General features: G+C 41.0%; 1 pseudogene; it reads right to left on the bottom strand.

Moving 5' to 3' along the window:
• Positions 1–43,622: 43,622 nt before the first annotated feature.
• Positions 43,623–45,008, bottom strand: LOC127030988 (uncharacterized; annotated as a pseudogene).
• Positions 45,009–72,089: the final 27,081 nt, after the last annotated feature.

Raw genomic sequence — 72,089 nt, 5'->3', positions numbered from 1 at the left:
GATTCTATGAATGGTCTGTCCCTTTCCCAGTCCTGAGAACATTATTGACAGCAGCAAAACTTTCATTGATCATAGTGATACAGGATTGACCCTCAGTATAATCAATATGCAGAAAGATTTATAGCTTACCTCAGTAATAGATACCATCTGGTAAGGGAGAGAATGGAGAGATGTCAGGTTTATGCTTCTTAGTGAATTGAAGAGAAAACTTACAATAGAACAGTAGACAGTGGACACTAGAGCTGGGCAAACAATGTATTGGGTTAATGTAGTCTCTTTTCTCTGCAGAAATTATCCACAAGCAGACTTTGGTTTATACTAATTTGTTCACTGTTCAGAATTATTTGATAAATAGTTTCTACAAACATATTTCAGCCTGTGAATTTGCCATGATTGGTTTAAGCATTCACTAGTTGTACTGTGTGATTGGTCACCCTACATCACATGGTATTGTTTTTGCTATTTAATTAAATAACTTCCAAACTCACAAAGATTTCTCAACATTGCTCCTTGAACATTTTCAGTGTGAATACTCATGCAAATCCTCTCTTTCCACACAACACTTTGTAATCAAATACATGTTTTTGCAAATGTTCACCGAAAACAAGTAAAAGGCGTTACGAATACAATCAAAGGGAATTATCTATTTTATACAAATTATAGTCACAAATACTTTTGGCCCAGCTCTATTTTTCAAGAATACTTTAATAAAAAATACCATACAGTGTGTTACTATAGAGTAGGCTCTGTAAAGGCACATACAAAATTAGCAGAGCATATGAAACAAGAGAATTAGATAACCCTAGATTGGTTTCATATTTGCTTCAAACTGTCTTAACATGTGAATCATGAATCACAATCATAGAAGTAAACTACATGAATACTTCATGTAACTCTCTACAAGCACAGATTTGTTCCATAGAATATATTTTCTTCTAATTTGTTCAGACCAATTTAAAATATACACAAGGATGATAGAGCTTCTGTCATTTATTTTGGGAGACTATTCCATAGCCATATAGACCTTTTTATAGTCAACCAGTTATTCTGCTACTGTTTTCCTGACCTATGATAGTTAAGGCCAAATTAGTAGCTTTGGCTTCTGACTTTGTACACATATTTATTGGTAAAAAAAATGGTGTGTAGCTGATGAATATGGCAGGTGAATAGCCAGCTACCTGATTTGCACATGTATCATAACCTTAGTCCCAGATTTGGACCTTAGCGTCCAAAATATGGGGGTTAGCATGAAAACCTCCAAGCTTAGCTACCAGCTTGGACCTGGTACTTGCTGCCACCACCCAAAAAATTAGAGTGTTTTGGGGCACTCTGGTCCCCCTGAAAAACCTTCCCTGGGGACCCCAAGACCCAAATCCCTTGAGTCTCACAACAAAGGGAAATAATCCTTTTTCCCTTCCCCCCTCCAGGTGCTCCTGGAGAGATACACAGACACAAGCTCTGTGAAACTACACAGAGTGACTCCCCCTCTCTGTTCCCAGTCCTGGAAACAAAAGTACTTTCCTCTTCACCCAGAGGGAATGCAAAATCAGGCTAGCAAATCCAACACACACAGATCTCCCCCCTGATTCCTTCCTCCCACCAATTCCCTGGTGAGTACAGACTCAATTTCCCTGAAATTTCCCAGTAAAGAAAACTTCAACAGGTCTTAAAAGAAAGCTTTATATAAAAAGAAAGAAAAATACATACAAATGGTCTCTCTGTATTAAGGTGACGAAATACAGGGTCAATTGCTTAAAAGAATATTGAATAAACAGCCTTATTCAAAAAGAATACAAATCAAAGCACTCCAGCACTTATATTCATGCAAATACCAAAGAAAAGAAACCATATAACTTACTATCTGATCTCTTTGTCCTTACACTTAGAAACAGAAGATTAGAAAACAGAACTACTTCTCCAAAGCTCAGAGAAAGCAGGCAGACAGAAAACAAAGACTTAGACACAAACTTCCCTCCACCCAGAGTTGAAAAAATCCGGTTTCCTGATTGGTCCTCTGGTCAGGTGCTTCAGGTGAAAGAGACATTAACCCTTAGCTATCTGTTTATGACAACATGGTAATACTGGGGGCCACTTTGGAACATGCAATGAATTACACCTGCACAAGTCAGCATGCAAAAAACAGGGCAAGCCGAGGTTGAGCAAATATATGATCTTTAAAATACATTCCCCCCAAACTTATATTCACACCCTACCAATAGGTTTCATTTTATTTCTTTCAATTCTTCCTGCTCTTCTCTATTCATGCATAGCATTATCCTCTCCGTTTTGCATTGTTCCTTACCTCCCTATTAGGGCAGGTCTACACTGCAAGCAGGGGGATATGATGGTGATACACCCAAGCTAGCTTTAAGCTAGTTCAGATACTGGAGCAGTGAAATCACAGCAGCCTGGTCTTCAGCACTGGCTTTACAAGCTCACTGGGAGCCCTGGGTAATTATTGGGACAGCTAGCCCGTGCTAGTCTGTGGTGCCATGGCTTTACTGCTCTGATACCCATGCTAGCCAGATTACAGCCAGCTTGCGTATATCTACACATGCTGCAATCACCTCAGGATTGCAATGCAGACGTACCCTTAGTTATCTGCTTCTCTTAAACATTTTGGTCCACATTTGATCCTTGCTGTGCCCTCGTGAAGAGACATAAAAGCCTACTCTATTCCCCATTGTGCAGATGGCAGCACTGGCTGTAGCCACAACCAGACTTCTCTTACCCCACCTCTGCAAGTGGGCAGGCAGCAGTGGAAAATAGGTGGAGCCAAGGCTTCGACCCCAACCAAAATAAATAAACTGGCTAGCAGAGCTGAGCTGGTGTGGAGGGGGAAACATTCTGCAGCAGGGAAAGGGGCTATACATCTTAATTTCCCCAGGGAGCAAAGGGAAAGCAGAGAATAAATTGCAGCTACTCCCTGCTCCTGCAGCAACGTAGCCGCATGCTGTCCATTATGCAGTGCAGATTGTACAACCACAGCCTAGTCCTTTGAACATAAAAATGGAACACTACACGTAAGTTAGGTTTCAGAGTAGCAGCCGTGTTAGGCTGTATCCGCAAAAAGAACAGGAGTACTTGTGGCACCTTAGAGACTAACACATTTATTTCAGCATGAGCTTTCATGAGCTACAGCTCACTTCTTCGGATGCATAGAATGGAACACACAGATAGGAGATACTTATACATACAGAGAACATGAAAAGGTGGAAGTATGCATACCAACAGGAAGAGTCTAATCAACTGAGATGAGCTATCATCTATCTAATCTAATATCATCTAATCAATTGAGATGATAGCTCATCTCAATTGATTAGACTCTTCCTGTTGGTATGCATACTTCCACCTTTTCATGTTCTCTGTATGTATAAATATCTCCTGTCTGTGTGTTCCATTCTATGCATTCGAAGAAGTGAGCTGTAGCTCACAAAAGCTCATGCTGAAATAAATTGGTTAGTCTCTAAGGTGCCACAAGTACTCCTGCTCTTTACACGCAAATAAGTTTGTCAGCTCCTAGTCACACACAAGGATCTATCAACAAGAAACAAATAAACCTGTTGGCTGGCCCCTGTAACATTGCAGTGTGCTGGCTCTGGAGGCCTGTTGAATCCAAACTTTTACATTACTTTTTTCAGTGTTAATTTTTAGTCACAAGTTCAGCTAAGTGAACCATTAAAAGTGAAACAAACTGAGCTGAACGACAAATTAAAATGTGCCTTAGGCAGCCAACACGTTTCTTTTTAAACTTCCATCTGTTGAGTGCTGGCTTCTGAGGTATGTGTGATAAAAAGCATCTTTGCTCACATAGGGCACTTCACTCCTGCTGATAGGTGGCCTTATTGATGAAGAGGCTGTGAAAGGTTGTGGATCTTGAGTCTACGACTCATAGAAGCTCTACATCTACTGGATGCTGTGCTGCTGGGGTAGAGAACTAAATGGGGGAACATTTTTCATATGTAATTCTTATGAATTCAGAGACTGTATGACAGGGTGAGGTCCCACCCTGTCCTCTGTTCTGCTTACACAGACTATTAGGAGACCGTCAGTTGTTAAACACCACTGTATAATTTATTTACATTGATCTTCCCACCACTTATACCACACCATTTATAGCATCCATTCCTCTGCTGAGAAGAGGAACAAGATACTTCCAGCCAGATATCTTTGTTGGTTCTGGCTCTCCTAGTCTACCCCTCTTTCCTCAGCACTTTCTTCCTGTGCCTTCTATCCTCTTTGTTAAAGGTCTAATTAGCTCCTTAATCCTCCCTAGCCCATTCTAATAATCTAAGCAGGCATGATCAGGTCCACCCCAGGGGGAGTTAATTGGTGTGTAAGTGTTCAGCATGCTTGCTCAGTTGTTGGTTTCTAGCACTCTAACACAAACTGGATCTCAAAAATTCACCCTGAACCTCTGAACAAAGCCATCTGTGGTACAATAATTTGTATTTTGATAGCACTTAGGAACCTCAGTCGTGCATTAGAACTCCATTGTGCTAGGTTCTGTACAAATACAGAACAAAAAGACAGTCCCCAGACCAAAGATTTTACAATCTCAGAGTCGCATAATCAATGCATCCCTCTATTTGTTGGCAACAAACTACATACATTAAAAAAAAAGTTTTAAAACATTCAAAACATTTAATTGACTCTGCAATAGAAACACCTTCCAGATTTTTGGAAAGTTATATAGGACCCAAACTTGCAGTCTTTATGCAATGTACAAAACTAAAAACCTGGGCTGGCTACAAACAAAGGTCCCTGTAAAGACTTTCGTGGGAGTTGACTAGAACCAGATAATTAATTCATTGTGAAAAATTTTCATTGTGATTTTTGGCAATTATTTCAGCCAAGATTAATTTGCAAATGCATTTTTCATCATTTGGCCACCTGTAACACTAGATTGTCAAATGATTTATTGTGAATTTTGGCATTTCCCCTCCATCAAATTATTATGCACAAAAACATTTTTCTATTCTGTGACCTCATGGGATTGAGCCTTAAAACAGAGAGGGGAACTATAAAAACGCCCCTGGGAAGTCCGAGTGGCAGAGCTTTCCACATTGTCATTTTAACCTCGTGATTTCAGCAATTTTACACAAGGCATATATTAGTTAGGAATGATTTTCATTTACACTATGCTCCCTTGGTAGCGCTTTGGCAATGTAACTGAGCCCCATTGTAAGTGGGAATGGAATCTCTCGTACATAGCACCAACACTTGCAAAATACCGTCACAGGAATTTTCTTAGACACAGATGGATAGGCCACTTATGCAGGCACTGGCAGAATTATACTGCAAAAGATTTACCTTCTTTTCCAATGAAATAGAGAACAGTTCAGGTACAAGTGGTTTATTATGAACATCTGCATCCACAAGTGAGAACATGTGTCAACAAATCACAGTTGGAAATCATGCCTTCTAAACTTTCTCTGCCATGGTTTGGATTTTGAAACTTCCCATCCATCTTTCTTCTGGGCTTTTGTGAAGCGAGGGGATTTTTGATGGAAGGGATTGGGCTTATTTTTCACAAACTGGTGAATGGATATTTACTAGTGTTAAGGTGAGAGGAGTGTCCTTTCGCTATGCTTTCAAATAGGGGTGGGCGCCCGTAACATGTATGGCCACCTATCAGGGTATTAAGAACTAGATAGCTGAGATGGTTAGAAAATAAGTTTTTTCTTTCCCTCTGAGAATTCTGACTTTTCATTAACAAAACAAAACTCAGTTTTCTTTGAGTTTTCAGCAACTAAAAACTGAACTTTATTTTTTTGCCAAAAATTGAGCAGGGGGGGAGGGGAATTAACTGCTAACCATTGAAAATTGAAAAAATTGTAGTTTTCAATCAAAAATATTCAGGCTTTGGTTTTCTGATGAAAAATATAAAAATATTTGAAAATAGCAGACACTTTCCACAAAAATTTGGGTTTTGTTGAAAACCCAATTTTCCATTGAAAATAGGTTCTGATGGAATTTGTTGGCCTAGTAGCTACATAAACAAATTATTGTTGAATGAATCATAGAATTGGAAGGGACCTCAAGAGGTCATCTAGTCCAGTCCCCTGTATTCAAGGCAGGACTAAGTATTATCTAGATCATCCCTGACAGGTGTTTGTCCAACCTGCTCTTAAAAGTCCTCAATGGTGGAGATTCCACAGCCTCCCTAGTCAATTTATTCCAGTGCTTAACCACCCTGACAGTTATGAAATTTTTCCTAAATGTCCAACCTAAACCACCCTTGTTGCAATTTACGTGCATTGCTTCTTGTCCTATCCTCAGTGGTTAGGAACAACAATTGCTCTCCCTCCTCCTTGCAGCAATCTTTTATGTCCCCTCTCAGTCATCTCTTCTCCAGACTAAACAAACCCAATTTTTTCTATCTTCCCTCATAGGTCATGTTTTCTGGACCTTTAAACATTTTTGTTGCTCTTCTCTGGACTTTCTGCCATTTGCCCACATCTTTCCTGAAATGTGGTGCCCGGAACTGGGCACAATACTCCAGTTGAGGCCTAATCAGCACGGAGTAGAGCGGAAGAATTACTTCTTGTGTCCTGTTTACAAAACTCCTGCTAATACATCCCAGAATTATGTTTGCAGTACTCTTTCCTAGGAAGTCATTTCCCATTTTGTATGTGCGCAACTGATTGGAGAAGCTGAAGATTGAATGGAGCCAGTGAAATGCTTTGGATGACACTGAGCAGGAACAGTGACATTTTCAAGTTAAGATCAGACAAACACAAACCTTGTTTTGCACCAAGAAGCTCTCTCTTTCCTCCCTAGCTGATGCAAAGGTACTTCAGACAAGGGATCTTTTAGGTAGAGCAGAATCTCAGCAGCTTCCCTTGTGTCCTGTCAAGCAACTTCTCTTTGTAACTTTAAAAATAGATAAACTTTCCCAAACCAAAAGACCAGGAGGAGTGTCTCTCTTTTTGTTCTCTTTTTGGTTCGTTTTTCTCTTTTGTAAACCTTCATCTTGTAGAATTTGAGTCATCCCTTTCAAGTCCCTCAGATGCACTGAACTGTTGCCAGCCAACTATTCTGCATTTGACCTCTGTAGCACCTGGATCTGCTGCATGTAGATGGTACTGCAAATTGATTTTTTTTGCATTTATTTCTTTGTGTGTGTCCTGAGAATGATGTTTTAAGACCATTTTCTATCTATGGGTTTAAGATCATACACTTGGCCCCAGTTCCAGTTGCTTTGCATGATCTCAACAACACCCAACAGCCAGAAAACCTAAAGAGAGCTGAGGATTTCCTCTGATGGAAAAGAACCTTCATGTGATGTACAGCCAATGCAGGTACAATCCCAACAATCCCAACCTTCCTTCCTCCACCAGTACAGCAGTCCCTTCCCCACGGAACTGACATCTGCAGCCAATATAACTGGCTGCTCCATTTCAACCCCCAGCCAGTCCATGACTGGGGGAGCAGAAATGAAGCCTATGCCCCCTGCCCCTGGCTAGTTTTCCACATATAGCTGAGAATCTGGCTCTTAGGGCATGGGCTTCCAGATCATACTATGGGGATGCTGGAACTTTAGGGGGTAAGGCTCCACACTTAGCCTTATAAACCCACAGCCTATGGGATCACTCTGGCAGACTTGACTTAGGGAAGCTTTGCAGCATCAGGATCAAGGGAGTAGAAAGGTGATCAGAACCAAATACCATCCCTCTGCATCTACACACGTGTGATAGAGACTCAATTTAAATGTATACCCCAAATTTAAAAAAATCAATAAAAGAACCAAAAAAGTGCCACCATGGCTAAACAACAAAGTAAAAGAAGCAGTTAGAGGCAAAAAGTCATCCTTTAAAAAGTGGAAATTAAATCCTATTCAGGAAAATAGAAAGGAGCATACAATCTGACAAGTGAAGTGTAAAATTATAATTAGGAAGGCCCAGATAGAATTTGAAGAATAGTTAGCCAAAGATTCAAAAAGTAACAGCAAATTTTTTTTTAAGTACATCAGAAGCAGGAATTCTGCTAAACAACAGTGGGGCTGCTGGATGATCGAGATGCTAAAGGAGAACTCAAGAAAGATGGGCCACTGTGGAGAAACTAAATGAATTCTTTCCATCGGTCTTCAAGGCTGAGGATGTGAGGGACATTTCCAAACCTGAGCCATTCTTTTTAGGTGACAAATCTGAGGAACTGACCCACATTGAGGTGTCAGAGAGGTTTTGGAACAAATTGATAAATTTAACAGTAATAAGTCAAATGTGAAATTCAGAACTACTAACTGTGGTATATAAGCTATCATTTAAATCAGCTTCTGAACTGGATGACTACAGGATAGCTAATGTGATGCCAATTTTTTAAAAAGGCTCCAGAGGTGATCCTGGCAATTACAGACCTGTAAGCCTAACTTCAATAGCAGGCAATGGTTGAAATTACAGTAAAGACCAGACTTATCAGACACATAGATGGACATGATTTGCTGGGGAAGAGTCAACATGGTTTTTGTAAAAGGAAATCATGCCTCACCAATCTACTAGAAATCTTTGAAGGGATCAACAAGCATGTGGATAAGGGTGATCCAGTGGATACAGTGTACTTAGATTTTCAGAAAGCCTTTGACAAGGTCCCTCACTAAAGGCTCTTAAGCAAAGTAAGCTGTCATTTGGATAAGAAGGAAAGTCCTCTCATGGATTAGCAACTGGTTAAAAGATAGGAAACAAAGGATAGGAATAAATGGTCAGTTTTCAAAATGGAGAGGGGTAAACAGTGGTGTCCCCCAAGGGTCTATACTGAGACTACTATTAAACATATTCATAAATGATTTGGAAAAAGGGGTAAACAGTGAGGTGGCAAAATTTACAGATGATATAAAACTACACAAGACAGTTAGGTCCAAAGCAAACTGTGAAGAGTTACAAACGGATCTCACAAAACTGGGTGACTGGGCAACAAAATGGCAGATGAAATTCAATGTTGATAAATGCAAAGTAATGCACACTGGAAAGCATAATCCCAGCTATACATAGAAAATGATGGGGTCTAAATTAGCTTTTACCACTCAAGAAAGAGATCTTGGAATCATTGTGGATAATTCTCTGAAAACATCCACTCAATGTGCAGCAGCAGTTTAAAAAACTAACAGAATGTTGGGAATCATTAGGAAAGGGATAGATAATAAGACAGAACATATATTGCCCACATCTTGAATACTGTGTGCAGATCTGGTCACCCCATCTCAAAAAAGATACATTAGAATTGGAAAAAGTTCAGAAAAGGACAACAACATTGTTTACGAGTATGGAACAGCTTCCATATGAAGAGAGATTAATAAGACTGGGACTTTTCAGCTTGGAAAAGGGATGACTAAGGGGGGATATGGTAGAGGTCTATAAAATCATGACTGGTGTGAAGAAAGTAAATAAGGAAGTGTTACTTATTCATTCTCATAACACAAGAACTAAGGGTCACCAAATGAAATTAACAGGCAGCAGGTTTAAAATAAACAAAAGGAAGTACTTCTTCACACAACGCACAGTCAATCTGTGGAACTCTTTGCCAGAGGATGTTGTGAAGGCCAAGACTATAATAGTGTTAAAAAAAGAACTAGATAAGTTCATGGTGGATAGGTCTATCAATGTTTATTAGCCAGGAGAGGCAGTGATGCAAAACCAAAACTATGTGTGCATGCATATACACACAAGCTCATTTTCAGGCTCATTCTCAGAACAGCTAAGGAGCTAGTCCATGACACATAAAAATGACAAAATACACACACACTATATATATATGATGAAACACAAACAAAATATAATATATAGATATTTTGTGTGTGTGTGTAGTGAGGTAGAGTGGCGTCCCTCAGAACTGGAGACTGAGGGACCATTACACTTCCCCTAGTGGACAGAGCCAAATCTGCCCTGTCCCTGGTGCCAGAAGTCCCAGGGTGAGATAGGAAGTATAAAAGGAGAATCCTGGAGCTCAGTTGGGGCGGAACCACTGTGATGTTACTGATATAAACTAGGACCATATAGAACATGGGTTGCAACCAAGGTCCTGTAGTGGCACCAAATCTTATGTAAAGGGGGTCATATAAGGTGTCTAAGACCAGGTTATGGGTTACTGGTTATGATTATGCTGTCTGTATATCTGTATCATTTTGTCGTTGAAGTTATGAGTATTGGCTGTATACTGTCTATATTTCAAATTGGTGCTGTAGTTCTGGGTGACACCTCAGACAAGTTGGTGTTAGCTCTGCTTAGCATGCTTGATGGCCCATTAAGGACCATCAGCTACACAATTGACCCACTGAGAGAAAGCAGATATGCCTTGTAACTCAGCAGGGTGTGCAGGGACTGGCCCATGTGACTGCAAATTCCATTTTGCTGTAATTTTCCACAGTAAGAACAAAGAAGTGTTCTTACACCTGGAAGTGCCTATATAAGGCTGATGCCTCATCTCCATCTTGTCTTCAATCCTGCTTCCTACCTCTGGAGGGACTTTGCTACAAACTGAAGCTCTACACAAGGGACTGATGACCCATCCCAGCGGGGGATGTTCTCCAGAGACTTGATTTGAACTTGCAGTTTATTCCATCACTGCTATAAGCCTGAACTAAGAACTTTGCCATTACTGTATATAATTGATTCCATTTAACCAATTCTAGCTCTCATCTCTACCTTTTCCCCTTTATGAATAAACCTTTAGATTTTAGATTCTAAAGGATTGGCAACAGCGTGATTTGTGGGTAAGATCTGATGTGTAGATTGACCTGGGTCTGGGACTTGGTCCTTTGGGATCGAGAGAACCTTTTTCTTTTACTGGGGTGTTGGTTTTCATAACCATTCATCCCCAGGACCGGTGGCACTGGTGGTGATACTGGGAGACTGGAGTGTCTAAGGAAATTGCTTGTGTGACTTGTGGTTAGCCAGTGGGGGTGAAACCGAAATCATTTTTGTCTGGCTGGTTTGGTTTGCCTTAGAGGTGGAAAAACCCCAGCCTTGGGCTGTGACTTCCCTGTTTGAGCAATTGGTCCTGAATTGGCACTCTCAGTTGGGTCCCGCCAGAACTGCATCGTCACAACCACTGGAGGGAGCAGACTCCCTTCCAGAGAGCAGAGATCTTTGCAGAATCCTGGACTAGCCCCCGAATGGAGCTGTGCCTTGTGATCGGAGGAAACGGACGAGTCTCCCAAGAAGCTGCCAGGAGCACCATCAGATGAATACCCCAAGGAACTGTGGGGACTGCCAGTGGCTGAATACCCCGAGGAGACAAAAGATCTTTGGACCATGGAGCCCTACACCCAGACTGTGGTAGGAAGTAGCCAAAAGGAACCAGACCTTAGCTGGTTCTGCAGCTGGAGAGTGAGTCAGCATGTTTTGGGAGGATCCCTGCCGACCCAGTGATGGCCCCATCCACCACTGTTATGACCCTGGGCTCTGACCCGGTAAAGTAGGTCCCCCCCGCGTGGTGGACAAACCCCCTCTTGTTGGCCAGAAGTCCTTGGCTGTGCTGTGGGCTCACAGAAGACTATGGAGCCATACATGTTTCTGCTCTGTCTCACCCAGAAGGACAGAACTACCTTGTAGACTGTTAATTACTGTTTGCCCCAGCCAGGAGGCTATGGGCTAAAGACTGTGGCCCTGCCCCACCAGAGGGACAGAGCTCCTCCTCCCTTAACTGTTTATTGCTGTCTGCTGCAGGCTGAAAACTGTAAGTGGTTCAGCTCCAGTCAGAGAGCTGGAGTTTCCCCTACAGACAGTTACTCTGCAGTGAGGCAAAGTAGCTTCCTTCCCCACGCAAGAGTGAGGGACCACTACAGTGTGTATATGCATTTCATCGTCAGTAACAGGATTCATTAGTAGGAGAATCATGTACAATATTTTCTCTCTTTTCAGCAGTGTGTAGCAAAAAATCTAATAGAACCAGAGAAGTGGGTGCTGCACTGCAGAGAAACAGTGCGCAGCAGATGTAAACTAAATGCAGATTATCAAAATATACAAATATATAATAAATATAATGCCATGCAGCATTAATTTATGGAAAATATGCACAGATTTACTGAGGAATAGCTATTTTAGCTATACTGTGTCCTAATGTATTACCAGACTCTGTTCTTCTAGCTTGTAATACTTAAGCATTTACTGCGTAAGGTATAATCTTGCAGAGTTGGCCAGAAAGTCTCATCTGGGGATACTACTGCCTGAGAATGTTTTTATTTTATCCAACACATTCTCGTATTATGTACAACCAGAAGAACCCTCCAATATGTTGAATTTAATAAAGTAAATATGTTTCAGGCTGATTTTGTTGCTGGGCATAGAAAAAATGTTCAAAACAACATCAGCCCTACTGGCTGTACTGAAATATTAAAATATATAAATTATTGATATAAAGACTGAGACACAGAGAAGATAACATTTCTTCAGAACATTACATATATAAATTATATACAATGCTTGATTCAAGAAGTTAAATTTGCTAGAAAACCTCTATCTCAGCATACTTTACCCAACAAATGCTTAATTTCACTTTTTACCCCTCTTCCCCTCTAAATCAATGTTAGCTCCATGCTTAGGAGAACAATATGGGAATTTTAACTCAACATTTCAAAAATAAGAGAAAAAAATGTACCTTGTCTCACCAGTTATAAATATATCCCCCCTTTAAAGAGAACAATTGCATTTACTGAAGATGAAGATTCACCTGGAATGAAAGGGCACAATGGGAATTTTATTGATGCAATAAAGAACTTCATGAAATCATTTCTCAGATATTGCTCCAATATTTGGATCTTGAACATATTATGCAGGACAGATGTATAGCAAATTACAACCACAGTTGTAAAGTCCCATCTCTTTACGGTTCTTAGCTAAGTCTTTTCTTAATTAAATACTTTATAGTAGACCAAATATTGCTTTAACAGCAGAAGAGCATAATATAAAAGATCAACAAAGCCTTCGCTAACAGAGTGTGGTTTGTTTTACTTAAAAAGCAGTTTCACTGCATGTTGCAGTAACCTTGCTCTCTTTATTCAGACTTTCTGCAGAGATTTCTGTATACTCTGGATCAAAGCTACCATTTTATTTCATTTTGCATTGGCCAGTACAACTTATCACAAATAAACTCACAGCAGGGAAATAAATACCCCCTCGCCTAAAGTGCCCATTTATTGTTCTCGATCTGTCACACTTCATTAAAATATAGAGCTTGCCTTGCAGGCTGAAATTAGCTTTTCATTTTAAATGACTAGCGTTCAGGTCTGAAAAATAACAGCCCATTTATTTCAATATTTGCCATGTCCATTTGGAAGGGGCTTACAATATGGCCAATTAGTAGTTAATTGTGATTCATAATTCAAACACTTGCTTACTATTTGGAAATGGAGAAATCATTTAATTTGATTGTACGCCCTTCTAACAGGCATTCCCACCCTTTTATTATAAGATGTGTTATAAGGTAGATTCTGTTTGGTGCTGCATGTATTAATCTTGCATGTATACCTGGGATGCTACACTCCTTGCTTCCGACGGTTAAAGGAAAAAGAACTACAGATCCCATAAGGCATAGCAACTTTCTAGATGTGCTAGTAGGTTTCCAGCTTAGGGATGCATCTGCTATATAGCTGGAAGAGAGTATTTCTCACCAAAATGTTGTTTGTTTGTTTGCATCAGTCACTTTTAATACCTTAAAGTGTTTTCATTCTTTGTGGTTCAAAACAAGATAAATTGCTGAAATTTAGGGCCTAGAGTAATATTTACAAAAAACAACTAAGTGACTTAGGTGCCTAAGCCTTAGTTTCTAATGTGACTTAGGAACTTAAGGAGCCTAAATCCCATTAGCATCCAATAGGTTTCTAATTCACTTAGGTGCATTGGAAAAGGTTATCATATGTCTTGATAAAGCTTTCATAGGAGGGTTTTCAGAATAGTAGGATGGATGATGTTCACTGGTGGGATTTCATTAACAGGAATTTATTAACAGCCGGTGTTCTCTTGTGCTGTGGTTTAGCAGCAGAGGCCAGGGAGAGACGCACCACTTTCACTCAGGCAGGGGCGCTCCGGAGGCCGGGGCACTCTGGGGGCGCTCCAGGCAGGGCCGGGGGAGAGCAGCTCCAAACATTGGTGGAGCTGGGCCCCCAGCCCTGAATATCGCTGGAGCCCAGGCACCACAAAAGAATATAACTCACCGCCCCTGCACTCTAGCCCTTATACATCTAAGGGCCTGAGCTGCAGAGCTGATTAGCCTCCACAGCTCCCAGTTAAGATAGCGATGTTGCAGTCACTCAGCATCTGCAGGGTCAGGGCTTGCATTTTGATTACAAGCGTTGAGTAAAGTTAGGCAAAGCTTGGCATTTCAAATATGGGAGTGGTGCTACGCAGGAGCAGCAGACACATATAGATTCACTTTCTTTAAATTGTCATGCAGCAGTACTTCCTGAAGGCCAAGTATACTAGTGCCCCACCTCATGCAATTTCCCTTGACTCCAGAGTGATTTGAGGATTGGGCCCCTATTACTGTGGGGGCAAGTTGGGGCTCAGATATTGGTCAACAAGAGGTCATTGAACAGAATGGCCAGCGCTGATCTTAATGCTGCTCCAAAAGAGGTCCCTTTGGTGCATTTCAAGGACAGACTCAATACAACTCCTCAGAATGCTCTAAATGCAAGGAATAAAAGTCACCTGGGGCAGGGATGGTTTAGCTATGTCCAGAGAGGGACATTGACTTTCAGCAGTCTGGGAAACACACCTCTTTCTTTGCACAGCATCTAGCACAACAGGGTACTGGTTCATGACTGGGGCTCAGAGATGCTATAATACAAATAATAAATACATGGAAAAACTGCTCAGAAATCAGACTTGTGTGGGATGGATTAACTAACAGGCTCGATAAAATGGTGGCTAAGGCCCTAGTATGACAGGAGGCCCCACCCATAGCTAACTAATGCAAAAAAACAAAACAATCCAACTTCAGAGCAGCATCTACACACTTCCCTTCCTTCTGCAAAATTTCAAGAGCATTCCGTGCCATACTTCAGCAGTTACACAGAATGGGACAAAAGCCTACAGGACTTGCTCTCTGGGACTTAAATCTTTGCCGGATAGTTTATTGCAGCTCCATTTAAAATCATGAGTCTTCTGGATTATTGTCCTCAGTATGGGCAGCTCTCTCAGGCTTCAGGGCTACGGGAATAACAACTTTCAAATGACTTTGCTTTAACTGCTTTTTCAACAGGACTGTACTTCAAAAGGACAATTTGGGAGGCAAACAAACCCCAAACAAACCAGCAGCAAGAATGAATTCTTGGAGCAATCGTCTCCAAAGTGGGAGAAAATATGAATGAGAGAGACTGAAGAACAGTCAAGTAGTTACATTTTAAACACTGGCTTAGCTACTAGTCAATGATTTCCCTGCCCCTTCCCATTAATTACTGTCTATGTTGTTTTGAATGGGAAGAGGATTTACACAAATATGGCGCAACACAAGTACCAAGCTCTCAATGCTTTTACAAAGCATTTCAAGGTTCTCGTAATAAAAGAGCATTTGGGATGACTAATGGCACAAAGTTATGGAGAAACATAAATATTTAACATCAATGGCAGTTAGGAAAGCAGCTAGGAATCCAGGATCACCGTTTTAAACACCCATTTTAAAAAGCAAGGCAAAATAAGACGTTGAGTATTTGTCATCAAGCTCTTAGCCTAAGGGTGAGAATTTTTAGAGATCAGTGTTTTACCCTTATTGTCAAGCAATTTATTGAAATGCATTATGACAATTGCAGACATTTTAGTACCAAACATTCCCACCAGAGGATATATTATTAAGTATTATTATTATTAAGTATTATTATTAGGGAGGGTATACTTTTACTAGCATGCTGCGTCTGAAGTATCTGTTCTAACAGAACTATTTCATATCTATTCTTAATATAAATGTAATATACTATAGGTAGAATTTTTCATCTATAGACCTTAGAGTGCTTTATAAAGGAGATAAGTATTGCAGTGGGTTTACCCTCCTGCAGTGACTGCGTGGTAGGTAGGAATGGATCAAGAGAGAGGCTGGGTGAATGGGAAATTGAAACAGTGTTCTTGTGGTAAGGGGTGCCATCTGTTACAAGCTCTAAGGGAAGAAGATGCTGCTATGTTAGGGCTGTGATGTCATTAAAGTTAGTTGGATTGCTAGATAATATGTTCTCACCTCATGACTTCGGATGCCTCTGATGTTATCTTCATTTTGAAAATGGGGAAACTGAGGCACAGAGGCGTGAAATGATTTGTCCATAGTCACCCACCAGATAAGTGGAAGAGAGGGGAAGAGACTAGGGATTTCAAAAGTGAGGAGTTGGCTTCAGGCAGACACTGCAGGGAAGAGGGAGCAGAGGAAATGCATGTGTGTAACCAGACTAGGAAATGGAGATCAAACAGTAGGTTACCTGGGAAGCTGGGCTGGGAATACAGCTTGTCTGGAGACACTGTGCTAGTAGGAGTCTGCCCTTGGCAGCAGGCTACAACGAGTGGGGCATGCTAATCTTGAGCCTTTAACTACGGGGAGGAGTGGTTCAGAGTCACAATGCTACAAGGGAGTAGGGAAGGAAGTTCAAGGATCTTTGGTGACCATATCCTCCCTGTGCCTGTCCAGAGGGTAAATTCAGCATTTGAGAAGTGGAAGTAAGTGTGTTCAGCTATAATTTGTGCACCGTCTAGTTCTGTCCGGTGTCTCTCATTGTGCTGGTGGAATGCTGCTCGCTACAGGATCTGCAAGGGGAATTCGAAATCTCTGGAACACGAAATCATGCAGAGCCAGTGAAATATACTCATTTTGGGCCTAATTCAAAGTCAATTGAAGTCAATGGGAAGGCTCCCATTGAGTCAGTAGATCAGGCCCTGAGTCTCCCATATCTCCCCTTGAAAAAGTGACCCCAAATGTTTCTGATTGTAAGGCTGCCTTTCTTGCTGGCAGGAGAGGGGTGCACTAGACTCAAGGGCCATTCTTCCCAGATGCAGTGCTGGATTAGCTGGATAGGGTACCTAGCATGTAGAAATGCTATTAATATTCCCAGTGCAATGATAGAGTGAAGGGCAAAGTGGAGAGAACAGATTGTACATTCAGGTCACTTCGCCAAAGTCTCAGCTTTAGGAAGCTTCCACAAAAGTCACAATACGTGCTTTTGGTCTCAAAATGGTTAAACATAGAAACGTGGTTAGTACAATGACAAATGCCTGGGAATAGGCTCCCTCTTTCTTTCAAGACTGCAAAACCAAAGAATAGCACTTCCTGATTTTCTCCTCTAAGACATGTTATTGTCTCTGAAGGTTAATTATAAAATTTAACACAATTTTAACTGATAATTTAATAAAATGCAATTTATAAAATGTAATGAATTTCCTCCCTTATAAAACAAATGAGCTATTGCCCTGGTAGGTCATATATCAAATTAAAGAATGAACTAATTTCTCTCCACACAGGATGATGTTACCCTATTTTCTTTTTGTTTTAAGCCACTTAATTAAATGGGTGTTGTTTGGGTAGACAGGCATGTGACTGATTTAGTGAGATGCACAGTACCTACATTCCATCACTGTCTGTTGAGAAGATACATCCAACACAAACATTACTATTTCAACTCTTCAAAAGCATTCTTGCTTTTCAGAACTTTCTTGCCTCTCTCCTCACTCCTTGCAGAGATCAAGAGTTCCACAGGAGACTGTTCCTAAGTTCCATGTGAGCTGCTGAGTAGGAGGAGCTCTGCTCCTGCCAAGTTTAGAGAATTCTGCTCATCTAATTTCTTTGTATGGGAGAACTATGCAGAGAGAGGAGGAAAGCAGACCCTCTTACTCTTTTGTGGGGCTCACAAGGTCTACAGGGAGAAGATGAATGGTAGAGGAGCTCCGCAGGGGGATAGGAGAGGAAGCATCCCTTCTGAAAAGCTTCAGAGCTCCACAGGAGAAGGAGAGGCAGCTGAGATGCTACCAGATGATTTGATAGATTTAAAAACAAACAGGAAGTTCCAGGCAAAAATCAACCCCTTCAGAAAACAAACTAGGAAAACAGCTGTCCCATCCCCACATCACTTAAAGGTAGGTCTGGCTGGAAAACAAAAAATCAGTTTCATGTGGTTTTGTTCCACACTGGAGTAAAAACTAGACCTTTCAAAAATTTTCCAGCAAAAAACTCCTATAGGTGTGGGGGGACAATAAGAGAGCCTCCCTTTTTCCCCATATGCCCTATAGCCCAGCAGTTAGTGAACTTAGATTGGATGTGGAAGACTGGAGCAAGGACTTGATCCTAGCTGTTCTACATCCCTGGTGAATACAGCACCAGGCTACTAGGCATTCAAGGACCTGGTCTGTCTTGTTGACTAGAAATTCTATTCTGGAACCAATAAACCTTCCTAACAAAATTGTGTCTAGTTTTTTTTTTTTTGACAAACTGGCATTTTCCAAAGAAAAATTGTGTAGTCAAAAAATTCCTGAGCAGCTCTACTCAAAAGCAACATTGGACCTTGGCAGTCTCCATAGAAAGACCAATATTAGAAATGAGCTGAACTGCCCCCACTTATTCTTATATGTCATCGTTCCTTCAGAATTAATTTATTGCACACTAGTAGGTTAGCAGAGAGAAAAGCTTGCACCACACCACCATTCTGTAAATACTCTGTGGATAGATAGTGGAATTTTATCTTCAGTGTTGTCAAATCTGACATCTTAATTAACTTCTAAAAAATAACAAAGAAAAGACAGAACACATTCAGGAAAGAAAAAGAAAAAATCCTTCTTAACAAGAAATCCTTTCATGTGAAATCACAGCATTAGCATTTAACACCTAGAAGCTGGCAAAGGGTATAACCTGCAAACAAAAGGAAATCAAGCACTACCCTGAGTTGCCATACCTTGTTAGGAGGAATTTGTCAGACTTGTGATACTAGGCCCCTTCATTTAGGTGACTTAATTGAACATTGCGTGTGTAGGATGAAAGATTTTAGAATTTTAATACAAGATGTTAAACACAGTCTTCCAAAGTGAAAACTGTCACTCACAGTGATAATTAATAAAGCTTTTGTACAAATGAAAGGTTAGTAAAGCAAGTTAAACACCACCACAAGATATAATTTGTGCATTCAGAACTCTGATAATTACATAATTGGAACACATAACACTCCTTGTCACTGCTTGTCCATTTTCTCTGATTCTTGTTATGTACCTAAAACTTTATTATTTTACTGTGAATTCATTTTCAGCTGGTAGGAAATTAGGAGGGAAAGAAGACTATGAAACTATTGCTAAATGGCCAGCTGTTAGATTTAATACCATTTCCTTTGCAGAACAGAAGTCGTTTGTTTGGTCAAGGATGGAAATCATTTAACTTAACAGTACAATAAACATTTAGAAATGCATTAATATTTGATTACCAAATGGTATTATTATACCAGTGCCATTTCTTTTTAAAGTTACTGGCCTTAAAAATAGTTTAACCATCTAGAGGACAAACACACACACATGCAGTAGTTTAAACTCCCTAGAATATGATTATACTTATTCATTACTTGTAAATAAAGATGGGTTAACAGCACTACATTAGGTCAGATCTGGACTGTGACAGCTCAGGGTGGGGAGCACAAAGGTGGCTTTAAATTTGTAACTCTTCTGCCCATCTGAGTTGGCAGCAACAAGGACTGGGCTCAGTATCCAGGGGTTCCGTTTCAATAACAAAATGCAAAGCCGGCTCAAGCCCCCATCCAATGACCTGGGACAATTATATATCACCCCTCCAGGCGCCTCTAAGAGTCAATACTTCTGCTCTCGCAAGCACAGAGTCTGAGTGTAGCAAAATCCTTGTAATAAAGGAGGGAAACAATGCATCATTATGTTGGGGAAACACCACAAACAGGCTTCATAACACAAACCATGAGCAAAGACTCACCGCCAAGTAAGTTTGGCAGTGTCCTTTCCCCCTCAGGGTCTTTAGTCCAGAAACTCAAAAATCACCCAAAAGTCCAACAACCCCAAAGTCTCTGTCCTTGGTCTGTGCAGCCTCCGAGTTCAGAAGTTTATCTGCAGAGTTTTACCTCCCAGCCTGGGTGGAAATGGGGGGGAGGGTGCATGCAGGGCTGTTAAGGGCACCTTACATGGTCCGAGGCCGACTGCCCCGCTCTCCGTGGGCTTCTGCTGCAGCCTTCACCATAAGCCACTCCACTCCACCAGCCACCCCGTGAGCTGCTCCAGCTGTTCCACGAATATGCTCCACTCTGCTCCACTCACCATCCCATGAGCTGCTCTAGCCATCGCACAAACTGTTCTGCTCCACCAGCCACTCAGCAATATATCTTCAGGCCCCCGCACAGCACTCAGAAATTTCAGCTCTTAGTATTTTTAGCTCTTTAGTGGTTTCAGCTTATAGTAGGGGAGCCTCAGTGCTGGTGCACCATTGGCCCAAACTGAATTCAGCTCAGCAGCCTGTAACTAGACTCCTAATGGAATTAAAATTAGCTCTGCTATTCCACACTGGAGAGAGGAGGAGGTGCAATTGATGTTTCAGGCCCTCAAAAGGGGCCTCCCACCATCAGGTACACATAACTGTTCCTAGCCTCTCTCAATTCACTGGGTTTTGGAACCCATGTCCCTTGTCTAGAAAGTGCTACTTAGTTGATGGCGAGTCCCTCTGTCATAAAATAGTTCCACTGTCCTTGATTCACACAATCAGGGCAACAACACTTTATTGTTCCTGTCCCAATAACAGAGAAACTGAGAATCCTACAGCAGCCAAAGCAACCATTTGGGCTGTTGTGGGCTCATGCTAGGCGGGGTGAGTGTGCCTATGCAAACAAGATCAGCCCCTGAAGTTCTTTTCCACAACTCACCACAATTCACTACCAGATGTCAGGGTAGAGCTCATCCTGACTCTGCTTACATCCTCCCGCAAGCCAAGAATTTTTTGTCCTGATAAATCAAACTCCCTATTATACCAACTCACTGGTTCCCTCCAAAGGGGCCTCAGATAGCCTACTTTAGCTTCCACAAGCCTGTATGTTAAATGTATTGGCTCCTCACTAGTCACCCCAGGTGCATCATAAGTTAACCAATTAACTGGTCTTATTACCCTGTCTCGTCTATTGAGAATCTCTGTTGCCATGGTAGGGGGGACATCCTCTTGAGTGATGGATGGAGAGGTTTTCTTTGAGGATCCCTTGGCTACTGGCATAGGCCTCTGCATTTCTAGTTCTAACAGTGGAGTGTCCAAGGTGCCCAGGACATCCTCCACCTGTATGTCTCCACTGTCCAATAACCTGTGCGTGTCATCATATGGGGGTCCCACCAGTGGCACTGGGGTGTCAGAAATGGGCCTAAATACTTCTGCCATGGGGTTTCAGGAAGAAGAAAGGGAACTCTTTTTTTGGTTCAGCTGATGGGAGACTGAAATCTTGTCTCCATTCCAGGATACACCATGGTTGTGGCTTCCTCCTGAGACTCACTTTTGGATGTGCTGCATAGGAGTAGGTTAGCTGCAGGGGGCTGGCTGTCCATGTTGGATGGTGGCTTTGGTCCAACACCTTTATTCTGCCCGTTTGCCCTGTTGTGGCCCATCTCATAAGGGGTGCCTACCAGTTCCCGCACAGGTGCTGGGTGCAGTTGGGGAGACTAGAAAGAGATAAAGAGACAGATATAGCCTTTAGCCATTATTTCAGTACAAAGTGGCCCTAAGTCCAGCAGAAAGGAGTCTTCTAGAAGCCCAGCAATAAGAGGATCCTTTAGTGTCACAGATCCGTCGAGGCTTATGCCCCACAGCCACCAGTAGTGAGACTGTAACTAGGCGGAATGGGTGTGGCTGAGGCATCCTCACTGGCTAAAACAGAACTCCTAATCTTCTTTCCTAATCTTTCCCTACTACTTCCTTTCTCAAACACTGTGGGTACCACCCATATCCTGCCTGTCACTCAGACCTGTAACCTAGGTGTCATCTTTGACTTGAACCCCTATCTAGATCCCAACTTCTTGCCTGTTCTTTCTGCATCACATCTCTAAGATGTGGCCTTTCTTATCCATTCACACAACTGAAACTTGTCCGGGCTCTCATCATCTCACATCTCTTTCATTGCAACATCTTTCTCTCTGGCCCTCACAATTAAAGTCTTGTCCTGTTGATACCCATTCAGAATGCTGCTGCAAAGATCATTTTCCAAGCCTATTGCTTTGACTATATCACCCTTTGCATCCCTCCACTGGCTCCCTGGTCTCTATCGCATCAAACATTAGCTGCTTGTACTCACTTTCAAGGCCCTTCACAGTCAATCCCCACCCTAACTATTGTCTCTCATTGGCTATCAAGCGGTCATTGCTCGCCTCCAGTCAGCCCATGATACTCCACTGCCCACTTCTTACATTTTCAAACAAGCATCTTCGTGGTTTCCACCATGCTGCCCAATACACTTGGGAAGCATTCTCCATAGCCATCTGCAAAGCTCTCTCATTATCCACCTTACAATCTCTCCTCCAAACTGTTTGTCTTAATGCCTACAAAAACTTGACAGCAGTTTAGCTGCTGGTGTGCAGAAACCATGGCCAATAGTGTATCACTGATTATTTGTATTCCCCCGTTTGTCTATATCCAGCTGTTGTCTCTTCTCTTATACTTAGCATTTAAGATCTTTGGAACAGGAGCTGACTTTTTGTTTTGTGTTTGGATAGCACAATAGAGTCCTGGTCCATGACTAGGGCTTCTAAGCACAACAACAATACAAATAAATAACAACAACCTCCACCCCGGCTTCCAGAATTGCTTTTTGGTGCTATGGATATCTAGTGTGAATTTGAGCAGCTCTTAAATTCTGTACTAGAAAACTCCCTCCTTACTTGTAGCCTCACTGCTCTCTCATCTTCAGATCACTTTGCAATTTGGGTTGGCCTCCCCTGTGTTTCTTACTTGTCCACTTTTGTTGTTATTTGCAAATTTCATCACAGTTAAATTTACACCAAAACACCGCAAATAAGAATGGTGGGAAGCAACTGTTCAGGGTGTTGAGAAAGACACATTTTTTTCTTTCAGTTTAGTTGGCTAGAAAAAACTCTGAAAACCTTAAGAGTCTTGGGATGGACTATAAATAACAAGATTCTTTTCTCATTCTTTAATCAGAAATAGCTCCACTGAAGTCAGATTTAACTGTGAATATCCAGTATAAGTCAGAAGAGAAGTAGGCCTAATACACACACACATACATACATATGCATATCAACATATGCAATGTGTTAGAATTAATATTATAGTTGTTGGAATCTAGCATTTTGATAATTGTGCAGCAATAATACTGTATTCGTTCAGATTTTGGCATTATTTCTTTTTACTCTTTGGTTCATTTTTGGAAGTGATTTCTAACCATAATCCAAACTTCTTCGCTGAACCCACTAAAATATTTACACTAAATGATGACAACGTTCCTGAGGCTGGACACCTGCTCTGTTCCATATTTTTTTTTCCCAAATGATTGGTAACAGAGAACATGCAAACAGGAAAGTATACCAGTCCTCCCTAATAGAGTGGCTTGAAAACAGAGATCAGCAAATATTGGTCTTTCCACAGTTTTACTCTTTGTCAGATATTTGACACATTGAATCCCACAATCTGCTGTCTTGCCTGAAAATTGCTTTTTTTCATAGGACAACATCCTCACTGTCTAGCAAGAATATTACATATAGCTTGGGCCTTAAGAATGAGAGAAAAAAACTGACCCCCTTTTCTAGAGACCCATCACAAATGATTTAAATCCGCAGTCTGAGTTCAGTATGGGCTTCTCTTAACACAGAGACATACACATTTTCCTGAAGACAGACACCAAACATTTCTGCTGGCTTCATCATGGATTCTTTGAAGGCTCAGACAAGGTGTATGAGAAGCTGCAGGAGTGTGAGTCTTCATCTTGATAAAGCAGCAGATTGCTGCTGTACACCTGCATTTAATCATCCTCTGGCAGCACCACTGTGCTCAGCCAGGTGATAGCTAAAGCATTACTGTGGTAGTAAAAGAAACTGACTCTTAAAAGTGATTCAGTCACAAAAGTTTTGTGAATGGTGCATCTACAGTCCAAGTTCTTTATGTCCTCTCTCCTTTCCGTTCAGCACCGGGTCTGGGCACATTTAAAACAGATGATCGAGGGAAAAAAATATTTCGGGCATCTTCATTGTGAAGCGCTTGGTAGTCTGTGTTCTCTCATTTAAGGTAATATGGCTTTTATAACAGGGGAGGCCTGATGAAATGGTAAAATCAGATCATTTACATGTGGGAATTGCCAGCTGGAGAGAAGAAAACATACGCTTGTGTTCAGGAAAAGTTTCACATGACATTAAAAGAAACCATCTGTTTTTTCTCTTTTGTTTTTGTTAAAGAACAGCTTGTGTTTGTAGATCACAATTTAACACATGGTAATAACCTACAGGACTTTGTTCAGCATGAATCTTGCTTTCCTGCATGCATTTAAAAAATGCAAAAAGATTGTGAAGAAGACATTTGCTTTTGATCGCTGCCTTTTCCGTGGTTGGCTATGTTTCCATGACTGCTATAATGCTGCAGTAAAATCCAACTTGCACGTACAAGATGTAATATAAGGCATAGCTGCTCATTTATATTGTCGGCTAAAACACAGCTCAGCATTCTTTCTCTTCAGCATGTACGTATAAATGCCTATGACGTTGTAGCTTATCTAGCACAGTGATGAGAAAACAGCTAGAAAATTAAATTCTTAAAACTAAAAAGGAATTGGTGAGTTTGGCTGGGCTTACTGATCTCATCACAATTGCTGTATCATTGAATTCACCTTGTGTCCTTTGGTGCCCTTCTTCAAATATCCTGCAAAGAAAACAAGTTGCATCCATGCTCTCTGTTTTGTTTCTTTAAATTATATAAAAACCCATAAATATTTTAAAGCTCTTTCTTTGACTAATTTTTTTACCTTATAAATACAAGGAATATTCAGTCTTCTGTTCCCTATTTCTTGTTGGAAGAACAGGGGGAAGACTGAGATCTGGTTAGGGAACATTCTCAAGTCCTTATTTGAAGACAGAGATGTTACCTCTTTTTTTTTTTTAAAGGAATCTTTCCTCCCAACTGTCTAGAAGTGGAATTAGGTAAGTCTTCATAAAAGCAAACAAAACAACACCAGAGAGTTCAAAATGGTCTTTGAGAAATCCTATCTCCTTGATTTGTTCAAGTCTCACTTCCTTGATGCTTGTGATGATACCAACCCACTAGTTATCCAGTCACACAAAGTTTTCCAGGAAAAACAAGGTGGGCAAGAAAATAAAATCTAAAATGGAAAAAAAATGGAAAACAAACAAACAAAAAAAAACAACCCTCAGGTTGTCTTTATATATGATAAAGGATAAAAAAGCACAAACTTTATTATTCCTGTCGTAGGTAATCTCATTGACATGAGTTTATATGTTTGCTTGTTTGAACCTGTATATAATTCTCTTATTTCTTTTTCCAAGTTTATAAACTTTTAGATATTTTATTATAGAATTAGATACAGGCATTGTCTTAGGTATAACATCTAGTATACCAACTGATCTGGAGTAAGTGACTGTACTCTTGGGACTGGAACCAACCTGAATATTGTATGATTTTTGGTGTAAGTGACTAAATCACTTTTGTCGGGGTGGCAAGATAGACTGGGGAGTCTAAGGTGACTATCTCGGATTCCATGGCAAGACTGTTAGAGTAATTTAGGAGTTCACATTTATTACTGGCTTAGTGAAATCTAATTATAGAACATATCACCAGTGATGAGCTGCCAAAATATTAACAACCGGTTCCCTCCTCCTCACCCCACAAGTGGGTCATGCCCCCCCCCAGACTCCTGCCCCATCCAACCCCCCACGTTCCTTGACAGCCCCCTCCAGGACCCCTGCCCCATCCACCCCCCTTCCCTGTCCCCTGACTGCCCCCTGTCACCCCATCCAATCCCTTCTCTCATTCCCCCGGGACCCCTGCTCCATCCAACCACCCCTTCTTTCTGTTCCCTGACTGTCCCTGGAATCCCTACCCCTGACTGCCCCCCACCGCCCCATCCAACCCCTGCTACTTCCTGAAGGCCCCCCCGGGACCCTGGCCCCCATTCAATCCCCCTGTTCCCTGCCCTCTGACTGCCCTGACACTAATCCACCTCCCCAACTCCCCTGCCCTCTATCCAACACCCCCTCCCTACTCCCTGTCCCCTTACCACGCTGCCTGGAGGTGGGGGCCGGGTCAGGCTGGGGCTGGAACCGAAGCCACTTGGCTGGAGCCAGGGAGCAAGGCCGGGACTGAGCCCACGGGCCAGAGCCAGGCCACCTGGCCAAGGTCGGAGCTGGACCCAGGGGCCGGGCAGGAGCCGCGCCGCCTGGCCGAAGTCGGGGCCAGGCCTGGGGGCCGGCCAGGAACAGAGCCACGCCATCCGTGCAGTGCCTGGAGCCCTCCTCCCACCCCCGCCCCTGCCCCACCTCACCTGGGGGAAGCCGCGGCTTCCTTTTCAGCCCTCGCAGGCTTCCCATGCAAACAGCTGATTCATGGGAAGCTGGGGAGGGGGAGGAGAAGCTGGAGGAGCATTCAGAAGTGGAGGCAGAGGTGGAGTGAGGTGAACTAGGGCCGGCGGAAGGGCAGGGAGCTGCTAGAGCTTTTATTAAATTTAAAAGCCCTTTTCGAACCAGTTGTCTCTGGCAGGACAATTGGTTCTAAATGGGTTTCTAAATTTAACAACTGGTTTCCGGGAACTGGTGGGAACCGGCTCCAGCTCACCACTGCATACCACCAGTTTGGGATGTCTGCACTGCTTTTAACTGTCTTCCCCAGACAGGCACTCAGAGTCATGAGCTACTCCGGACAGTGTGACAGCAGGTGCAGTGGATTATGTCTAGGGCAAATTCATTGGGTCACAATTACCATGATGCAAATACCATCACATCATATTGCCTCATGAAGTGGCCACTGGCCAGCCAAGACTTCTTTTCCATGGCCAGTTGAGAAGGGCTTTGTACATCCTAATCCTTCAAACTTGGCATGAGGAGGCACATTTCAAGTTCTGGAGTTTGTCAAACTTTATGATCAACACCAGATTTTAATTAGTTTTCCCTTTTCTAAATATTTAGGATATTTTAAAAAGGGCTAAGGGCTGGTAATGTATGCTAATGATCAGAATACACAAAATATCCTTTTACAAAATATATAGTAAATGGGCTGACTCATTTTACAGCCTTATCTTTCTCTTCCAGCCTCTGAAAATCCCACTGTAATAAGAACATTTCATTTTTAGGTGATTTACAAGTATCAGCCTCACACTAGCTCCTTCCAGCTAGAACGGCCAACAACAGGAAAATGGTGTGTGAGTAGACAAGTACCTACAGTATCTGAACGCTTCCAAACACCGACTCTTTACATGTTCTGAGATATCAGAAGACATCTGAATCTACCTCCCTAGTGAGCTATAGAAGAAGGTAATCTCCCAGTAAAAGAAACTTTTTCAAAAGATCGTGTTGTTAATGGATCAGATGGTAAGCTAATTTCACAGGGATATGAAGACCCTGAAGGTTTGTCACAATAAATAACATATTCTCTGACCAGCCAACATTCAGTCTCTTGTTCTTCTGAACAACAGTGACAATGCTGACCTCACAATATTCACCTTATTCACAAAGGCGTGGCCTTAAATGAGCCTGTCATTTTTGAGTCTGAGAGGCCTGTTAATTTCTTTCCCATACACTATGATGCACTGGAAGTGAATAGCATTAATTTAACTCAGTGACCTTTAGAGCTGTCAGACTGAAATAATTTTACCCATCTTGATTGTCACTGGACCTATAGAAGGGCTTTATAAAAGAAAGCTTAGTGGGCTTGACACTTTACATTATATCAGGGATATGTTTGAGCCCGAGAGGGCACCTGATGTACAATGTCAAAAGAAGATAATCTAAAATTAAATGGAGTACTTTAATTTTGAGAGGTATCCTAGACATTTTCAAAATGACTACTCATTAGGTTTAAGAACTTGGCATTTTAGAGCACCGACGTTGGTTTCATCTTGGAAATCTATTGGATGGTCTTTGATATAAAAATAAATGCAGACATTAGACTAGCAAGTCATCTAAAGCATACCATCCAAATTGTATTACAGACTTTTTACTACATAGATCATGTTATTACAATGGGCCTTTCTGAAAAAAAATTGGTAATGGAAGAATAAAATTATTTTAGTTTAAAAGTGATGATCTGGAACCAGTTTTCTCAACTAGGTTAGGCAGCCCTATAGTTAGTTATATGTGGTCTTTTTAGACATAAACAGTTAAAAAATAAAAATGCTCAAATTTTCACTTCCACTGAGGCAATGGCTCTACCTTGGCATGCATGAGTTAGTTAACCTGTTTCTGGTTACAATCCCTACTGCAGCCCATCTAGAATAGCTCAAACAATTATTAGGTCAGATCTACACTATTAACTTACATCAGTTTAACTACGTTGTTCAGGAGTATTAAAAATTCACATCCCTGAGCGATGCAGTTTTACTGACCTTTCCCCCACTGTAGACAACACTGTGTTAATGGGAAGGTTTCTCCCATTGACATAGATACTGCCTCTTGTGGAGGTGTATTGACTACACCAATGGGAGTTCTCTCATTGGTGTAGTTGTGTCTTCACTATAGTGTTACAGTGGTGCAGCATTTTAAGTGTAGACCTGCCCTTAGTGGCAAGAGTCCTCTGACAAATATAATCTGAGTTGACACCTTTGAAACGTGGAGGATTGCAAAAGTGAATTAAGCCTGATGCACTCTTCAACAAAAAGGGCAAACTTTTCATAAACTTTAGGTATACAAATTCATATGCAATTGAGTGCCTAATTTGCATGTGTAATTCTAAATATGGTATGTGCCAACAATGTAACTGCATATTTAAGTATCCGTTTGCATGATTACTCATTGTGTACACACTGATGGTCACTCTACACTCAATTTGGTCATGCAATTGTGCATCTAAAGTTTTTGGAAATCTGTCTCTAAAGGTATAAATATTTAAATATTGGGCAAAACTTTCAGACAGGCTTCAGATTGGCCTATATGTTGTCCTTGGTTTTATGCTTGCAAAATGACTGGAGGATGTAAATTAGAATACTTGCTCTTCCAACTACCTGATTTACACCCAGTTGTGGGTGCAAATTTTCCAGGTGCAAGAGGGAAGGCTGCTTTTTAAATCGAATTGTAGAAATTATGGATGGTACTAACCTACAACGTTCAGATTTTCTACAAGCTTTGGGGAAAGTTTAGCTGCAAGGTTGGTTCTGAATCTGCTTCTAAAGAAATATAATAGTATATGATCAATGGACAATTGCTTCAGGATCTATCACTATGCTGATTCACTTCTTCCTCATTTCATGGATGGCAGAGTGATAGTTATATTCCTTACACTAACCTTGAGTATGGAGTAGTGGTTACAAAACAAAGCTGTTCACCCTCCCAAGCCATAGGGTGGAGAAGAAGACTCCCCTTGCCTGTATAACCTTGTCCAGAACCTATTCTAGTTACTTTGTCTGAGTACACACAAATAGGGTTGCCAATTCTGGTTGGCAGTATTCCTGGAGGTTTCATCATATGACAATCTCTAATTAAAGATTAATCTGGAGACTCTAGGGCAATCCTGGAGGGTTGGCAACTCCATACACAAAACACACAACTGCACAGAAACAGGACTTACCCCAGAGCCATGTTATTTCATTTCACTAGTAAAGTCTCATGCCCGGACACCAACAGAACTTGTACTAAGTACACAAATCCACTAATTAAGACTAAAACTAAAACCCACAAACAATCCTCAAATCAAAACTAGAAAACAGACCCAGTATATGAAGTTTTACAGGTGGCTGTCATTTAAGACATACTGAATGTACGAATAGCTGTGGAAGCAGCTAAAATATTAATCTGACAATGGAGAAAGACTGCTGAGAGCTTTGGACTGCACCTTACTTTTTAAGAGCCACTTAAAGAGGAAGGCAAAAGAAACATCTGTTTAGTCCCCAGCAGCTACTTGAGATGAAAACAATATATATAAAATTGTGTCACTTGTTGATGAAACAGGAAAGATTTTCATATAATTTTTTTAAATCAACAGATAATGAAGATCAAAGGCTCAGTTCTGTCAGGTATGTTGGTTCAGCTCTTTTGACAGCAGCAGAGAATTTAACTCTAAAGCTCTAAGTGAACCTTAACTTGACCTTAGTTTTGTGTTCCCAAATTAGCACCCGTAAATAAGGATAGGCCCTCATTTTGCCATCACAATCAGGTTGAGATCTGAATGCAAGCATTTGTGGCTGCAATCATATTCCCCTGCAAAACTCTTAAGTGCAAAATTTGAGATTTAAAAGAGTGACCAAAATATATATTTGAATAAAGTTGTCAAAAGCAGACATATATCCCCTGTTCTTCAGGCATAACATATTTCCCATTCTCTGCACAGTTGCTTTCCACTTTCTTGACATAGAGGAAAATGAATGTCAATAAACAGTACATAAAATAGTACTGCAAGGCTACTTGGAAGTATTTGAAACTTAATCATAGAAGTTTAGAACTGGAAGGGACCTCAACAGGTCATCTAGTCCAGTCCCCTGCACTCAAGGGCAGGGCTATGTCACAGCTAGATCATTCCAGAGATGTCTTTGTCTAACCTGCTCTTCAAAACCAATGTCCAATGATGGAGATTCTGCAGCCTCCCTGGGCAATTTGTTCCAGTGCTTACCTACCCTGACAGGAAATTTTTCCTAATGTCCAACCTAAACCTCCCTTGCTACAATTTAAGCCCATTGCTTCTTGTCCCATCCCCAGAGGTTAAGAACAATTTTTCATCCTCCTCCTTGTAACAACCTTTTATGCAATCACTTCAGGTGGAATCACACCAGGCAAGAATTTAGCTCTATACCTTCCAATATTTGTTGTGTACATCTAGGCAAGGGTCTTCCATTTTTTTGTTAATTGTATTTAAGATCTCAATGCTCAGCTACAGTGGATAAGATTAAGGATATCAACCACAGGGTAGGGCTATTTCATACTAATTTTATAATAGAAGTACATTGATCAAATTCAGAGATCTCTTGGTCTTCCTTGCAGCACTTCCCTTTAACTATGCAGGCCAAAATGACTTAATGGAAAGTTGCTCATTGACTCAGATTTTGTATTATAAAAACTGGACTTATTTGCTATATTGGAAATTAATTCACTTTCATTAGCTTCAACAATTCTTAGACTTTACATTCTTTTAGTTCTCTTAAACAAATAAATCAATCCTGTCATGTTAAGGAACTATTCATGCAAGAAGGGCCAGTTAGCTGCATGACAAGCTGTACACCTGACAGATGACAAATTAAAAAGTGGTTTTTGCCCTTGGGGCCCAGTTCTGAAGGAGATTGCTGTTCACCTCTTGAAAGGTAACAAGGGTCTGCAGCTCCCTGTGAAATCAATGGGATCTGAAAATTTTCAATATTTTGCAAGATAGAGCTCTTGGTGCAGAAGTAGGCCAAGTGAGCCTCACACCCAGAAATTCCCCTCTACGCAATAGTTCAAACTTGTGAACCATTTTAACACCTACATAGATCTGTTTATTGCCTTTCACTTTCTGGAAATTTACTGACAATTTCTCCCTCTCATAGCACCTACTGTACATTTTAGAATTATTTCAATAACTGAATACTTTAGTAGTGAATTAATATTGTTGCATAAATCCCAGTTTGCCTGAGATACAGTCATTTAAGTCTAGTTTGATACATGGTAGGAGGAGCCCTGATCATAGATGTTTATGGAGATTTACAGATTAAAGCAATTATGTCCTAGCCAGATTACATCCCATGTTTATTTGGGATTATTTACAGTTTTTTAAAAGATGCATCAGTTGCGTGTTTATATACAAACATACAATAGTATATATTTTAAAATAACTCAAGTTTGGCAGTCTCCTGTCTAAACTATAATGGCTTTCATGTGGCAGAAGAATTTTCACACTGGGTTTATCTCACCGTTAGCTAGGGTTGCCAATTTTGGTTGGACGTATTTCTGGAGATTTCCTCACTCTCACATGGGGCTAATACTAGGATTGCCAAGCCTCCAGGATTGTCCTGGCGTCTCCAGAAATTAAAAAAAAAATCTTTAATTAACGATTATGTTATGTGAGGAAATCTCCAGGAATACATCCAACAAAAATTGGCAATCCTAGCTAATGGTGAGATAAACCTGTGGTTGCGATTAGCATAGTGAATACTGCTTGTTATTGCTGAGTGTAGCATACATAGTCTAGAGAAGTTGAAAACAGCCACAGGAATGATCTCACCACACAACCTGGTGAGAACATTGCTTCCTTTTATTGTTTCAGTTATGTGGTCATCTTTCAGTATTGACTATGTTAACCTGAAGACCCTTAAGCTACCAAGGTGCGCAGAGCTGGTGTAAAAGTGCAGATGGTGCAGAAAAATTCAAACATTTAAAATTAGCAACTCTTTAAGTTTCTGTAACAGTGATGGATAGATTCCACTTGTGCTAATGTGAACTAAAGGAGACCCGTAAAAGGCATTAGCATATTATGATCCTGAAGAATGGTTTGTATTGGGTTTTTTTTTTTAATGTGAAATGGAGATAATTCAATCATTCTGGAGACATTATTTTCTATGAGGATCTGCAAAAAAGGTATAATTTCCACTACTGATTAGTTTTCATACCATCTTTGATCACAATTTTGGGATCACAGGATAGCAGTGACAGTGTGATTTGTTGTAAGGATTGTGGTATTTGGGGAATTCTTGATTGCACACTTTGTCTAATGATTTCTTCTGTACACTAGCAATGAGTGTGTGTCATGGCCATTCAAGAAGAGCAAACAGAATTTCTTCCACAAGTCTTGTTTTGTTATGTTCCCTGTTGTTCATTACCTTCTCTACCACTTCATTTTGGCAATTTCCCTCCTTAGTTTTAAAAGCCTTCTTTCATGCAGGGAGGATATCAACAAGGAATTCACAATCCATTCTGGCAGCTGTCATCTGAGCAATGACCGACACATGTTTATTTCTCAAAACAACAACAAAGCTGTCAATGCTGGAGCATTACTACCAGTGCTCCTGACCTAGGCTCTTGCCTTTTCATAGAAGAGTTATTTTGTTTTACTTATATTTTGTTATGAAGTGAACACATCAGTGCTACAGTAATAACATTGCTACATTAATACTGCTACATTAATAGTACATTAATAGTACACTGCTACATTAATAGTGCTATGTTAATAATAATTAATTCCAGAATGAACAATGCAGAGAAATTACCATGGTTGGAACTCATGGATTTGACAACAAGTATAAAAAGTGCATATACTGTGATTTTCAAAGGAGCATAAGGAGTTAGGTGCCCACATCCCACTGAAATCCAGTGGGAGTTGGGAGAATCCTTTGAGGATCTTAGTGCCAACCTATTGATAAAGGTTGGCCGAATTTTTTGAATGAAATATTTGAAATATAAAATCAATCTTTTTGTAAAAAAAAAAAAATTAAAAAAATTCATTTGCAAAAAAACCCAAAACCAAAAAAACCAAAAAACAAACAATAAACTCATGATAGTTTGTACTGATATTTGATTTGTCCACATATATCCCTGGGGAGATCGGGGAACCATATAATTCATTATCAGCTGAAAAATGCAGGGAGGGAAAGTTAATGTGGGAGCAGTGTGTGCATCACCTCCATGCAACTCCGTAATATTGGAAGATCTGTGGCAGACATTCATATAAAATACTGATTTCCAAACCAACAATACCATGATAATAGAAAATTGAAGTACTTTTTCAATTGAAAGGTACAGCAGAATACTGACCAGCAAAGAGATTTAGAAGTGATTACAGAAAAATCCCTAAAGCAGCCTGCTCTGCATAGTGGCTCAGTGAAGAAAGCAAAAAAGATTCTCAGATACAGTGAGTTCCAGAGGAATATAAATGACATTAAGTAGTACTGATCTATAAAGCAAAGGTTAGGCCTATAGAAAGGCGGCCTGGTTCCCAGCTGCCCTGGAGGGAGACAAGTCCTTCAGGATGCCAAAGTGGGCGGAGCCAGTGGAGCTTGAGCCCGCCCCCAGAGGCCGGGTGCAGGACAGGAAGTACAAAAGCCCAACCCTAGCGCTCACTAGAGGCCTGGCCGCCAGAGAAGGCAAACACCTTTGGCCTACCTGCTGGTTGGGAAACTCTTGCAGCTTGTGGCCGACCCGAGGACTGGCCAGACCCTGGAGAAGCTGGTAAATTTGCCGCTGGCAAGTTACCCAAAGGAGCTGCCAAGCTTATCACTCGCCAGGTACCCAGAGGATCCCATGGTACTTGACTCCTTGGAAGACTCTGTCCAGAAGCAGGTACCTCTCGAGAGGGAGGTGGGAAGTAGCCTGGGGGCAGCCGACCCTAGTCTGGCTGCAGCACACGCAGAGCTGATGTCAGTGTGTTGCTGTCCTTTGGAGCTAGGACCTGGGCCTCCTAAACTTATCTGTTTGCTTAGCCCCTGCCTGAGGGCCTGAGTCACTGCCTGTTTATTGCCCCACCCTGACCCAGGGCCTGGGCCTGCTAATATTAAACTGTTCGCTCAGCCCCTGCCTGAGGTGCTGCCTGTTTGCCACCCAGCCAGGCTAATTTCTCAATTCACTGGACCTAAGTAGTGAGACAGCCTGGTTCCCAGCTGCCCCAGAGGGGGAAGAGCCCCAGCCAAACCCTTAACAGGCCCCAGACAGTTTACTGTATCCAGCAGTGGTCAAGTCATCACCACACTTTTGAGAGGCTATACGGACAAATGAATGGGTAAAGCAGTCGAATACAAAAGACTAGAATTATATTAAGATATGGAGAGCAATGAGAAAATATGTATGTCTTTTCCAGGGGGAAAGAGGTCAGATATTGAATGAGAATGTTCAAAATTATAAAGATAATAGAAAAAAAACCCTTCAAGTAGCTGCTTTGCAGATTTCTGTTAAGCATCAGTTTACTCTGGGCTACCCAGGGATTCACTGCTGCAGTATCTGTTAAAGTAAAGGTTGAAAGGAAATGTGCATCATTCGTCTATAAAACCTTATCTAACAACATTAGCAACAAACTAGCTCATTCCTCCTCCTTTTCTTAGGGAATCTGGGCCCTCTGCAATTGCTTCTTTCTTTACACATCGTATCTGATTTTCAAAATATCCAGAGGATTTCAAAGGCTCTGATATTCATCATGATTAAAACAGTGCAGGTTTTTATTTAGAAAAAAAATCTTTATGTTTAACTGCTATATATTGTTTTAAGTGACTCAAACTCTCCACTAGGACCAAACCACACAGGGATGAAAATTTGAGAGATACTTTGGTTCCCATTTCACTTGAGCAACCTTTGTGAGAGTCGCTTAGAATTTTAAGGAATGCAAATATAAATAAGCAGCATTCATACCACATCTATTTTATATCACATCATCCCTTTCTTTGTTAGGAGATTTACATTAGTATTAATGTACAGTTGGTGTACTGCGCTCCCAGAAGCACTTTCCTCCATTAGATATCCATATCACATTGTTATTCATTTCTGGTATGAGACAGGTGAGAATCTGCAAGAATATTCTAAAGTCAAATTGGTACCCAAACCCACCTCCTGTTAGATGTAGAGCTAAGGGCAGACTCTCCAGAGCCTAGAGGAAAAATTGTTTAAATTAGTGTGACAAGAATGTGACTGTCTAGCAATAAATAGAGACCTCACCTACACATTTTGCATATGAACTCCCTAAAATTGTTAGTCTTGGAGAGTGCAGTAAGATGCCCAAATTGAATTTTTTGTCATTGTGAAAATCTTTCTCTAGAAGGCTTGTATAATTAATCTGTCTCTCTCATTCTCATGCACACTCTTTGCCCAGTCCATGCATAAACATGACCCAATTTCTAAACCGTACTAAGGCTTCTTTTCACTGCTTCTGGAGGGTGAAAGGGTCACAAAGATGGTTTAGCAAAACAGTTGAGGATTCTTCTGGCCTGGAGTCATCTATGGGGGATTAGCTAGTGCAGAGCTGGCCCATGCCAATTCCCTACACTGCCTCCAGTAGGACAGTGGCATGACAGGGAAAGGAGTGTAGCTGGACCACTGTTGCGCTATGATGATCCCCATCTGTAGAAAGGCCCCTTGGCAGGTATCATCACTGGTTCAAGTTAGAGTATCCATAAGGCAGGGAGTCAAATCCACCAGAATTAGGGGTGGGGACAAAAAGCTGCCTGGACACCAGATCTGTATCACATATAGTTTGGCTGGACCTGAGGATCAGAGCCATAAACTATTATTTATGGCTAACCTATAAATTCCCTACTCCATGCTCGTGAATCACCGCATTGCTGCCTGTATTAATTTAGAACCATGATTTCAGTGGAACTAACTGTGGAATTATGAACTACTCAACATGAGTAAGACTGACAGAATCCAAAGCTATCCAATATCAACTGGAAAGACAGAGAAGACCCTGGCACAAGTAAAAAATAAAAATATAAGTGCTCTAAAAATTTTCCAGCAGTACCTTGAGGGGAAGACCTGCTGCCTAAGAGTTTTTTTCCCCATTGCTGAGTCAGTCAATCAATCGATAAAATTATTTCTTCCATATTTTCATTTCTACAATTAACAAGGAAATATTTTTCTCTTTTTCTGTTGTAGTTATCTGAATCCCCTAGGCCCCTAAGGGAACACTCATTATTTCGGGTGAGTTAACACTGAGTTCTATTGTACTGACACAATGCAAGTCGGGGAAGATAAAAGTATATTTTGTGCTGTATTTACCCACTTTGGCATATATAGATTAGCAAACACAAAGAGCTAAATACCAAGATGTGCTGTGCATTTGCAACAGCCATTAACTGCACTGGGAGTTGCAGGAGCTCAGTAGTCTGTCCTTCAGCACTTCATCCAAGGGGTAAAAAGTACACAGAGATGTTTGAGATTATGTACAAGACATCAGAAGAAACCAATAAACAGCTTGTGAATAGAAGAGTCTCATAAAGAAAGAGGTGGCTGCACTCACAAATGATGTGAGGCCCCAAGAGAAAAGATCACACAAGACATTAGGAAATACACCGTTGACATGATCTCAGATACTGTCAAAGGAAGCGGGGCTTTCAAGACAATGCGAAGACAGCAGAGGCTGTCCCTCAAGAGCAGTGATGGAAGACTAATTACAACAGAAGACAGCTATGGGGAGATTGCTGACAACTCTATTGGAGTATAACTGAACAGACCTAACAAGTGTTATCATCACAGTCTTCTTGGGCAAGAGAAATTCTAAGATATGCGATTTATTTATCATCATCATCAACAACACCACTTTAATGAAAAGACCTTCCCTTTTCAAGAAGGAAAATTTTAGGAATTAGTTTAACATAGTTCTATTAACAGATTTTAATCCCCCTGCATTTGTATGTATGCAGGTTATACACAGAGCACTCTGTGAGTGGAATCCTTCTATACAGTATCTATTCAGACTAGACCTGATCCTATAATCCTTTCAAATGGGATTAGTGTTTACTCATGTGAGTGGTCCCAGTGATGTCAGTTGAACTACTTGTGTGAATAACCATTATTAAGGCTTGTCTACATGGCAAATTACTGTGTGGCAAGCCGAAGTATGAATCTACAGCACACCAGCTTGTCACTCAGTAACATCCCATGTGGGCACTGCTACAGTGCACCGAATGCCCTGGAGTGCAGTTTATCTTAGGGTATGTCTACACTACCTACCAGATTGGCGGGCAGCGATTGATCCAGCGGGGGCCAATTTATCGCGTCTAGTCTAGACATGATAAATGGACCCCCCGAGCGCTCTCCTGTAGACTCCTGTAGTCCACTATTGCGAGAGGTGCAGGCAGAGTCGACAGGGGAGCGGCGGCAGTCAGATCACCACAGTGAAGACACCATGGTGAGTAGGTCTAAATACGTTGACTTCAGCTACATTATTCGTGTACATATCAGGATAGTACCCAAGGTGAGTTTTACTCCACCTTAGCACCCAATATGCACTGTGTGCTCCTTGGCCACAACCTAGGATTCAGCTCCAAATGCATTAAATATTGTGCCAATCATAGTTAATATTTTCATTCACAAAATACCTGTGGACATAGCCCTTTGGGCTGAGATCTCAGAAGCCACAGAGTACTTCAAAGAAAGACCTCCAACAAAAATCTAGTTGGTGTGGGACATAGTTGTGGGTAAAGTTCCCTCTGCCTGATGTTAGGGGGCATTACTAAGGTGTTTTGCTTTGGATATTGAGCACTGCCATTTATTTCTAATGGGTGAATAACAAATTCCAGCATACTTCCCCCAAGGAATGGCTTTATCCTTTCATGTCATTGCTTTTTGCCACATGAACCCAAACTCATTTCTTCTGCAGCTGTGTCTCTGAATATAACTGACCATATGAAATTTATTTTACAACTTGTGGTTACAATATATCAGAAAAGGCTTCTGCCTTAAGGGAATCTTGATTTCAGATTTATTACAATGCCTCTTAGAGCTTGGAAGGTCAAGGGATCACTCCTGTGGGTTTCAGTGAGAGCAGAAATAGGCCCCTTTTTAGTCCAAAAGTGGGCTTTTTTCTAGGGTAATAAACAGTCTGGTACAGAAGTCAAATGCAGTAAGAGTTAATGAATACAAGTAAATGAGAGAAATACAGATGTGAGAGTCAGATACTACGATCCTTTACCTCTAGCTGAATTTAGAATTATATCAACTGCACATTGACATCCAGTCATTCAATTTTTGGACATAAGGCAGGAAAGTATTATCCCCATTGTACAGATAGGGGATTGAGGCATAACTCAAAACCTATTGAAATCTGAAGAAAATTTCTTATACATTTCAATGGGATTTGGATCAGGCTCAATTTCACATAGGAAATTGTAGCAGAGCTGGGAAGTGAAGCCAGATCTCTTGAGCACAAGGCCAGTGTCCTAATTCTAAGATGATTCTCCCTCTAGTTAATGGAAACTGCTTGAGAACCGTCTTTAATATGAACATTGTTGGTGACATTTTAAGGAATAGAGAATCTACGTGAATAAAGTCTGAATAGATCTACATACAATTTGCTACCCGAGGGGCTAACTTAACAACAAATAGAATTCATCTGAAAAGTTCAATTTACTCTAATCCCAAACTAGTTGCAACAACAAAAGACCACACTCTGAAGGCATTTGGGGTAAAGGTTTTAAGTCTGCTGATCCAGACATTTTTTCACTGGAGACAGACCATGATAAACTGGTCTGGCTGCCTTGCAGATAAATCTAATATTAATCCCCAAATTAGCTGTTGTTTTGCCATCTCTGATGAGATTGCAGACCTCTTCACTCAGAGGTTTATGTTTTCTCTTTCCAGCCGCATCCCAGACAAAAGTAAGAGTGAAGAATCAAGCTGCTGCAACACTGGTGTAACTCCCACCAGATTATCAGTTGCTGGACAGCCCAGGTAAGTCAAATGCTTACAATACAAACCAAGAGCAGCAAAGTACCCTAAACCAATTTTGGATGGAGATTGGCAGTCTCCAGGGCAGAGGATCAACAGTGAGCCTAATTCTCAGGGAAATGCATCTTTAATTAAGAGGGAAAGAAGCAATTACTAGTTAAATCAATACCTTAAAATAAGAAGTTACCCCTTACATTACCTGTTCTCAGTACCACAGCCACTGGTGTTTTTCAATGCCTAAGATAAATAGATTGACAATGAATATAAACACTTCAGGCTTTCTCTTAACAGAGGCATTAGCAGAGATGCTGATAATCAAACATTCTATGGAATCTTAGATTTTAACATGATCCTTCAGCGTCTGACATGCTTTTAGAAATTAGACATTTTTCTTTTATAAACCAAGAGCTGTTAGCACAGCTCAAACTATGGTATTTGCCCCCACCTCTCCACCACACCCATGGGTAGACATGATGTAAAATAACTCTTTACAAACAATCTGTGCTGTATCACTGTGCAAAATGGCTAGATTCCACCCTTAAAAAAAATCTCAGCTATAATACTTCCATCTTACATTTATACATTGATTAAAAAAAGTGAAGGAATAAAAATAAACCTAAAAATGTATAATCTCAATGATGTCATGGCTTGTCTAAGAAATGGCTTAGAAGGACTGGCTTGGGAATAAAATGGGCCAAGGATAAAAAAAACCCCACAAAAATAATTAAAAGTAACAATTATTCTTGAGGGGATTAAGAGAAACAAACAACATGTAAGCATGAGAGCCAAATGACTGCTTATAAGATTGGCATTTACTGTACATCCAAACTATCTGTAGAAAGCAACATAAAAAACACTATCATTTGTATAATTGACATGTACACATAGGGTTCAAAATGATGATTATAGGTAGGATTTGGAAGGGTTTTTATCCGGCAAAGTACTAAGTAAGATTAGCATTGCAGTTAGCTAATGGAAAATTATATAAACATATGGAAGAAGAGTGATTTTTAATCCTGGCTCTGCTATAGACTCTATAAAACATTGGACAAGTTACTGAACTTCTCTGTGCCTCAGTTAGCTCATCTATAAAATGGATATAACAGATTCTTTGTCTGTCTTATCTATTTACATTATAATTTCTTCAGGAGGATGACTGTCTCTTATATGTATATGCAGCTCTTAGCATGCTGACATCTTTCTTCCTTCACATGGCAAATTAAAAAGTAACACGAAAAGTTGATCAGGTTTGTCATCTACTCTGTGGCTTCCTATGACATGGAATGTATCAAACCTGTTCCTTCAGAGAAGGTTCTGGTTTAATGGTTCCATGATGTCCTCTCCACATTCACAAATCTGGCAGTCCATTTTCTGTTTGTGTCATAGGTAATTGCATTGTGCATGTGAGGTTCTGATGCAGTTCACTGTAATCCATATCTTATGTGGTATTGTGAAGCCAGCTGGTTTGTGCTAGGATCTGTAATCACCTCTTGATTCTTGACCCTGCTGCTTTTCCCAGAGTCTCCACTACGTGTTTTTTGATGACAGTCCCAAGGTTTTAACATCTTTGGTTGCTAACTGAAAAGGGCTAAAGGTGTCATATCAGGAAGGGGTGGGTGGAGGTTGGAGAGGATTGTAGATGGCCAAATCTGGGTTTGTTACTATATGCTCATATTCTTGCATTATTGCTGATTCTCTTCAGAGGTATGATGGTAAGATATGCACGAGGAAGAGAAACCAGACTGTTGGTGATGAATTAAGCACTACTGTGACAATTATCATAGAAACATTCAACTGCAAGTCAACAAGTTTCATTTGTATACTGCCTGCTCATACTGGCACATAATATTCAGCTGCTGAGAAGACAAGGGCCAAGGTGCTTGACTTCAAGATATGAGCATATGCTCCTCAACTGGTCAATGCTAGGTTGTGGATTATATTGTTCCTGCCTTTATTGGGTAGTGGTCTTTGTCAGATGTTGGCGGTATGAGAGACTATGATCCAGAACCACCTCAAGATGTTTTGGAAAATCCTATTGCCTGAGTTTGATGTCACAAAAAGGAACATTCAGGGATGTCTTTGAATCGTGGTTCCTCAGGTGGAATGTGGAGATGGCTGGGTTGGTTTGGGTTTTTTTTTGAGCGTTTGGTCAGAATTGCCATAATGAGTAGTATGCCTCCAGTATTTTCAGCTCTGTGAGGATTCATTCTGCTTGGCTGAAAGTACTTGCTCTCTGGTGAGCATGAGATCATCCATGTATCGAAATTTCCATGATGGGGTCAATGGCACGTTGCTGATATAAATATTAAAAAGAGTGATGGTGCCAAAGCAGATCCTTGTGGGAGCCCACTGCTCAGCAGATATGGTCTGCTGGTCTGTTCCATTAGATGTCAGTGAAACTTCTGATTGGTAAGCAAAATTGTGAGTAAGTTCAGCTCTGTTCTGCGATGCACTTTGACATTTTCAGAAGCAGATCATGGCACTAGACTGTGGACTTGGCATCAGCATATGACACAAAGGCCACTGCAAACTTGAGTAGGCACACTAGTGGCAAACTTTGATGTAGGTTGTCCGTGTGATTACCTGATTGCAGGTGCTTCATCCTGTATTGCTCTTTAGGGATGTAGTCTTAAAGATGGATGTAAGTCTCTTGAGTAGCATCATTTCCAACAGCTTGTACTTAATGCACACTAAGGATGTTGGCTGGGAGTTTTAGATCAGTGACTGCTTTCCCCATTTAGAGGATGGTGATAACCTTTGCCTGTTGCATACTTTGGGTATTTGGTCATGAGCAAGCAAACGTTGGTAAAGAAGTGCATCAGCCCGCCATTGCCATGCTGATCTTGGTTGAATGTTCTAGGTCAGGGATTGGCAACCTTTCAGAAGTGGTGTGCTGAGTCTTCATTTATTCACTCTCATTTAAGGTTTTGCGTGCCAGGAATACATTTTAATGTTTTTAGAAGGTCTCTTTCTATAGGTCTATAATATATAACTAAACTATTGTTGTATGTAAAGTAAATAGGTTTTTAAAATGTTTAAGAAGCTTCATTTAGAATTAAATTAAAATGCAGAGCTCCCTGGAGCAGAGGCCAGGACCCGGGCAGTGTGAACAGGGCCAGCTCCAGGCCACAGCGTGCCAAGCGCGTGCTTGGGGCGGCACACTGCAGGGGGCACTCTGCCGGTTGCCGGGAGGGCGGCAGACGGCTCCGGTGGACCTCCCAGAGACATTTCTGTGGACGGTCCACTGGTCCTGCAGCTCTGGTGGACCTTCCGCAGACACGTCTGCGGCAGCTCCACCGGAGCACGGGACCATCGGACCCTCCGCAGAAACACCTGCGGGAGGTCCACCGGAGCCACGGGACCAGCGAGCGGCAGAGCGCCCCCTGCGCGTGCCACCGTGCTTGGGGCGGCGAAATTGCTAGAGCCGGCCCTGAGCGTGAGTGCTGCTGAAAATCAGCTCACTTGCCACCTTCGTCACGCATGCCATAGGTTGCCTACCCTGTTCTAGCTGATATAGTAATATAAATAACCAATATGAATAATGGTGATATTTATTTAGATCAGCAGCAAAAATACTTCTGGGTACTATAAGGTGATTGTTGTTAAGCCAGTAGTTTAAACAGTAAGTGCAGTTTCAAGTTAGAATAATGAATTACTTAATCAATACAGTGTGGTGGTCATAAATTTTATTCAGATGCCTGAAATATTTGTATTCAGGGCCAGTGCAAGGATATTTTGCGCCCTAGGCGAAACTTCCATCTTGCGTCCCCCCCCCCCGCCCCCCCCAAAAAATCACATACATTATACACAATACACAGTCACAGAGTAACATGTTATAATTTAGAATTTATGTTTCCGCGCTTTAAGTTTAGCAAATTTAGAAACAAGTTCCTCCAAGTCAATGCTGTGAGCAATGTCATGTTCTATTGACAAGGTAGATAGCCCAACAAGTCTTTGTTGCAACATTGATGTTCGCATGTATGTTTTTATCAACTTGAGCTTCGAGAAGCTTCACTCATCACTGGCCACAGAAACTGGGAGGGTCAAGAGGATGCGAAGAGCAATAACTGTGTTAGGGACACTATCTGTCAGCTTATTTTCCCATATGAAGTTCAATACATCTTAGGGTGATGAACTCCTTTGGACTCATCTTGCAATAGCTTGCAATTCACTGCACAGGTCAAAGGCATCAATATCTTTGGATTCACCATGTTGCAAAGCTTTCTCCAGATTCAAGCAATGTTCCATAATTTGCTTTGGTGTTTTATTTTGCAAACTGTAAACATCATATATGAAGCCAAATACTGAACTAATTTGCTGCATCAATGTGAATCTTTCTTCAATCGAATGTATTGCTGTGTCAACGACTGCAAAGTAAAAGTTCATTTTGAATTTTTCTTTCAGATCATAAATAGGTTCGTCATCTGCTTCATATGTGAACTGCTTCCTCTTCTTTCTAATACGGATTGGATCTGGTTCAAAAAGTGCTGGTACATCCAACTCCTCCGCAAGTTCACTTGCATCTACCAATGTTTTCTCAAAGGCTGTGTCACTTCTGCAGCCCACAAGAAACTTCTTGGTTTCTCCAAGTTGATTAATGGCATCACATATATCAAATTCTTTTGCCTGAAGTTGTTTGCTAGTTATGTTGATCTCAAACAATATGTCATACCACAAAACAAGAGAAACAAGAAACTTGAAACTAGAAATGGCTTTTGTAAGAGCCTTTGCATCAACTCGTGATGTATTGCCAGATGATCCTGTCAGAGTAATGTCTTCATAGATGTCTATCAGAGCATCATAGATGTCACCAAGCTGATAGCAAAGAGGTTTCAAGGTATTGATTCGACTTTCCCATCTTGTTTCACTCAATAGTTTAACTGTGAGTTTAGATACGTGGCATGTTAGAACTTCCCAGCGATGTGTAGAAGCTGAGAAATACAAATACACACGTTGAACTAAATCAAAGAAGGCAATTGCCTCCAAGGAACACTTTGCAGCTGCATTAACAACCAAATTCAATGAATGTGCACTGCAAGGAATGAAAAAGGCTCGTGGATTAATATCCAAAATTCTTTGCTGGACACCATTTTCTTTCCCTTTCATATTGCTCCTATTGTCGTAGCCTTGACCACGCAAGTTTTCTATAGGCAGTGACATCTCTTCTAACTGGTGAAGAATAGTTTCTGTCATACCAGCTCCAGTTGTCTCCATAAGCGACACAAATCCCAAGAAGTGTTCCTTTATGCATACTGATTCAGTTTCATTCTCAGTCTCTGAAGTAGGCCTATCCACAAACCGAATGATCATGGTCATTTGTTCAGCGTGGCCTGCATCTGGTGTACAATCTAGAATGATTGAAAAGTATTTTGCAGCATGAGCAGATGCTAGGATTTTTTGTTTGATGGCATTGGATAGAAGCTGAATAAGCTCATTCTGTTTGTCTTTCTCTAGGTAATATACATGCATCTGCTAGTCCTTAATCCTGCGAAGATGCTCATCCATAAGTGGGTCAAACAAAGATAAGATATTCGACAAATTTGAGGAAATTCCTATTACCAGAAGTGTGCAGTTTTTCATGTGTTCCCCGAAAGGCCAGGTTTTGCACACCAAGAACTCTGACCAAAGCAGTCAGACGTTTTAGTATTTGCAGCCAATACTTTTCTTCTTGCTTAATGAAGCGCAAATGTTTTTCATCAATTGTTCTCTTGCATTTCAGTCGCAGTTCAAGTTCCTTCCATGTCTGAACATTCGTCAAATGTTCACTGCTTTTCTCGTGCCATGAAAGAATTGCAGACATGTTTTTCCAATCCCTTGAGCCTTTTTCAGAAAGAGATGATATGCCAATAGTACTACTGCCAAACAACTTGCAGCAGAAGCAAAAGACAGAATCACTTGATGTGGAATACTGCAGCCATTGACGGTGCATTTCTTCTCCATTAACAAGTCTACGTTTGTAATGAATTGTTGAGAATTTTCTTTGCTTACTATCTTTGAGGAAATCGAACTGCTGAACTTGTTCTGGCCCATGTTCCACCAGAATTTCCACTGGACTTGATCATCACATTTGGCCCAAGTAGCAGGATCATTAAAGCTCAAATTCAAGCGAGGGACATTTTCACTTTCACAGTCTTCCAAGTTTTGATCCTCGCATGTCTCATTTGATTCGTCTTCAATATTCAGATTATGTTCCTCAAACTCTTCTTCAGCTTGTGAAACTCCCACCTCCACCTCCACCTCTGCTTGATCCTTTGACATTGAACTACCTTCATCTTTGGCCAGTGGATGGAGATATTTCAGAAATGAACCTTCTTGCTTTCTTTCTTCTTTTTGCATATCAGCCTTCCGCTTACGAAATTGTGCCCTAGACCTTTTTTTTTAATCTGCCATGAGGCTGCATCAATTGTAAACGAAAAAAAAAAAGAAATTGTATTCCTATCAGTCCTTTTTCTTGTTCACTATTAAAAGTAAAGGATAGAGACTGCATGCCACTTACTACAATTAACTATTTGAATTTCATCAACTGTTTGACGTAAATATTGATTAAGAGATCAAGATGACTTTCCCTTAAAATTAAGCAATGTTGATTGTAATCAGAAATACACCTTTTTTAGTCAAGTATACGTCCTTCCTTCATATCAAAATCTGACTGGGAGTGCTGCGGAACCCATTCTGCCTAACTAGGCATGCACCTCCAAATGATTAAAAACATCAAATGGTACAAACTCAGTTTGACTCAATTTTCTAACTAAATAGGTCACACACACTCAAATGGTTGCCAAGTGCTCTCTGTGGTGGTATGTTCATCTGCTCTAAATGCCTACTAACTTCCCTGTGAAAATAATCTTTGACTTTGATCCAATGAAAGCAGGATGGAAAAGCTCCCCCCCCCAGAAGACCTAAGACATGATGACTGGATGACATAAACAGACACCTGTCCCTCACAGGCACTACCTCATAACATGCCAGTTGTGCTCAGGACATAACATCATAGAGGAATATTATGCATTCAGTGGTCTCTACATTGCCCAAGCAACAGCACAACTAACCTAACCAGTCCATCCAACTTTTTGACTGCTTCTTGGGCACCGGTGAGGGGTAACGGTGCCAGACTGAGTCCGGTGATGGGTACAGTACAAGTCTACAAACTGAGGCAAGGTGCTGGGCCTAGAGTCCTGCTGAGACTGCTGTCCTGCACCAAGTGGAGCACAGCCTCCATGAGGAGAGAACTCAAACAAATATCACGCTCCTTCTGCATGATTCCCCCAAGCACTTCTTCAGGCAGCTGCTATGGGGGGGTCACTCACAGGCTTAGGCCTGCCTGTTGCAGGAAAAACACAGCAGCAGGGCTTAAAACTCAGACATGGCCGCCCTGAGGATTCAGGGGGCCTTGGGCAAAGCAAAATTGGGGGCCCCTTCCATAAAACATTTGCAATACTATAGTAACATGTATTAGGAAATGTAAAAAATAACTAGTGAAATACATTAAAAAATTAACTTGTAATAATTTGAAAATACACTAAATACATTATTTAAAAACATTAAAAGCTGTAACGGTCAGATGATGGGTGATTGTGATGGTTGGTACCAAAGGGCTGTCGTTGCCTGGGGGTGGTGCTGCTGTTGCCCAGGGCTGGGTAGGGAGCTGGGCTCTGGGTTCAAGGGTGCCCAGCTCACAGGGGCTGGGCTCAGGGATGTGAGGAGATGGGGTCAGGGTGGTGTCCAGCTCAGAGGGGCTGGGCTCGGAGCTGGGGGTCAGGGCTGTGGGGAGGATGGGGTCGAGGGAGGTGCCTGGGGGCACTGGGGCAGCTCAGCTCTGCAGGCTGCTATTCTCTCCAGCCGCCCATACACAAGGGGAGCAGGAGCAGGGGGACCAGCCAAGGACCAAGGGGGCAGGAGCACAGGCGCCTGAGGCCGAGCTGTGGGGAAGCACTTGCTTACCTTGCCCAGCACATGAGCGTCAGGGTTCTCTTTCTTCCTCCACTCCACCAGACCGCCGCTGAGGCTCTTTTCTTCTCCATGTCCCTCACTGGGGCTGATGTGGAGGCTGAGCCAGGGGGCAGCTGCCACTTTCCTCCAGAAGCCCTTGTGTCGCGCCGTCGCAGGGCTCCTACCACGTGCCCTAAGCAGAACTGCACAGCTCTGTCCAGCCGCCGGCGTCCCTGCTGGCAACGAGAAAAACTGCATAGGCTGGAGCCCCTGCTCTGGGAGGGAGAGGGATTCTGAGCCTCTACCTGCAGCCCAGGGATTCCCCTGGGTTAGCGCGCTGCCGGCAGCCCGAACCTCTGGGCAGTCGTGGCGGCGCCCTGCCCCAGGGGACACCCTGGACTGCCGGCTGCCGCAGCTGCGCCCTGACCCAGGGGACACCCTGGACTGCTGGCTACCGTGGCGGCGCCCTGACCCAGGGTCAGTGCACCTCCACGGCAGCCAGCAGCCCGGGGTTTCCCTGACCAGGGGACCCCCGCCCCGGGCTGCCAGCTGCCGCAGCAGCACCCTGACCCAGGGGACCCCCTGGACTGCTGGCTGCCGCCAGCAGCTCAGACTCCCTCTCTGTCCCAGCAGCAGCGGCTGCTCAACCATTTAAAAAAAATTGGGGGCGCTTTTTGGTGCCCCCAAATCTCAGCGCCCTAGGCAACCGCCTAGTCCGCCTAAATGGTTGCACCGGCCCTGTTTGTATTGCTACAGCTGACAAACAATAAAGCTAGACATGATGCCATAATATGAAACAAAGACTCTGAAATCTTTCTCTTTGAAAAACTGTCATTTCTCACATACCATGCATAACTAGGGCATGGGCCAGTTGGTTTATATTAGGTACGGTAAATGGAAAAAATCTTTGGAGCTGACATCTAGTTTATAGAAAACTGATTTCAATAAATTATATGGTTTTCACAAAAGGCATTTAGAAATGCACTTGCTGCAGAAAAATGCAAGAATGTGAGACAAGTATATTTTGGGATTCTAACTGGGACTACATTTCAGTAGTACCTAAGATAAATGCTTGCTGGGCTACATAATGTTAGGGGTAAAGATGAATTTCTAACTGAAAAAAGCCCCACACCACTGCTACCTTAAATGACCTCATTCTAACAGCAGCACAAAATAGATTGTAACAGTTTTAAGGTAGGTTCAGTTTTGGATCTAAACTACTAGGGCCAAACATACCCTTGAAATACATGTGTATCTTTCATTCCAAAGCATGTGGCTGTGACCCAAATTGTGTGTCTTAAATCATGGTCTATTAAAATAATATCAGATGATACTAGCACCTGAATCTATATAGCATCTCTCATCTTTAGATGATCCTAAATCACTTTAAAAACTTACACTATATGAAGGGATCACTACACCAACCGCTGACATACCCACACCTGAACCATTAAATAGTGCAGTGCAACAATGTCTCACCACCACAAGTTAGTACAGGAAGTAGGGTTGCCAGGTGTCATTTTCAACCGAACACCTGGTTGAAAAGGGACTCTCCACAGCCAGGTGAAAATGAGTGATTAAGTGAGGGTGGGGGAGAGCGAGTGACGGAGGGAGGGGGGATGGAGTGAACAGGGCAGGATCTCGAAAGTAGAAAGTTTGTCATTACTACAATTGGAAGCTGGACTTGAAAATGGGATTCACCATCCCATTCTTGATAACATTTGACTAGAAGAAGTTAGGTTCTGAGCTTTATGGCCTGTCTGGCAGCACAATACATTCTGGGGCATTGTCTTAGTATTAATTCACTGATTATTATTGATCTGGAAGTACCTAAGAGGCCTTCTCCATCCAAGAGTCAACCCAGCTAACCATTTTTTAGCTTGTAAAGTCTATCAGGATCACAGATGCTATGGTATTGTTTGACATAGCTGCAGATCATGTTAGGATTAAATTACTCTTTCGTTTTCTTGCTAGAACACTCTAATCCATGAATCTAGAGTGATATTGACTCTAAAGTCCCCATCTCCAAATTCTTGATCCTCATCCTGAAGAAGGAGGAGAAAAATGATTCTGAAAAATGAAACAGTCTCATCTGCTGTTCTACAGGCACAGGATGGTGTCATCTTCATTTCAACAGACAGTGTTATAGTAAATTTAAAATGTTTCTAAAATTAGACACTTTGAGTCTGATTTGTACAAGGCCACAACCTACTACTAACTTGCTTACTACCTAGCTAGGTTTTTGTATTGGTGCCATCACCCATTTGACTCATACAGCTAATGCAAACTCAGTGGGAAATCTACAGCAATCTTTCAGGATCACATCCTAAATCCCCAGCATGTAACTAGAGCATCCCCATTCCCAAGAGAAATTAGTGATCTCAACTGGCTTTGAAAAGCTTACTGAGATCAGAGTCACCTCTGCTGAAATAAATACTCAAATATGAAATCTTCTTTCAAAAACACTGGGCAGAAAGAGAGAGCGCTCTGAAGGGTATATTTTCTATTGCCTTATGATAAAAATATATCTAATGTAGGTATCAGTTCAGCTATGGTGAATAATTTAATCATACTTGTAAATGACACTGCAACAAAAGATCATCAGATCTGTCAGCGCCTCGACTGCTTAGGTAAAATTAGAACTGCTTTATTGATGGCAAAAACTGACATGCAGCAGAGAACTAGCTTTGGCTCGACATTAAAAAAAACAACAACAAATAATGCATTTATGGAAGAAAGGATTGCTAGGGATATCTCTGAGACGTGCATACCCAAAATGTTTCAGATAGAATTATTGTAAAGCATACAATGGGCCAGATTCTGGCTGCCAATGAAGCTACTTTGCACTGCACCAACACTGCAAAGCTGTCAGTTTAACTAGTTAAATCAGGATTCTCCAGACTAGGCTGACCATTCCCTCTCCTCACCTATGCCTCTTAGTGTAAGGGCATGTGGAGAGCATGGCTGAGTTAAAGGAAGTGGCTGAGGTGCCACTGTGCTCCAATGATCTCTAGCTGCATAACAACCCCTTGGACATCATGGAAAGGCACAGTTTAGAGAAGTCCCAAGGGTGTTTTTAACTCCACTAAATGCAGAAACGGCTCTTGGGCAACTCCAGGATTGCAGCATATGGAAGGAAGTGATCAGAAAGGCAGTGGAAGTCTTTGGTTCCCACCCACAGTTAGGTTGAGTGCTGCTTAGCTCAATATTCCAATTAATATTTGATTAGATAGAAAAGAAAAGAAAACAGTCAAGCTTATGTCCTTCTTGAAATCTAATTTCTATCAGCAAGTAGAGACTGCCAACAAAGTGTGAATTTCCACTTCTGGAAAGTGAACTCTGTTTATTCATTCCACCAGTATTTTTCGTGTGTTCTCATATAAGGGACAATTCCAAAATGCTGATTTGTAAGAGATAATTAATAACAGCTTTGTCATGATTCACAGTTTATTGTTCACATATGACAAATTGCAGAACCATGTGATATACAACATGTCACCTCAAGCACCTTTGATCACTGCCCATTAATCCAGAAGTTTATACTAACATTCCAAACCTCTTGGCAACCAAACGGACCTAATTAATTTTTTTTTAAATCAACCATACTTAGAAAAGTGTCCTTCTCCTCTCCCTTCCAAAAATGAGACCTGGCTGAGTCACAGGATAGACAGGATTCAATGATGGACAAATAAAAGGTTTGCTATAAATAAAGATGTCACAACAAGCAAGTTCATGGCAGTACACAGCTCGACACAGAAGCTTTAAACTATTAGGGATAGGAAATTCAGAATAACCAGTGGGAGCCAGCATTTGTTTGTGCACTTAGAAGGGCCCAAGATGGCAGATTTTAATGTCCTTATATTTTTATACACAGAAAAGTGATTTTATTTGTAGAAGTTTTTAAGTTTCCCTCAGAGCCCAATATAGGTGGAAACATGTTAGTGAAGGCTCCAGGCTTTACTGCTTGGAGGATAAAAACTAATTTTAAAAACCATTTTATTTCAAACCCTCGAAAACATTCCTAAAGTAGTTTTTCTGTGACATGTATAGTATAATATATGTTCTGTAATGATACAGTCGAATTACTAGAAGATATTTGGATTGATCTGTCTCACTCATTCACCACTTCTGATTAAAATTACCACCTTAAACTCATGTTTTCTTTCCACACCCCACAATTAGACTAATTGAGACTTACTATGCAGCTGTCTAAGCAAGCCCAGCAATATTACTTGAGTACACAGGAACTGAAGTAAACGGCAATATTCACATAGACGAGTGTAGCAGTACAACTGGCTTTTCTTACAACCAGCCCTATAATTATTGCCTTTTTTTCATTACCATTAATTTTTGTCCATACAAACCAAAGGCCAACACTTGTCTCCATCCCTTTTGCCCCCAAATTAATTGCTAATTAATTAAAGTGAAGAAAAAAAATCTGCGCATGGCAATATTCTGAGTTCTTGACCTAATCTTCATATTTTCTATCAATGGCAGCACCATTCTGAATCAGTACCACACTTGTAGCCTGATGTAGTGAGCTATCAGACTAGTTGACCAATCTGCTCAATAGAAGAATGTCTCTGCTCAAAAATTTTTTAAATTTTTTGTTGGGGTCAAACAATGACCTTTAAAAAATGTAAAATATTTATATTCTCAAAATATTCCATATTTTTCTCCAACAAAATCCCCTCTTTCTCCCATTACTCAGTTTCTTCCCCTCTATTTTCAGTCAATGTAAAAAGAAAAGAAAAATATATGGGGGAGGGAATGGTTTAAACCCCCAGGAAATGGAACATTTGCCAAATCAAACATTTTCAATAAAATATGTATGAAAATATGATGGAAGGGAAAAAATAATTCCTTTTTGAATCCCGTAACTTCAAAATATTTGAAATTTGCCGTAAAATTCTTTACCATTTTTGAACCATTTATAAAAAAAACCAAACTCAAATCATCACTGTATGTTCTCTGGTCACACACATACTTTCAAAGTGGGTAAACCGATTAAACTATGCCAATGAATACAGAAGAGTACAATGAGTTTAGGCTGAGAAATGCAATGAATAGTTGGCAGAGAAGTGTAAAAACTGGTTGATCAATCCTACTGAGGTGAAGTTTTCATTTTTAAAAAGAGTATCTGATTATGCCTCTTTCCTTGTTTTCAAGCCTTGATGAACAGAAGATTCCGTTTTTAGTAAAAATAGTATAAAGTAAACCACAGAAATAATAACTTTGAGATAACAGAACTCCATGAAAAATTAAGAGAGTACAGACAACTGGAAGATATGATCTCTAGGAAGGCTGCCAAAATACTCTAGAGGTAGTCAGGAGTGTGAAAATTATATTATTTCCCATAAAGAAAATCCTTTGCATGTAATGATACATAGATGACTGTGACACATGTCACTGGCATTAGGGAACAGACAAGTGACATGTAGCAGAATTTGAAGGGAATGTGTTCCAGGTAATCAGACACCAAAAAAGAGTTTACAATAAAATTCTTAGTGCTGTTATGCCTGGTTAGGAAGAAGATAGTGGTAGCTATTCTCACACTGATTAAAAACTATTGAGAGTGCTATATGAGACTTGGTTCAGCAGGCACAGGGAAGACATTCTTCACTTAGGCAATTTCTACTTCCACTTTCTTGTGTCATTTCTCTCCTGTTTTTCTAGCCAAGTAGAACTCTGAAAGCATGTATTATTCTTCACTATTGTTTCAGGTTCCCCTTGAACAGTGGAGCAGAGACAGCACAAATGTTTTCAGTCTGGGCAGGACATTCTTATTAAATATTTTCAGAGATAAATCCTCATATTAGGTGACCTATGTTTATAAGGACTCTGGGTTATGATATGCCTGTGCTTGTCTAGAGCCCAAGTGAAGCCAATGGGATGCAGCAGGAGTGCAGGGACCCACCAATGTGCCTCTCTTTCCAGGGCTGGTGCTTTATTTGGCGGATTTTGTAAACAGTTCTGTCCATTTTCCACTACCAAGTGTGGCTCATTATATTTCCAATCAACGAATATAATTAGCTATATCAAGTGGAGTAGATTGTGAGATTACAAACAAACAAAAAACCCCACCAACCAACCAACCCTGGGGAGAAAAAACAAACACACATGACCATGCAATAAACTACATAAAATTAGATTGCCTATAGTCAAAAAGTAAGATTTCTTTTTATAAACCACTGCAAGAATTACAAAAAGATATTTTAAGAATGCTACCATGTACGGCAAAGATGTGTTTTCAAAGCAAAAACAAACAATAAAAAAACCCACCCGCCCCAGACCAACGAACAAACCCTCTCTCAATTGTGTAGGTTGGCTTTGCAAAATTGTCATCAAAACATATCTGCCCAGACATCAGATCTACTTTTCCACCTGAAACCATGATGATAATGAGGAGGAGGATATGGAAAACAAAACTATTGGTGACAGGTTTCAAAGTGCTAGCCATGTTAGTCTGTATCAGCAAAAATGAGTCGTTGTGGCACCTTAGAGACTAACAAATGTATTTTGGCATAAGTTTTCATCGGCTAAAACTCACTTCATCAGATGCATGGAGTGGAAAATACAGTAGGCAGGTATAAATACACAGCACATGAAAAGATGAGAGTTGCCTTACTAAGTAGAGGGTTGTGGTGTTTAGATGTGCTTGTAATTATCAGAACGGGGAGCACTGGCTGTTGGGAGTCTGAAAGGACAGGAAACAGGAAGGAGAGGGGAGGAGTTGAGGAGGCAGAGTAAGAGTTACAGAGAGTGCAGCAGCAGCTTGGTACAGAGGATTCCACTGTAAAAATAAAGTCCTGTTGAAGTTGTTAGTACTTTGCCTGGTTGATACAACAGGGGTCAGTGCTAACGAGCCAATTCAATTAAGGTGGAAGTGGGCTATTCTCAACAGTTGACAAGAAGGGATGAATACCAAAGGAGGAAAAATCACTTTTGTAGTGCTAATGAGGCGAATGTAATCACAGTGGCCCATTTCAAACAGTTGACAAGAAGGTGTGAGTATCAGCAGGGGAAATTAGTTTTTGCAGTGACCCATCCACTCCCAGTTTTTATTCAGGCCTAATATGATGGTGTCCAGTTCGCAAATTAATTCCAGTTCTGCAGTTTCTCGTTGGAGTCTGTTTTTGAAGTTTTTTTTGTTGAAGAATTGCCACTTTTAAGTCTGTTATTGAGTGTTCAGGGAGATTGAAGTGTTCTACTGGTTTTTGAATGTTATAATTCTTGATTTGTGTCCATTTATTCTTTTGTGTAGAGACTGTCCGGTGTGGCTAATGTACATAGCAGAGGGACATTGCTGGCACATGATGGCATTAGCATGGTAGATGTGCAGGTGAACAAGCCCCTGATGGTGTGGCTGATTTGAGTGTATTATTACCTAGGAGGCCCTATCATGGACCAGGACCCCATTGTGCTAAGCGCTGTAATGGTTCCTGCCCCAGGGAGTTTACAGGCCAAGTAAAAAATTAATTTTCCTGGATGTGTGAACAAAGAATTTTGCAAACTGGTACTTTACAATCAATTAATACCTGTGCTAAGGGCCTGGACAAGACCTGGGCACTATGCAATTCCACTTAAAACTTATTTTGAGGGTTTATGTGGGACTTAAAGTGATTTGTAGGCCTTGTGCAGTCCCACTGGCCCCTAGGTCAATGTTACCCATACAGTTATTTATAGATTTGGATTTATTTTAAAATACAAAGGGGGCACTCCTCCAAAAGCCTATGTGCCCTGACAAAAGTTACAAGATCAATTAATAAATAGCTAGCAGCTTACCCCCATGACAGCAAGCCAGCATACTTTATTGTATATGTAGAACACATATGTAACAGACACAGACATTTTACACGCTCAAGGGTTTCAGTATTAAGTTGATAAAGACAATATGTGACACGACCCTTCCTTTATTTTTAGTGGGTTTGCAATTATGTCTGGCTCTCCAAAGACACAGCCTGATGTATCTTGTTTCCCTGAAACATCATCTGAGTTTTGTTATTCTCAGCATCTTTTTTTGCATAATAATGAGACTGGGCAGAGAGAGGGAAGGTTATGCCCAAATCTGAATGCACGAGGTTTGCACAACAGGAAACCTAAGCCCATAACAATTATATTGTTTATTACTGGACTAATGAAGGAGTAATTAGAATGATGCTCTTAAAATTACCTGCTTTTTGTAATATATGCTTTCTAAATTAGTTTGGCAAAAGTAGCTTGTAACAGTATGAGCATGTATTAAAGGAGAAACAATTAGGCAGCTAAACAACCACGATGGCAGCTTTTTAGTAGATGGTTTAGTTTTTAATTTTGCAATGGCCAGGTCCCACTGAGAACAATATTCTAGAACTGTAATATTGTAGAATGTGATGATGTGTTGTTAGCAATTAATTAAAAATCCTTTCCCCCCTTGCAGGCATAGGGTAACAATCACCTATTAACAGAGTTCTGTGATTAGCATTGCCATATGTAAAACATTTTGCCGCATATTAAGTACAAACTGAAAATCCACTCCAATTTTGTTTGCTATCTAAGTTCTCCCATGTAAATTCTTCCACACAGCTAGGTCCTCAGCTGAGGAAAATTGGCATAGATCCATTGAAATCCATTTGAAATTATCTAGAGCCATGCCAGCTTATTTTAGCTAAGGAGTGTGGTCCTTCTGCCAAAAATCTCTCATCCTCAATTTAAAGTTTGGTTTGCTGATTAGGGCAGGGAATGGGGAAATAAAAATTATGGAATCTATTCTTAAATGTATCTCTAACTTGTTTATGATCTTGGGCAAGTCACTTAATAGCTCTGTTCCTGTCATTTGCCCATCTGTAAAATACATATAGTACTTACATGCTCTCACACCAAGTGCAAAATACATTATTATACTGTATCAAAGGGGTAGCCATGTTAGTCTGGATCTGTAAAAGCAGCAAAGAGTCCTGTGGCACCTTTTAGATGTATTGGAGAATGAGCTTTCATGGGTGAATACCCACTTTGTCGGATGCATGACAAATACTGTTTGTGTTTGTCATTAACCTTTTGAATGTATAGTCCAGAATGTTTTGCTTTTCATTTAGACTTTTCATCTTTTCCTCTGGAAATTTAGGCATATTAAAAATATTAACGGTGTGAGTATGTGAAGGAAAGAATTAGATTGAAAACTTTGGCCAAATATAAGTTTCTGTTTCACTTACAGGGATTGCAATGGTTTTTAACTCTGAAAGTAAAATCAATTGGTATTAAAAAGACAGCTTTTAAAAAAAAACATCAATACAGCCTCTAAATGGGTGTTTAATGGAAAACTATTGTTTCATTGCATCAAAATAGAAATACTAGAGGCCTGTCTCTAATGAGGCTTGGCAGAATTAGATCTGTATTTTTTAAAAATAATTTTGATGTTTATTTTTAAATTTCTCACCTTTTATCAATTTAAATTTTCACAATAGCAGGAAATTATAGGGGTGTCAGATAATTATTAAATGACAATAGACATGGAGAGTCAAAAAGTTAAAGCTTTATAACCTAAAAGCAGACATTGTCAATGTCACATGTCAATGTACAAAACAAACATCCTTAAGTCAAATTCTAAGTTAACAAGCAGCATTCTTACTTTGCATCATTATCATTGGAATTATGTTACGTAGGGGGGTGCATATGGTGAAATGGATATTTACTGACATTACTGATAGAAATCTAATCCTGCTTACAACTGACCTATAATCTGATCATGGTCAGTAAACATTTATGTCCTACACCTAGGTTCTTTCAATACTGAGGAGGCACATTCCATAATGTAGTCTTGTCCCACTGAAGTCAATGGGAGTACTCAGATGTTTAAAGTTATGCATGCATTTAGGTTCTTTGTTAAATCAGGGCTCATGTTGGAGTAATCTTTGGAAAATTGTATCCTGCTGAAATCAGATGAGACTACAGATAGGGCAAAAGGTGAAATACGGTATTATTTTGATCTTACAATTTTACAGAACATACAATTTTGTAGAACATACCTAATAAGTATCTCGAAATGTGGAAAGAACCATTCTACCAATTAGGAGACAAAAAGGTGGATGTGGTATTGCGTTCAAAAGAAAATGTAAGAAGGATGTTCAGCCAAGGTCAATTTTTTTTAAAAGACTACACTATTCTGCAAATTGGGGCTGGACATGGTAAGGAGGACAGCAAAGAAGATGAACCATTTTATTTCAGGAAGTTCCAGGCAACCCATCGCTTATGGAGCGAATCCTTCAAAAATAGCTGTTCCTTTTTATTTATGAAATTATTAAAGAGAACAGAAATTATTAAAAATAATACTGTTATATGACCATGCACACCCTTCCAAAGAATGAGCTCACCATTTTTTTTAAAGTATCACATCTTGTTCACAGGGTCTTGAGGCTTGAAAAGGTGCATGTTTGATTGGACCTGGTTTTCCTAGCTTTCAAATCTCCACTTGCAGCCCTAGCAAAGGTACAAGTTCACAGGTTTGCAAATCATGGACACATCCAGAATTAGTGGCCATAACAGAAAACGTGCCTTTCTTGATATAATATATCCAAAATGACCAGGCTTTAAAGGAAAATTCTGCATGAATAGCAGTTTCTGAAAATTAATGGACATCCAAAGACAGCAAAAGAGTTCAAGATGTGGCAGGCAATTTGCAGACTAAAAAAAAGTTCCAATGAAACACTTCTATTTGTTTACTCAGACCATGCTTCAATTAGCACTGTTTATGAGTGTGTTCAAGGCTTGAGGGTTTCCCATAACTCTATCAATTAACATCTGCATTCATTGCTGAGGAATACTAATAGAAATTAACATTGTTTAGCCAAGTTTAAGGGTAAAGAAAGACACTGAAAACTAAAATATCTTACATGTTCAACTGAAAAATTTATTAGGAGAAAAAACAGGAACATATTTTATTTCTGTCTCCAGTAAAATATAGAACCATAATGTTTTGAAAGATTTCCTGTCTCTTTTCTTTAGGGTTTTGAAATCATAACAGAGAAATTCATGACTGAAAAACTAAATGCTCAAGACACAAAAACAAGGAAACTGTTGTGGAAGGTACCACTTACTGCTCCACTTACTGTGTAGGTACAATCAAAAGGACAAATATTGAGTATTTGACCATGAGTTGTTTGAAAAATAAATGTGGCATGTTGAAGCAAAAGCTTCTATAGCATCTCAAGACACTGAGACTCCAATTTAGCAGTGTACTTAAGCGTGTGCTGAAATTTAAGCACCTGAGTAGTTCCACTGAAGCCAATGGGACTACTCAGTAACCCAGGTGCTTAAGCACCTTACTGAATCACAGCCCAAATCATTAATATGAAGAATTACTTTGCAAGCATACATAGTTCACTTGGCTACATTGGCTACTACTTTGGTTGACTATGTAAATAGCAGAAAATAATCTTCACCCATCTTGGCTCTTTGCTTTCTTGTGAAAGTACAGCATAGTAAGTGATTTCTCCCAGCAAAAGCATAATTGGTTTAATACAACACAGACTAAATTCAGAACTTGTTTTAAAAACCAAAACAATTAAATAGATGGCTTATCAGAGACTCACTGTATAATTATATGATAAGAATAGCAGAAGTTTTAAGATCCCACAATGCAACACATTTTAAAATTATACTATGTTTGGACCACATATTCAGCTAACAAACAAAACACAAGGACCTGATTTTGCAACTTTACTCATGTGGCTAGTCCTATCGAAGTCAGTGGGGCTACTGGCATACGGATTACTCATGTGAGTAGGGATTTGAGGCACCCGATGATCATTTAAATACCCTTTAAATATGTTCATTTGTTTATTAGAGTGACCTGTACAACTGAGTGAATACTAATGCAAAGTTTTCTATTAATATTGTCTTAACTTTTTATACAAATTCACTTTGAGCATGCCCACTCCCATTCTTGGTTACTTTCCTTCAATACACATGAAAGTGGTGCAAATGTTCATGAAAGAAAATTCTAGAAACTTCAAACTGAAGTCCTTGCTTGCTCATCCAGTCGGGGAGCAGGAATTGTGGCTTATTTGAACACTCACAACTAACGAGTGCTGTTAGAATTGTGAATATTAAGTATTCCCCCCAAATGGTCCATCAGCAGTCCCTAGAGTTGAATAAATCATAGAAGAAACTTGAGCACAATTTGTATCCCGACTGAGACCGTGTCTACACTAGCAACTTATGTCAGTATAACAATATCACTTAGAGGTGTGGAAAATCCATGCTCTTGAGCAATGTAATTAACCGACCTAAATCCCAGTATAGAAAGCACTATGTTGACGGGAGGGCTTCGCCTGTTGACATAGCTACTGCCTCTTGGTGAATGTGTGTGTGTGTGTGTGTGTGTGTGGATTAACTACACTCATGGCAGACTTCTTCCTGTCCGCATAGGTAGAGTCTTCACTGAAGTGCTACAGCAGCTGCAGCCTTTTAAGTATAGACTAACCCTTAATGTGGGCAAATCTTGATTTGATTAAGGAGTAACTGCCTCAGGAGGAAAAAGGATAAAATTAGATAATGTATTCATTGTGAATTACTTGCTCAGCTCTGTCATTGTATACAACAGTTGACGAATATATTCAGCTTTAATATTTTACGCTGCTTAATATAGGTTGTGCACCATTGCTCATCTTACTAGGGTTCTTCAGTAAGTTTAATGCAGTGATTCTTGTAATTATTTTTTGACCTTCTCCTGTTAGAGGAGTGTTTCTCAAACTTGGGTCACCACTTGTGTAGGGAAAGTCCCTGGCGGGCCAGGCCGGTTTGTTTACCTGCCCCGTCCACAGGTCTGGCCTATTGCGGCTTCCACTGGCTGTGGTTCACCGCTGCAGGCCAATAGGGGCTGTTGGAAGCGGTGGCCAGTAAGTCTCTCAGCCTGTGCCACTCCCAGCAGCTCCCATTGGCCTGTAGCAGTGAACCGCGGCCAGTGGAAGTGGCGATCGGCCAGACCTGTGGACGGGGCAGGTAAACAAACCGGCCTGGCCCGCCAGGGGCTTTCCTGCACAAGCGGCGACGCCAGTTTGAGAAACACTGTGTTAGAGAATGTGCATTATGTATTTCCTGCCTTGCTTTTAACATGAGTGTGATGTGAATTGTTGCAGACTGTCACAGATGTCATTCTGTCATCATCTACAACAATTGCTTATGACTCCAGTAAATGATCTGTCACTTGTAGTCTGGTGAAAATGAGACTGATAGCAAGCAGATAGCTGTGATTAACCTAACTATTCCCTGCTCATATTGTAACATTTTTTTTATTCTTTCTTGCAACATAGTGAATCAAATTCCAGCTTTTATTTGTATTGCCCAACCCAATTTTTCAGTCACCAGTGCATTAGGTTTCTATCAACACTGCAGCAAGTTATCTTTGTAAAGCCCCTATTCAAACTGCAGCATTTCACTTCTCCTTCCACGTCCTACCATATTAGATTGATGTGCATGTACTAAGTGCAGTGCTGAAAGGTGCTGAACAGCTATTTTACCATCAATACAAGTCCACTGCTCTTCCAAAACTATGGAACAATCATTTGAAAAAAAAATAACCCTCACTGATTATTTGATTTTAGACCAAATGAGAAGTAAGGCTACTAAAAACATATACACTTTATAATGGCAAAAAAGCATTCCAAAATCTTGTACAAATCTGATGACACTTCATGTTTACCCACTGAATCCCACTCCAACAGTCTTTAATGTTAATCTGGAAAAAAATATCCTAAACAGCAACTACTACTATTATAATAGTGATACCCAGCTATTACATATAAATACAAAAATACAATATTTTAAAATTAAATTAGCCCCCTGGTAGAAAAAAGTTGGTTACCAATTCAAATAGTAACATACACCTCATTCCTAGAGAGCTCCATCCTATTACAAATCCTATAACACTACATTCACTTTTCAAGTGAAACAAGAATTGATTTTGACTCTTTATTTTCAATATCTGCTTTAGGCAATGAAGGGACTATACCAAGTGTTGCTTCCGATGATGCATTTGAAATCTCACTCATTTAAATTGTCAGAACTTGATAAGCATCTAAGCACATAAGTGCAGCAGAAGCTAGTCCAGTAAAATGTATTACCACATCCACCTGGTCTCTCACACACAGCAGTAGCCCTTAAGGACTGGAAATGGTAGTTGGCAAGCCACACTGCCAAATAAATTAGCTGTATTTCCTCCCATGTTTTCTAACCGAAGCCTTGGTTCAGGAAAATACTGGAGCATGTGCTTAAGTCCATCCATATTCAGGACAGCATTTTTTGACCTCCAAGATTATCCTGAATGGCAATGAGTTCCTGAATCAGGACCCAAGATGAGAAGGATTTCCTTCTGGGAAGAGCAAAGACCAGGCATTCTACAGGTCTGGGTTGAAGTCTCAGTTCTGCCATGGGCTTGTCTAAAATTACACATGTCATTTAATCTCTTGATACCTCTGTTCCCAACTGTAAAATGGGGATAATGATGCTTCCACTATCCCACTCACTGTCTGTCTTGTCAAGTTAAACTCTAAGCTCTTCTGGGCAGGGACTGTTTCTGAGGGCTTGTCTACATTACCTGCTGGATTGACGGGCAGCGATCGATCCAGCAGGGGGTTGATTTATCGCATCTAGTCTAGACGCAATAAATCGCCTGCCAAGCATCTTCCCATTGACTCCGGTACTCCACCAGGATGAGAGGTGCAGGCAGAGTCGACGAGAGAGTGTCAGCCATCGACTTACCGCAGTGAAGATACTACGTTAAGTAGGTCTAAGTATGTCAACTTCAGCTGTTATTCACATAGCTGAAGTTGCATAACTTAGATTGATTCCCCCCCCCCCACAGTGTGGACCAGGCCTGACTCCCTGTTTCTACAGCCGCTAGCATAGTCTGATCTTGGTTTGAGCCTCTAGGCACAACTGTGGGATAACTGTATCCAGTAAAACCCCAAAACATGTTGCTACCACCACCTGTATCTATAAATCAATTTGCACAACATCTAACTAACCTGCACAACCAACAGAAAAAGGTGACAATGACATGGTTGTAATAAACACAGACATTTTAATATTTAGACATGCACATGATGGTAAATGAAAAATTGTGAGTGCCTATTATAAAGGGCAGGTCCCTTTGAAAGTTATATCCATGGGGCCATACCAAGCAATTTCCAAGTCTAGTACTACCCTATAAATACTAGCTGCTCGTGATGTATCCAATCACCTTGACATAATTCCAAAGTATACTATCTCAGTTACCTAAAAAAACCCAACAACTTTTACTTTATTGAGATAAGAAAGCAAGCAGGCACATCAAATTCAGCATATATCTGTGTATCCAGGCTACTTTATATGTTTTTTTTCACTTGTAGCTTTTGTCTAAAACACAGGTAGTATCCACAAAATGCATTATTGAAGAATTGTAACTGGATCAGTTCATGCAGGAGCTGCAAGAACATTATTGTTTTATGCAGTTTCTGCTGCTAACAGTCAAGGAAATAAAACCCACACTGAATCCTTAAGCATCATCATATTAGAATAAATTGTTCTTGTGGTCTTTGTTCTCCATTTTTGCTGAATAGCTTTGTGATCAGATCTCTCTCTCTCTCTCTCTCTCTCTCTCTCTCTGGAAGAAGTGTTTATTCAAAAAATTCCCTTTTCTTCAAAGGGAAACAAATCAAGTAGAAATCAGAACACCCTGAGCTATCAGAATTTGATTTTTTCTCTGATAATATAGTTGTTCATCGCTGTAGTGGCATTTCTAAGCGTGAAATTGGGTAACAGCACAATTTTTAATATGAATCATAGCTGACTATTTTGCTTTTAGGTCTTTGTGCTGATATAGCTTCAGTCTAAGCCAGTCCTGTTTTCAAAAAGATATTAGGCAAGTAAAATGTGCCTCCAGTAGTTTACCCATTGTGTGCACTTATTTCTTAAATGGCATGTGCAAACTGAGTAAACAAATATGCAAGTTTAAGTCCACAATTGTGCACACCAATGAGCCAGATTCTGCCTTCATTATAAATGGAAACCGAATTATGGCCCTGATCCTGAAGTTTGTACTCAGAGCAAATTATGGTGCACCCTGCGGCAGATCACCAGTCACTTGCAGGTGCAGTTGACATTTGCAGAGGGGGATCAGCATCCATGGAGAACCCACACAATTGGAGTTGATCAACCTGGGCACTAATAAAAAGCAAAGCAAAGATGGTTCTGGTCCCTTTCCCATTCCTGAGGATCCAACCCACAGAGGCTCTTCAGCAGCTTTCTAGGCAAGCACCCCCTGCTTTACGAAGCCAAGGAGCTGAAGCTCTGCTTCCCTGTAAGTGGCCATAGCCCTTTCCTCCTCTTGCTGTGGATCTTCCCTTTCAAGGAGACTCCCTTTCCAGGTGCAACAGACCTCCCTGGTGCACAGGGTTGGGCTACTTGGCTCTAGAGTAGCATTTTAACCCCTTCCTGACTGAGGTAGGAACTGTCCCAATTTTTTCCCAATTGTTCATTGTGGGGACCACATTTAATGCACATATGTCCTGGTGGACCATCTCCCTTTCTATTTTGCAATTGTGCATGGGCCAATTCCCTTCCTGTCTGCAATCATAGAACATCCTTGTAGCAACTGGACCAATTACTTACATGGACAGTAACTTTATGAAAATATTTTAATAAAATGTACCTACTGGAAATAAAGAGGAGCCAATACCCTGAATCCTGCCAGCTCTTTTCAGAGCACCAGCAAGAGCTTCACATACCACAAAGTCAAGCCACCATGAAAATTCAGCAAGGCTGAGAATGATATTGTAATAATAATTGATCTGGGAAAAGGGGTAAATGGTCAGGTGGCAAAATTTGCAGATGATACAAAACTACTCAAGATAGTTAAGTCCAAAGCAGACTGTGAAGAGTTACAAAGGGATCTCACAAAACTGGGTGATTGGGCATCAACATAGCAGATGAAGCTCAATGTTGATAAATGCAAAGTAATGCACATTGGAAAACATAATCCAACTATACATATAAAATTATGGAGTCTAAATTAGTTGTTGCCATTCAAGAAAAAGATCTTGGAGTCACTGTGAATAGTTCTCTGAAAACATCCACTAATGTATAGTGGCAGTCAAAAAAGCAAACAATGTTGGGAATCATTAGGAAAGGGATAGATAATACAGAAAATATTGTATTGCCTCTATATAAATCCATGGTATGCTCACATCTTGAATACTGCTTGCAGATGTGGTTGCCCCATTTCAAAAAAGGCATTGGAATTGGAAAAGATTCAAAGAAAAGGGCAACAAAAATGTTTAGGAGAATGGAACAGCTTCCATATGAGGAGAGATTAATAAGACTGGGACTTTTCAGCTTTGCAAAGAGACATCTAAAGGGGGATATGATAGAGATCTATATAATCATGAGTGGTATGGAGAAAGTAAATAAGGAAGTGTTATTCCTTCTCATAACACAAGACCTAGGTGTCACTAAATGAAATTAATAGGCAGCAGGTTTAAAATAAACAAAAGGTAGTATTTCTTCACACAGCGCACAGTCAGCTGGTGGAACTCTTTGCCACAGGATGTGGTGAAGTCAAGATTATAACAGGGTTCAAAAAAGAACTAGATAAGTTCATGGTGGATAGGTCCATCAATGGCTATTAGCCAGGATGGGCAGGGATGCAAAATCATGCTCTGAAGTATCTGTAGTGTCTTGTTGCCAGAAGCTGGGAATGGGCAACAGGGGATGAGTCACTTGATGACTGCCTGTTCTGGTCATTCCCTCCGAAGAGTCTGGCTTTGGCCACTGTTGGAAGGCAGGATACTGGGCTAGATGGACCATTGGTCTGACCCAGTATGGCCAGTCTTATGTTCGAATGTATTTGCACAGCTCCTCTGCCCTTTTAGAGAAGTCTCAGGAAAAGCGGCTGTTCTGATCAGTTGTAGGAAGTACTCAGAATTGGGTAGTTAGGTGACTAAATTTGCTTGCTTTTTCTTACAAATGATGAGTGCAAAAATATGGTGCAATTTAGTTTGGTCACAAAACTATATTTTGAAAACTAGAAGACAAGTTAAAGCCCATTTAAGCTAAGCCATTTGCCCTTTAACTCATAACCATTTTATTTTAACTTGCCGTTTCCCATTAATCCTTCCTTCTCTCCATATTATTAAACCAGTTACACATATAACAAGGCCATAAAACAGCCACTGGGATTTGTAATAGTATTTGATTATGGGCTTGATTCTGTATCTACTGAACTCAATGTGAGTTTTTTCTTTGACTTCAATGGAGCAAGAGCAGGCTTTAAGCTACTTCTGTCTTCTGTTGTAATTTTTTTGTACCACTTAGCTTACTGTGTGTTTGAGTTATGGTCTGCCGATAAAAATATATTTTAAAAAATGGAGGCATATCCTTTAAAAGGAGTTATGTGCATTGAATATCTTTGTGACAGAGTATAATATGTTTTGATTTGGTTGGGTACTAAAAGGGAGTGAATATTCTTAAGAACGTTTTGGGTCTCTGAAGAACTTTTTGGGTCTCTCAGGGGTATTTCCATTGTCTCTTTATACTATGGTATAACAGAATCCTGCAGTTGTAGGCAGTGAGACCTAAACTGAAGTTCAGAATATCTGAAAAGGCCACAGCTTTAATAACAGTGAAGAAATTAAATTAAACCTGAAAGCAGGAAATTCTGGCAGATCTTAAAAGGTGAGAGTAGGCCCTGTGGGTGCACTCCTGCCTTGCTCACACTTTCCTCCATGAGTAGTCCCATTCAAGGTGCTACTCAAAGAATGTCTATAGAGCACATACATGGTGTTAGTGCAGCTCAAATAGATATATCCAAACTAACATATGTTTAGCTAGTGTGGATTCTGTAGGAGAAAAGCTGCAGCAGCATGCATTTTAGTGCGGGCTGTACCAGCCTGCCCAGAATCCTGGGTAATTGCTTGTGGAGCTAGCCTGCATTGTAGTGCACACTGCTGTGGCTTCCATGCTCTGGGACCCAAGTTAGCTACATTAAAGCTCAAATAGATATACACAATCGCCCTGTGACTGCAGTATAGCCATACCCTCAATGTGAGGATGGAAGACTTGGAAACTACACAATTATTAAGCTTTCAGTACTCCTATCATAATGAGGTTCTGTTAGGAATAATCTTACGATGACCTAAACAGGCCTGCTTAATCACTGAGCCTAAAGAAACCTGCAGTCCACATGAGTTACTGTACAAAGATTTTAACACATCTCATGCAGAGATGATGTGCATTCCTTTGGACCTACACCCAACATCCCTCAGTGGCGAACTGATGTCTACTCCTGAAGAAAGGCAGTATCTTGTAACCCTGACCCAGTATGGGGCTGGAAGGATGTCCACCACTTGCTTTTTGCTCAGGAGTTGTTCTTATCCCCTGCTGCCAAAACAACCCATGGGACCATGACAAAGATATATGAAATAACGATCTGTATAAGGAAGTCTATTCACCCATAATATGAAAACCAGGGACATTAAGTGAAATTGAAAGGTATAATACAGGAGTCGGCAATCTTTCCGAAGCGGTGTGCTGAGTCCACAGTTATTCACTCCGATTTAAGGTTTCGTGTGCCGGTAATACATTTTAACGTTTTTAGAAGGTCACTTTCTATAAGTCTATAATATATAACTAAACTATTGTTGTATGTAAAGTAAAGAAGGTTTTTAAAACGTTTAAGAAGCTTCATTTAAAATTAAATTAAAATGCTGAGCTCCCCGGACCAGTGGTCAGGACTCAGGCAGCGTGAGTGCCACTGAAAATCAGCTCACATGCCGCCTTCGGCACGCGTGCCGTAGGTTGCCTACCCCTGATATAATACATTTACAATTGATAAAAGGAAATACTTTTACATGAAGCATAACCAACCAGTGCAACCCACTCTTACAAGGTATCACCAGTCAGAGAGATTAACAGGACTTCAGAAAGGATATGTGTATAGGGATTATATGAACAGAGTAACTTTAAAATAGATAAATAGAAGAGGAATGTTTCAGGGCATAAGCCAACCACTAATTACCAGGATTTAGGAAGACACTTGCTATACAAGGAGATAAGTGTCCATCGTGGGCGTCTTGCACCTTCCTTTGAAGCATCTTGTGCTGAGCACACTTGGAAATAGAATATTGGAGTAGATGAGTACCTTGGTCTCCTTATGGTCATGCCTGTGCAAACACTTGAAAAATCTAACACATTTGTGGGTGCAGATCTTAATATTGTTCAATGGTTCCTTGCATGCGTATGTATGTTCACAAGTGGAGACCAGGAGTTGAAAATCAGCCCCCTAATCTGGAGCCCTTGCTGTGTGCATGTGGTTTATAAATCCTGTATAACATCCTCTGTATTACTCTATATTGAGCCTATGCTTTTTCTATTAGAAGTACAAACATTGCTAATGTCTCTGTGGAAAGAACAGACTGTTGGTAAAAAACTAAAACAAGAATGGTCTCCTGCTTGAAAATAAATCTAGGCAGTAACCTCCTAATATAGTAAAACACAAAGTGGCTACAGCATGTTGCACTATTTGTTATTTAGGAGACTACTAGGACTAAAAAAAATTCCAATTTTTGTTGTGTTTGATGTAAGAAATCACAAGCAAATATCCCTTCTGAGCCTATTTTGCAAAGCTGCTGAATTTATGAGGATGAAAGACAAGTCAGAAAAAGGTCATGCCTTTTCATTTCAATCCTTGTGCAAATGCAGCATATTCTATTCAGGTTTAGTAAGATTTGTGACGTTTGGGTGAATAAATTTGTATTCCTTTAATACTATTTATAGTAGCTGTGTTCTATACTGATAAGTATATTTCAGTTGATCTCTTTGTAATTCTGATATACTTACTTTGTTCAAAATAAATACAAGCTTTATTTGTAGCCATGTAATTGTCTAGTTCCTTTTAATTGCTAGTTTTCTCTTAGTGAAATCACTTCTGACTTTAAATTGCTATCAATAGGATTTTACAGTTTTTTGCTATTACATCTAGACTTCCTACCTTGATGATTGTTATAATGGTTTTTGGGAGCCCCTGTGGAATTGCTTGGTAATGTCAGGTGCTACCTTGTATGGTAGACAATGAAGTCACATATCACACAGCTAAAAATCTCTGACCACAATTTTTATTACTAACTGTGAAAACATATTGATTCAGCTGTTAATCCTTCATTCTTAGTTCCCGTGGTTCCCTTGTGATTCAGTGTAGGCCCAACAATCCACTGATAAAGAATACTTCATTGTGCTCTCATCTGGAGAACTTGCCCATGTCTCCAACCCAACCTTCCCCAGTGGAGAAAACCAGTGCATGCTTTTGAGAAGTGCCTTCTATTTATGCCCAGTGTAAAAGCCTGACCTCATCAGTGATCACTGACATTGATCTAGCCCAGAGTCTGGGATGCAGGGCTAAGCTCGTTGCTATTACATCACCAGGGACTCCATCACCTAAAGTGTAACAGAATAGATTAAGCTAAAGCCCAAGGCTGTGGAGAGAACCAGACACAACTATGCGCTATTCATTTGCCATTTGCTCCTGCTACTGTACATAGAAGAATTGCCCGTCTCTCTACAAACCTGGTTTTTCTGCCACAGTGGGAACATACCTTTCACAACCCAAATTTGGCAGTCGGTGCTACTGACATAACCTTAGTCCCAGATTTGGACCTTAGCGTCCAAAATATGGGGGTTAGCATGAAAAACCTCCAAGCTTAGTTACCAGCTTGGACCTGGTACCTGCTGCCACCACCCAAAAAATTAGAGTGTTTTGGGGCACTCTGGTCCCCCTGAAAAACCTTCCCTGGGGACCCCAAGACCCAAATCCCTTGAGTCTCACAACAAAGGGAAATAATCCTTTTTCCCTTCCCCCCTCCAGGTGCTCCTGGAGAGATACACAGACACAAGCTCTGTGAAACTACACAGAGACTCCCCCCTCTCTGTTCCCAATCCTGGAAACAAAAAGTACTTTCCTATTCCCCCAGAGGGAATGCAAAATCAGGCTAGCAATTCAACACACATATCTCCCCGATTTCTTCCTCCCACCAATTCCCTGGTGAGTACAGACTCAATTTCCCTGAAGTAAAGAAAACTTCAACAGGTCTTAAAAGAAAGCTTTATATAAAAAGAAAGAAAAATACATTCAAATGTGCTCTCTGTATTAAGATGATACAACACAGGGTCAATTGCTTAAAAGAATATTGAATAAACAGCCTTATTCAAAAAGAATACAAATCAAAGCACTCCAGCACTTATATTCATGCAAATACCAAAGAAAAGAAACCATATAACTTACTATCTGATCTCTTTGTCCTTACACTTAGAAACAGAAGACTAGAAAGTAGAACTACTTCTCCAAAGCTCAGAGAAAGCAGGCAGACGGAAAACAAAGACTCAGAGACACAATTCCCTCCACCCAAAGTTGAAAAAATCCGGTTTCCTGATTGGTCCTCTGGTCAGGTGCTTCAGGTGAAAGAGACATTAACCCTTAGCTATCTGTTTATGACACGCCCCCCAAATTGCAGACAGTGGGGAAGCTCACTGGCGGCGATTTCCTTCTAGAACTTGAAAATAAACAGATTAATACAACACATAGACCTTTACATATACTCCTAAGTATATAACTAACAGACTTCTACATTTTAAGAACACTTTTTAACTACTGAATTCTGGGAAACTCTCACGGGAGAGTGCATCAGCTACTTTGTTAGAAGCTCCTGTGATGTGTTGAATTTCAAAATCAAAATCTTGGAGAGCTAAACTCCAACGAAGAAGTTTCTTGTTGTTCCCCTTGGCAGTATGAAGCCACTTTAGTGCAGCATGGTCAGTTTGTAGTTGGAACCGCCGTCCCCAAACATATGGGCGTAGCTTTTCCAGGGCGTACACAATGGCATAGCATTCCTTCTCACTGACTGACCAGTGACTTTCCCTCTCAGACAGTTTCTTGCTGAGAAACACGACAGGATGGAAGTTGTGATCTGTTGCTTCCTGCATGAGCACTGCTCCTATACCACGCTCAGATGCATCTGTGGTTACTAGGAATGGCTTGTCAAAATCCGGGGCCCTGAGCACAGGGTCAGACATGAGCGTTGCCTTAAGTTGGGTAAAGGCCTTTTGACACTCATCAGTCCACTTAACGGCATTTGGCTGGGTCTTTTTGGTCAGGTCGGTCAGTGGGGCAGCGATTTGGCTGTAGTGTGGTACAAATCGCCTGTAGTATCCGGCCAAGCCTAAGAAGGATTGGACCTGCTTCTTGGACCGTGGGACAGGCCACTTTTGGATAGCATCTACCTTGGCCTGTAGGGGGTTTATGGTTCCTCGACCCCACCTGGTGCCCAGGTAAGTCACTCTGTTTTGGCCTATTTGACACTTTTTGGCCTTAACAGTTAGTCCTGCCTGCCTGATGCGCTCAAAGACCTTTTCCAGGTGTAGTAGGTGTTCGGGCCAGGAGTCTGAAAAAATGGCCACATCATCGAGGTAGGCAACTGCAAATTCTCCCAGTCCAGCTAGTAGACCATCTACCAGCCTCTGGAAGGTGGCGGGTGCATTTCGAAGGCCGAAAGGAAGGACATTGAATTCATACACCCCCGCATGGGTGACGAATGCTGACCTCTCCTTGGCAGGTTCATTTAGCGGTACTTGCCAGTACCCCTTGGTTAAGTCTATTGTAGAGATGAACTGGGCACGTCCCAACTTTTCCAATAGCTCATCGGTACGTGGCATTGGATAGTTGTCCGGACGAGTTACAGCATTTAGCTTACGGTAGTCCACGCAAAAGCGTATTTCCCCATCTGGTTTGGGTACCAGAACCACTGGAGATGCCCATGCACTGGTAGATGGGCGGATTATACCCATCTGTAGCATGTTCTGGATCTCCCGTTCTATAGCAGCTTGGGCATGAGGAGACACTCGGTAGGGTGGGGTTCTGATTGGGTGAGCATTACCTGTATCAATGGAGTGGTATGCCCGTTCAGTCCGTCCTGGGGTGGCTGAGAACAATGGGGCGAAGCTAGTGCACAGCTCCTTGATTTGTTGCCGCTGCAGACGTTCCAGGGTGGTTGAGAGGTTCACCTCTTCCACGCCACCGTCTTTTTTTTCCGTCGTAGTAGACACCGTCAGGCCACTCAGCATCATCTCCCTGGACTGTAAACTGACAAACCTGTAAGTCTCTGGAATAGAAAGGCTTGAGAGAATTAACATGGTACACTTTAGGCTTTAGTGAGGAATTGGGAAATGCTATGAGGTAGTTTACAGCTCCCAGGCGCTCTTGGACCGTGAATGGCCCTTCCCATGATGCTTCCATCTTATGGGTCTGTTGCGCCTTCAAGACCATAACCTGGTCTCCTACCTTGAAGGAACGTTCTCTGGCATGTCTGTCATACCAGGCCTTTTGCTCTTCTTGAGCATCTTTTAGGTTCTCTCTAGCAAGGGCTAAAGAGTGTCGGAGGGTGCTTTGTAGGTTGCTTACAAAGTCCAGAATGTTAGTTCCTGGAGAAGGCGTAAACCCCTCCCATTGCTGCTTCACCAACTGTAATGGCCCCTTAACCTCGTGACCATACACAAGTTCAAATGGTGAAAACCCTAAACTGGGATGTGGTACAGCCCTGTAGGCAAACAGCAACTGCTGCAACACTAGGTCCCAATTATTGGAGAATTCGTTGATGAATTTTCATATCATGGCCCCCAAAGTTCCATTGAACCTTTCCACCAGGCCATTGGTTTGATGGTGGTACGGGGTGG

The sequence above is a fragment of the Gopherus flavomarginatus genome, chromosome 11 (genome assembly GCF_025201925.1).
Source record: "Gopherus flavomarginatus isolate rGopFla2 chromosome 11, rGopFla2.mat.asm, whole genome shotgun sequence".
Classification (NCBI taxonomy): Eukaryota; Metazoa; Chordata; order Testudines; family Testudinidae; genus Gopherus; species Gopherus flavomarginatus.
This window is presented reverse-complemented; position numbering and strand designations above follow the sequence as displayed.